This window comes from Lycium ferocissimum, chromosome 6 (assembly GCF_029784015.1).
Source record: "Lycium ferocissimum isolate CSIRO_LF1 chromosome 6, AGI_CSIRO_Lferr_CH_V1, whole genome shotgun sequence".
Classification (NCBI taxonomy): Eukaryota; Viridiplantae; Streptophyta; class Magnoliopsida; order Solanales; family Solanaceae; genus Lycium; species Lycium ferocissimum.
In genome coordinates this window covers 94,111-157,020 of record NC_081347.1, presented here as the reverse complement: position 1 = coordinate 157,020, position 62,910 = coordinate 94,111, and the positions used below count along the sequence as shown (strand labels likewise).

General features: G+C 34.9%; 5 protein-coding genes across 9 annotated transcripts in view; 4 read left to right on the top strand and 1 right to left on the bottom strand.

The window, feature by feature from the left end:
* Positions 1-16,889, top strand: part of LOC132058768 (sister chromatid cohesion protein PDS5 homolog A) — a 25,674-nt gene extending 8,785 nt beyond the window's left edge. The window contains exons 9-33 of one of the 2 annotated variants that reach the window (XM_059451094.1): positions 1,816-1,965; positions 2,088-2,136; positions 2,230-2,421; positions 2,558-2,740; positions 3,173-3,327; positions 3,406-3,532; positions 3,654-3,803; positions 3,892-3,951; positions 4,051-4,187; positions 4,321-4,438; positions 4,580-4,711; positions 4,805-5,004; positions 8,071-8,227; positions 8,393-8,542; positions 9,687-9,764; positions 9,850-10,431; positions 10,518-10,622; positions 12,340-12,419; positions 12,836-12,887; positions 13,010-13,096; positions 13,207-13,244; positions 13,802-13,864; positions 13,947-14,101; positions 15,845-16,230; positions 16,316-16,889. In XM_059451094.1, the coding sequence (XP_059307077.1) occupies positions 1,816-1,965; positions 2,088-2,136; positions 2,230-2,421; positions 2,558-2,740; positions 3,173-3,327; positions 3,406-3,532; positions 3,654-3,803; positions 3,892-3,951; positions 4,051-4,187; positions 4,321-4,438; positions 4,580-4,711; positions 4,805-5,004; positions 8,071-8,227; positions 8,393-8,542; positions 9,687-9,764; positions 9,850-10,431; positions 10,518-10,622; positions 12,340-12,419; positions 12,836-12,887; positions 13,010-13,096; positions 13,207-13,244; positions 13,802-13,864; positions 13,947-14,101; positions 15,845-16,230; positions 16,316-16,360 (3,631 nt within the window). In that variant the 3' untranslated portion in view covers positions 16,361-16,889. Of the gene's footprint in view, positions 1-1,815; positions 1,966-2,087; positions 2,137-2,229; positions 2,422-2,557; positions 2,741-3,172; positions 3,328-3,405; positions 3,533-3,653; positions 3,804-3,891; positions 3,952-4,050; positions 4,188-4,320; positions 4,439-4,579; positions 4,712-4,804; positions 5,005-8,070; positions 8,228-8,392; positions 8,543-9,686; positions 9,765-9,849; positions 10,432-10,517; positions 10,623-12,339; positions 12,420-12,835; positions 12,888-13,009; positions 13,097-13,206; positions 13,245-13,801; positions 13,865-13,946; positions 14,102-15,835; positions 16,231-16,315 lie in introns of both variants that reach the window. The other variant, XM_059451093.1, reaches the window with a different exon arrangement.
* A 23,740-nt stretch (positions 16,890-40,629) lies between these two features.
* LOC132058767 (protein C2-DOMAIN ABA-RELATED 11-like) lies at positions 40,630-43,828 on the top strand. The gene is made up of 3 exons (XM_059451092.1): positions 40,630-40,799; positions 41,524-41,619; positions 43,258-43,828. The coding sequence occupies exons 1-3, from the start codon at positions 40,689-40,691 to the stop codon at positions 43,546-43,548; spliced, it is 498 nt and encodes a 165-aa protein (XP_059307075.1). The 5' UTR covers positions 40,630-40,688; the 3' UTR covers positions 43,549-43,828.
* A 918-nt stretch (positions 43,829-44,746) lies between these two features.
* On the top strand, positions 44,747-47,797 carry LOC132058765 (WEB family protein At5g55860-like). Its single transcript, XM_059451087.1, has 3 exons — positions 44,747-44,931; positions 46,017-46,328; positions 46,441-47,797. Exons 2-3 carry the CDS (start codon positions 46,041-46,043, stop codon positions 47,626-47,628), a joined length of 1,476 nt encoding a protein of 491 aa, XP_059307070.1. The 5' UTR covers positions 44,747-44,931; positions 46,017-46,040; the 3' UTR covers positions 47,629-47,797.
* Positions 47,798-47,998: 201 nt separating this feature from the next.
* LOC132058766 (phosphatidylinositol/phosphatidylcholine transfer protein SFH9) lies at positions 47,999-53,956 on the bottom strand. 3 transcript variants are annotated; one of them, XM_059451088.1, is made up of 11 exons: positions 53,796-53,871; positions 53,681-53,709; positions 52,592-52,675; positions 52,441-52,494; positions 51,873-51,950; positions 51,728-51,781; positions 50,173-50,232; positions 49,985-50,080; positions 49,213-49,314; positions 48,997-49,077; positions 47,999-48,652 (listed from the first exon to the last, which is right to left on the bottom strand). In XM_059451088.1, exons 1-11 carry the CDS (start codon positions 53,848-53,850, stop codon positions 48,338-48,340), a joined length of 1,008 nt encoding a protein of 335 aa, XP_059307071.1. In that variant the 5' UTR covers positions 53,851-53,871; the 3' UTR covers positions 47,999-48,337. The 3 variants fall into 3 exon arrangements, with proteins under 3 accessions (XP_059307071.1, XP_059307073.1, XP_059307072.1); XM_059451090.1 differs by lacking the exons at positions 53,681-53,709; positions 53,796-53,871 and adding an exon at positions 53,937-53,956; XM_059451089.1 differs by lacking the exon at positions 53,681-53,709 and having other exon boundaries at positions 53,796-53,874.
* A 6,358-nt stretch (positions 53,957-60,314) lies between these two features.
* LOC132058762 (uncharacterized) lies at positions 60,315-62,584 on the top strand. Of its 2 annotated transcripts, none has more exons than XM_059451086.1 (4): positions 60,315-60,861; positions 61,324-61,427; positions 62,007-62,122; positions 62,216-62,584. In XM_059451086.1, the coding sequence occupies exons 1-4, from the start codon at positions 60,531-60,533 to the stop codon at positions 62,442-62,444; spliced, it is 780 nt and encodes a 259-aa protein (XP_059307069.1). In that variant the 5' UTR covers positions 60,315-60,530; the 3' UTR covers positions 62,445-62,584. The 2 variants fall into 2 exon arrangements, with proteins under 2 accessions (XP_059307069.1, XP_059307068.1); XM_059451085.1 differs by having other exon boundaries at positions 60,320-60,861; positions 61,309-61,427.
* Positions 62,585-62,910: the final 326 nt, after the last annotated feature.

Genomic DNA, 62,910 nt, shown 5'->3' with positions numbered 1-62,910 from the left:
GAAACAAAAAAACCAAGTTATACTGTAGTTCCTGAAGGGACTCCACATTTGAAACTTGTTGCTCTGGGTGCTCCTTAAATTGGTTTTTGGAATCTGAAACTGCAATTTAGATTTTTTTTTTTTTTTGGAAACTGGTAACTTTGTATTACTCAGCATTAAGGGATATGCTGGCCACCTCCAAAAACAGAGCTACATGGTGGTAATAATTACAGAAGCCCTATGAAATCCACTACTTGTAATGCATCCTCTATACTATTTTCTTTACACAAAAACATAAAGAACTAATACAATTCCATTTATCTTCTGAATGGAATAGGATCTGCCTTCAAAAATTCTGTCATTTCTCTCCTTCCATATGTTCCACCATATACAAGCTGGAATTGTTCTCCACCATATCTTCTGACTTTTGCAACCCCCCCTTCTGATCCAGCAGCTTAAAAGATCTGCTGTGTGTTCTAGCATGGTCCAACTTTTTTCTTGGATAAACTGATCAAAAGGCCCAAACTTGAGTTGTAACTTTACAGTGAAGGAACAAATGGTTATTTGTTTCTGCTGCCTCTTGATACATAGAGCATCTAGATGCTATTTGAATTCTTCTTTTCTGTAAAATTTCATGTGTGAGGCAAGCTCTCCTTGCCACCAACCAAGAAAAACATTTCACTTTGGTTGGTGCCATGTTCTTCCACACAAGCTTCCATGGGCCAGTTGAAACTTCTGCCAGTTGCAACACTCCCCTTTTGTAAGCCCTGCTCACTGAAAAAACTCCATCATTATGATGCTTCCATCTGATTGTATCTGCTTCAGTATTTGTGCCCAAAAAATTTCCCACCTGAGTCAAAAGTTCAGCCACACTGGTGACTTCCCAATCATTTAGCAGCCTCCTGAATGTTAGATCCCAGCCCTGAGGTGACCAAGCTTCTTCAATTGAGCACTCGGGATTAACGCAAATAGAGAACAACACAGGGAACAACTCCTTTAGTGTTCCATTGCCAAGTCAATTATCTTTCCAGAAAAAAATCCTGCTGCCATTTCCCACCTTGTAACAAGAGTTTCTCTTTGAGATCAGGCCATAAAGATCTAATAGATCGCCACACCCCCACTCATTTAGTGTTTGTGACAGGATGTGTACTCCAGTGTCCTTCTTGGCCAAATTTTTGCTGGACAACTTCCTTCCAGAGAGCTTGTTGCTCCTTATTGTACCTCCATAGCCATTTCATAAGTAGGCTATTGTTTTGCAGCTTCAAATTCTTGACCGCCATACCTCCTTGGTCTCTATTCTTCTGAACTGTCTTCCACTTCACCAAATGAAAAATCTTGCCTTCCTTATTACCATTCCATAAGAAATTTCTCCTCAATCTATCTAAGATGTCAATTACCTTGCTTGGCATAGGAAACAAAGACATTACATATGTTGGTAGAGCATCCAACACGGAATTTATCAAAATGAGTCTCCCTCCCAGATAAAGATACTGAGACTTCCACAAAGCTAACTTCTTCTCTGTTTTTTCAATGATTCCATCCCATATTTCCAAAGCTTTGTGTTTTGACCCCAACGGCATACCATGATAGACAGTAGGTAAATTTTCCACTCTATAACCCAGAATATTTGCCAAGACCTGTATCTGCAATACCTCCTTGACCCGAAAAATATTGCTTTTTCTCCAATTTACCTTCAATCCTGATGTGGCTTCAAATATCACCAGTATCATTCTAAGGAAGCTAATTTGTTCAATTCAGAAATTATACTTTTTTTAAACCAGGTTCCATCTGACAAGCACTCAGTAAATGCATTATTGACTACTTTTTTTTCTACAGATCAGACATCGTTGAGCACATTCTCTGCTCATCCTTGTTCCCTAATGAATTCTCAGTCACGGATAAAGTTAAAAACTGGGTTAAGGTTTTCTCAAGTTTTGACAAAGTTGAGGTTAGAGCACTTGAGAAGCTGTTGGAGCAGAAACAAAGGTTTGTCATGAATGCTCGATCTTGATGTCAGGTGTTCCTGGATGTTGTTTCTGTTTTTCCCCCCCTCACTTTTGTAGTACAACCTGAACTACATTTCATTGAGTTTTTCGACGGCACTGCAGGTTGCAGCAAGAGATGAGGAGGTATCTTTCTTTAAGGCAGATGCAACAGGTTTTCAACACTTTAACTCTTAGTTCCTGAACAATAAAAGGCTAAAAGTGAACAATAAAAGGCTGACAGAAGTTTAATGAAAAATAATTGCAGGAGGGCGATGCCACTGAGATCCAAAAAAAAGTTTTATTTTGCTTCCGCATCATGTCTCGTTGTTTTACTGATCCTGGAAAGGCAGAAGAGAGCTTTCAGATTCTTGATCAGTTAAAAGATGCTAATGTCTGGAGGATATTAACAGCTCTCCTTGATCCACACAGTAATTCTATTCGAGCTTCTAGTTCTCGGGTAAGGAGAATACCTAGTTTTGAATATAATGTAGGGTTTTCACTTCTTGTTTTGTCTACTGATATATTAAAGCCACTGAAATACCTAGGCATGTATGAGTACATGACACTTTTCTTATGATCTTTTTCTCGGTCAGGATGAATTGCTCAAGATCCTCGGTGAGAAGCATCGGCTCTATGACTTTCTGGGCACACTTTCATTAAAGTGCTCATATATACTTTTCAACAAGGAGCATGTAAAAGAAATCCTTCAGGAGACTAACATGCAGAAAACTGCTGGAAGCACCGATTTGATTCTGTCTTGTACACATCTTCTTGTGGTAATTTAGTACTAACTTGCTTATTCTATATAAATGCATTTTCTTGACCTCATGTTTGCTTGCTAGACTTTAATATAACCTGTAAAGGAGAGAATTGAAAGGAAAGGCCCTTATGGTTTGAAGCATTGGATGTTCAAAATGGGTTATATTGATAGGCATGCCTATAGGCTATATTCTGGTAACATCGAAGCTGGTAATAGTGGTGCCTCGCAGGCATCTACAATTGTCTTGCTTGCAGAACTATCACATCCTCAAGAGTCGGCCTAACGTTATAGTGCCCTATAAATTGTGAGCAACTCGATGCATTACTCCCATCAGATGTCACAACAAAAGTCATCTCTGATTGAATCAATTATCCATGTTTTAGGATGTACATAATTTGCTTTTCTCCGTCTTCGTTCAATTCATGTCTTCCTTTGATGAATATTGCAGATTCTTGCACGTTTCAGTCCATTGCTGCTTAGTGGAATTGAGGAAGATTTGATACATCTTCTTGAAGATGATAATGAGATAATTAAAGAAGGTGTCTTGCATGTTTTGGCAAAGGCTGGTGGAGCCATCCGAGAAAAATTGGGAGATTCTTCAAGGTTCACATTTGAAGCTTTTACGCTCGGGTGCTAGTTCCTTTCTGCGATATACTGACATGTTATGCTTGTAACTTGCAGGTCATTAGACCTTATGCTTGAGAGGATTTGCTTGGAGGGAAGCCGGAGGCAGGCCAAATATGCTATACATGCTCTTGCATCAATAATGAAGGATGACGGGCTCAAGTCACTTTCTGTTCTATATAAGGTAGGTCATAATCTCACTATACCCATATAAATCACTGCCTATTGATTTATCCTCTCTCGAGTTTATCTTCATCATATATTGGTGAAAAATTTGGGTACTATATTACTTGTGTAATGTGCAGAGACTTGTTGATATGCTAGATGAGAAGTCACATTTACCTGCTGTACTACAATCTCTTGGATGTATTGCACAGACTGCTATGCCAGTCTTTGAGACAAGGGAGAAAGAGATTGAGCAGTTCATAAAGAAAAACATATTGGAGCTTAGTCATGTATGCCTTCTTGAACTAATGCCAAATTTTGCGACATTGTTTACCCTCCTCTTTTAGCATTCATCTAAAGGTAAACTATTCTTTTCAGACATCAGAAGGTAAAGCCAAAGAACGTTGGGAGGACCGAAGTGAAATCTGTTCAATGAAGGTCTGATTTTACTGGTTTGATTATCTCCATTACGATTTTTTGAATTATGACTATATTCTAAAGGATAAATTGCTATATTCATTCAATATTGATATGCAGATATTTGGCATTAAGACACTGGTCAAAAGTTATTTACCAGTGAAGGATGCCAACCTTCGGTTGGGAATTGATGACTTGTTGGGAATCCTGAAAAACATACTCTCTTTTGGGGAAATCTCAATGCAAATTAAGTCAAGGTACTGCTACCGTGAAGGAATCATCCTCTTTTAGTGGTTTTGGCAATAGATGGATGTGCTTTGCTTAGTTTGTCTCAAGGCTTTCTTCCATAGGAAATTTGGCTTCATTTCTCTTATCTTTGGCATTTTGCAGTTCTGTTGATAAGGCCCATTTAAGACTTGCTGCAGCAAAAGCTATGCTTCGTCTGTCGAAGCACTGGGACCACAAGATTCCTGTGGATGTCTTTTACCTTACTCTTGGCACATCAGAGGTGAAGTTTCTACCACCTACAATATGTTAAATAGGTGACATAGCCCCCGCTGATGTCCCACCTGCACAACAATTTTCAGCAATAGCTTTCTAGAGACAAATTGTACAAATAATAATTTGTTTTAACTGTTAATGCTACTAGGCCAGTTTCCCTCAAGTAAAGAAGTTATTCCTCAACAAAGTCTACCAATACCTAAAGGATCGTTATTTGGACCCAAAGTATACTTGTGCCTTCTTACTTGACTTGCGGGTTCAGCAGCCAGATTATGAAGAGGTATGACTTGCGATTTCTGTACTGGCAGGGATCTCTTGGTTATATGTTTATATTTATTTGTTAATGACTTTATTATCTCCCAATTATTGACAGATCAAGAGCAACTTAAGTGATGTTATCCAGATCTATCAGCAGGGGAAGGCACGTCAACATTCTGCGCAGTCTGAAGCTATTACCCCGGTTCCTTATCCAGAAAACATTCTACCATACTTGGTCCATGCTCTTGCTCATCATTCTTCATTTCCTAACATTGACGAATGCAAGGATGTTAAAGTATTTGAACCTACTTATAGGTACAAGTGTTTCCTGGTCTTATTGATGGTTGCATATATAGAAGTTTAAATAGCTCGAGGCTGCCTCAAAATGCATTTCCGTGATTGTTTTTTTCCAATTATTCTCACGGTTATATGGAACCTGTTATCAGCCTACATATTTTTAGATGCTGACCTTACCTTAGTTGTATATGATCTTCACTACATAAGCAGGGTTACTAGTATAACATAGGCAACCGTAGTATTCCCTCCCCCCTCTTCCCCCCTTCCTTTTACCAGTTATAGAAGTCTTTCCGTGATTATGCTGTTTATGGTAAGCTCTTAGTACTTTGCTTACTGGAAATAGTACATGGTGGACTTCATCTGAGTGTAGTGCTTGCTGTAACTTATTCCACGCCCAAAAAGAAAAAAGGCGGTGCTTAGTGTATTGGATTTTTGTATTTTTTTGGGTGGGAGGGAGGGGAGTGTGTACAAGTTGTTTACTTGCATAACATAGTCTACCATAGAATTTTGTTCTCTCTTCATCAGTCTTTCTATAGAAGTCTTACTAGGATTATGCTTTACAGTAAACTCTTGGTACTTCATTTACTGAAATAATACGTTATGGACTCATCCAAATGTAGTTCTTGTTGTATCTTATCCCACAAAAAAGCCGGACTCGTGGTACTTTGTTTACTGAAATAATACATGATGGACTCATCCAAATGTAGTTCTTGTTGTAGCTTATCCCACAAAAAAGGCGGTGCTTGGAGAATTGCCTTTTCTTTTGCGGGTGGGGAGGGAGTGTGTAGCAGTTGTTTATTTGAAGAATAGGTTGGACCAACCAGCACTATCCTTAACTGTTATAAATTGGAAAGAAGGTGCATGATGTCACCAATTACTTCTGAATAAATTCTGAAATTATGCTGATTTGTTATAACAAATCTGTACAGCCTGTACTTGTCTAACAAAGAAGGAAAAAGAGAATGAAATAATGGGAAATCAAATCTGCCTTTGCGACTATTGACAACACTCAATGGTCTATATTCTAAACGTTGGTGTCACTTTCTCATTTTGTTAATCCTCATGGCTGAATGTCTAAACTACTTCTCCTGGAGGTAAAGAAGGGTGCTTATCATCTACTCTGGATGTAAGCTCCTTGACTGTTGAACTTATGTCTACGGTTTGACTTTTTTTTTTTTCCTTCCTTTAATATATTCTACCTTTTAATTCTCTCCTTCTGTCTTAATGAGGACGCATATTACTTTTTTTTTTTTTTTTGACAATGATAACATTAACGTAAATAGTATTACTTTACAAGTGAAATTATGAGTTGATGAAATCTAACATGGCTTCAAGAACATTTACAACAGCCACGCTGTTCCAAAAAGTAAAGTAAAAAAGTACATTTTAACTTAAGACCAAGTGTAGAAACCTTGTTGTCTAAAAAAATTCCGGAGTTCCTTTCTCTCTAAATGATCTGCCAGACTAGCCTGCTCTTGGTAATTCCATATTTTGAGGGGCGTTTTGCTGATCCCAGCACTTCTCCAGCCTTGCAAAAACTGCGAGGTAGTCTTCGGCATTGTCCATTGGAGATCCATCACACAGATTAGCATATATATTTTTTTTTTGATAAGTACACAGAGTAGCATATTCCGAATCTGCGAGGCGCCTTTACAGTGTAGAAAAAGGCGGTTTGTGTCTTTGTGTTGTTCTTCACGCAGCAGGCATCCGTTGCAAATATCATGCATCTTCTTTGTAGATTATGTGGTGTTAGGCCGGCTTCCTTAGCCATGAGCCATGTGAAACAGTTGATCTTGTTAGGTGTACAACTCTTCCATGTTTGTCTCCAGGTCCAACAGGGAATAAGGGAACTGGTAGGGGTCTATTCAACAAGGAGTAGCATGATTTTACAGTAAATCTACCTTCCCTTCTCCCCTCCAAAGCATTTTATCTTCCCTGTTGGAGTTCCAAGTTGTTGGAGTAGTTGGAAGACTCTTCCAAGTTCCTAGTCATTGCAATTCCTTCTAAATAGTATGTTGCCCCTGATTGGACTATTACATTCAGCAACTGTAGCATTGGGGTTGAACATAGATAAATAGAATGTTTGTCATTTTTTCTAATGGCATTGTTTTTGATATGTCTCCTTTTTGGTACCATCTTGGTACTCTAGCAAATCATTTATATTTTCACAAAAAAACATGTATTGTTATGCGTAATTTCATGTATATTATTCAGTCTTTGCTGATGTTTTCATGTTGGAAGTGGAATGGTTTTAAATCATTTTAAGCTTATCTTGAATTTGAACTAAGCATTTCAATGTATGAAAAAGTAAGATGACCTTTTGAAAGAATCCAAAACATGTCATTGCATATTTACATTTTTAATAAGCTTATTTATAGTGCCTATAAATAGTACCTATAAATAAGCATTTGCTTGCAACTCTAGGCATAGTCATCTCACTATTTGACTTCAAGCCAACCCTTTGTTTGGGGATGGGCACATGTGGAGTCTCCAACATTGGATCCATTAGTGGCATAATGGACCTTTTTTTTTTTGAAACTGGTAATTTTGTATTCCTCAGCATTAAGGGTATGCTGGCCACCTCCAAAAATTTACATTTTACTGAAAGAGAAATACTTACAGTAATCCTAAAAAGTCCACTAACTGAACTTCCTCTTCTACATATTGTTCTTTACACCAAAAACTTAATGAAGTAAAGACCTTCCATTGGATCTTCTGCAATGAACTTTCTCTGCCTTTAAAAATTCTGTCATTTCTTTCCTTCCAAATGTTCCACCAGATGCAGGCAGGAACTGTTTTCCACCAAATCTTCTGACTCTTGCTCCCTCCCCTTCTTATCCAACAGCTTAGAAGGTCTGCAGTGTGTTCAGGCATGGACCTTTTAAAGATGTACCCAAACCCTTATGTATGAAGTCAGTTGTACTGTAATAAGTTGTTTGGCATTGTTTGTTATCTGTGAGCAAGTTTGGCTAATGGAAGTACATTGTAATAGCATTTTATGTAGATTCAGAAGCTGCATCCGGAAAAATCCTGGTTCTCAAAGCTCTAAGTTTTGTTGAAATATATCTGAATGTTTTGTTTCAGGCAATTGCACATTTTCCTCTCAATGTTGGTACATGGAGATGAAGATGGGAAATCTGAAGGTGGTATTAGTAGAGAGAAGGAAAGCATTTTAACGATTAATTCTATCCTTCACAGTATAAAACATTCAGAAGATGCAGTACATTCCACAAAATCAAAAGTAAGGAAGGAAAGCTGATACTTGTTTAAATGTATAAGTGCCTGTCATTCTACTTTTCAACCTTCTATCACTTAGTGCCGGCTGAATATATGCACAAGCGAAACAACGATATGTGTGGATTGCTGAGATTATCCTGCTGTTTGATTGTATTGAATACTTTTGCAGAACTCATATGCTGTCTCAGACCTTGGCCTGGCGATTACAAATCGGCTAGTTCCTAACCAGGATGATCTTAAGGAGTTGAAAGCATCAGTATCACTACCTCCATCGCTTTATAAACAACATGAGAAGGATGAAGAGAAGGACCAGTCTCTGGTATGCCATGTTAGATTTCATAGACCTTTATATTTCAATATAACTATATTTCACAGGGTAAATGGCTGGAAAAGTGGGATTCATCAGTATTTAGGCTTTGTTTGGCAATGGTGTATGTTTCTATATTTTTAAATGAAACAAGATATAGAAAAAGTGTTGCATTCACTAGCCCCGAATGAATTCTCTCTTACTTACTCTATCTTTTCCAGACTCTTGCTTTCTACATAAAATTTCAACCTGTATCCTGTTGGTAGGACTCCTTGCTGCCTTCTATTACCATGACTTTCTGTAATCTTTCCTGTTTCTAAATTTACTGTCTTTTCTTCTTCAGAAAATTGTGTTGGCAGCGACTCAATGATACTTCCTTTTTGATACCGTATATACAAAAAAGAGATAAGCACTGTCCCAGGTGGTTACTGGTTGTACAAAGCAATTTTTGCTTCTTGGGGTCAAACAAGTATATTATTCAAGGCGTAAAAGGATTATATCAAATTACTCGTTGGAAAATATCCAAATGTTTGACCTAAATGGGTTAGAAATGAAAAGAGTTGATAAAATGTCCATATAATTGGCATTTAAGTAGGGGGGAAAAATGGAAAGATTGGATAATAGAACTTATTATCAATAGAGTTAAAATTTATGTAGGAAGAAAAAATGGAATTATAAGGATCATTATACTTACTAATTTCATTTCAGCATGTGACACGTCTTTTCTGAAGAATATTTATCAAGTTTCAATGAGTTTTACTTATGTTTTAAACATCCATTCCTCAAAATATTATTATAGATGATAACATCTCCTTAAATGTTCTTTTAGCGAAAAGTTTCTTTCTTCAACAGATGAAAGTTTTTGATAGGAAGGTAAATTTTCATTGATATGCACCAAGAAAGGTGCTAATGTGTACAGGAAAAATGGACTCTGATTCTCCCAATTCTGCAGAGAGCTCAAGAGGTCCACAAAAATATTTACAGCATGAGCAACTTTCAAATTACACCATAGTAAAATTTCTGTGTAACTTTTCAGGGTGGAGATGAAAGTATATTGCATACTTTTATCTTTGTGTTTGTTTCATCTATATTTATCTCTGAACTTTTCTTCCTTACAACATAAAATATGTGATGTTCACCTTCTGTAATTTGACAGGTTGAAGGTAAGACATGGTTGGCTGATGAGAGCGTCATGGTTCACTTTGAATCAATCAAGTTTGAAACTAACGGAACTGTAAGCTTGGTACTAATAATCTTTTTGCTAGTGATAAATGATCACCTGTTGACTGATTATTATTCTTCCACCTTCTTTTCACCAGCTGAAGTCAGAAATTACTGAAGACGAGGCCATGAAAGACAGTGAAACAGAAGGAAATGAGGTGCCTTTGGGAAAAATAATGGAACGGCTTAAAGCTAGATCTAAGATGCGGAAAGAGGTGAAGGATGATTCTTCACCTGCCGAGGTGAGAACTGAAAATGATGTTGACATCTTGAAAGTGTTGAGGGAGATAGATTCAGGTAGTGTTGGCGATGATAATAAGTTGGATGCAAGCAATGGCCATGAATCTGCAGTCAAAACTGAAGCCAGCAATAAACGTCAGAAAAGAAAAACAGGAACTGATATTTCTGTACCAAAAAGTGCAAAGCGACAAAGGTCATCTTCTACTTCGGTCCATAAACTTTCTCCGAAACTCAAGGATTCTGTTGAAAAGGAGGATGATCTTCAATCCATGTCAGAAGATAAGTCCTCAGAAGAAAATGTTTTTGAACCTGAAGAGTCAGACCTATTAACATCATCTATTAGGAAGAAAACGAGCCTCCCATCTAAGCAAAAGCGTAAAGCTACTGATAAGAATTATAGTTACACTCATGAAGTTGGACTGGATAGCCGTGAAGTGAAAGTAAGATATTTTAATAGTAGAATTGGTTACAAACTAGATATATAATTTCATCTCTTTGAGTTCTTCTTGTTTGTTTGCTCCTGCAGAAAACTAAAGGAAACACAGCAGCAGTTAATACACATATTGAAAGTAATAACAAGTCAGGATCTCTCAAGAAACAGAAGAAGAAAAGTGTAGCTGGGCTGGCCAAGGTTAGTCTTCCCATCTGAATAATTGCTGCTTTGTTGTCCCACCCACTCTTAGACATGTTTCTGAGTGTATCTGATACTTGTCCCTCTGAAATGAAAAGTATAACATTGTTGGTGTGTATTTACTTGCATGGTAGTGAGAAGATTTAACTTTTGGAATATAGATAATTTGGCGTATCGTTTGGTGATCTCGCTGGTTCCTTGCTAAGCTCTATGGTCCAACTTCTATGACCAACTGTTAAAGGGGATATATTCTATCTTTTGTAACTCAATCTGATTGATCTGCAAATACCTTAGACAAAACATTGTTTGCAGTTCTGTTACATTCCCTTTGATGAATGTGGTTTCAGTTTCTCTAGTACCTTTGATCCCTTTGTAACTCAAGATAACTGTGTTAATGCATCTTTCGTAGACTGTCTGGGGACTTTCGTTCTTTTATCTCTTGCAAATTTGACAGCTAACTTCTGGTAAACAAGGAGGTGTACTGCATAGATGAGCAGTGGCTTGTCCCTTTGTCTTAGAAGAAAGCTAAATAAATATAGCCATTGGATAGTTGATGAAGAAATTGCCTTAATTTGAAGGATCTAGTTATGTCATGGATACTCATATATGATTATGGATTTATCCATTCTTAATGAGAATGCTTTATATTAAGGTTTAAGGAAAATGAGTATTACACCAGTTCTACATGGTTGCCTTCTAGCACATTGGTACTTGGAGCGTCTATATCACTTGCTATTTTAAGTTTTTCCTCTGCACAAAACTTTTATGGTGCCGCTACCAGAAATATTCCATCAATTGGTGTGGCATAAAGTGCAGTCAGTTCCTTTTATTAGGAGGTTCTAAGTGTGCAGATGACACAGCATGAGCAATACCAAGTGAGCTGTCCTTTTTTGGTTCCGGCCCCTTGGTTCCTGAATCACAAAGGATAATCAAGCTAGACTCGAAGTTAAGCATCACAGATGATTATCAAGCTAAACATATGAAGTGTTGTCTAAAAAAATTGGATTTTTCTTAACAATCAGCTTTATTGATGGCCAGTCTGTGGATAATCATATTGTATTAACAAATTGGTTGTGAAGAATCTGTAGAATACAGAAAGTCTAAAGAACCAGCATGGTGATGACATAGTTTTTGAGCCAAGCGTCTTTTTCAGTTTCAATTGTATACTAACTAAGAGTTGGACCTTCATCTCTGTTTTGAAACTTCCCACTTTTATCTAATGCTATTTTGGGCCTAGTAATTAACTTTCTCAGGCGCGATTGGAAAACCCTTAGGAGGAGATCACAAAATGTTTAGACTAACTAGTAAAGCCAGTTGTTGCACATAATTGTAGAAGGATCGCCATTCCTTGTGAATAATTAACTTTCTCAGGCGCGGTTCTAAAAATGCCCTTAGAAGGAGAGCACAGAATGTTTAGACTGAGTCTGTATGCTTGCATCCTTCTACATACAAATATTCCTTTAACATCTGTTATAGTCGTGTTGATTCACTTCACCAAATGGCTTATTGTGTGGATTATCTATGATTCTGCCCAATGGTGTATATTTTGGGTTATCTATATAACCAATTTTTTTGTTTTGATTTTTTGACACTATAAGGAAGTTGGCTTAGGTATAGTTTTGCAACTTTTGTTCTGTTTTATACCCTTTTATCTTTTTTCTAATCCAAAGATTTTCCGAACGTATTATTTGTTAATGCTATTACCTGGATTTTCTAGTGCTCGTCAAAGGGTGATACAACTCCCACTGTGGACTTGATTGGTTGCAGAATAAAAGTTTGGTGGCCCATGGATAAGAAGTAAGTAGCTCTTAACTCGAGAGGAGTAAGTGTTCTTTCTAGTTCTTTCATGCTACATTCTGCCACAGCTATCATGGAGTTTGTTCCTTTTTGGTCTTTCCTTGTGCTTAAACTTCCTTTTATGCATATTTTTCATCAGGCTCGCTGATTGACTTGGAGCAATACTCGTATAGATTTTTATTTGTACTCTCAAGTCTTAACACATCACGGTCCTCATTGTTGCTTCTTTCTCATAACGTCTTTATTCTTTTGCTCAACTTCTATTGGTTGTCTTCCATACACTATTGCACTCATAGGTCATGGGGTAGTTGGCTGAGATTTCTTCTTTACTCTTTACTCTGATTGTGGTCTAATATTTTGGCTAATGTGGCCTTCAAGATTATTAGCTTAGTGTTCTGACTCAAAGTAACTGACAGGTTCTACGAAGGTGTTGTTAAGTCTTTTGACACTCAAAAAAGCAAACACGTTGTAAGCTGCATTTCCAATACATCAGATTTGTATTTCTATAGTTAACGAACTTTTGAAATTCGTTTTGATATGTCAACTTCTATTGATTCTTTGCTATGATTTGTTATCAATTATACCAAAAGGTGCTATATGATGATGGTGAAGTAGAAGTCCTCCGATTGGACAAGGAATGTTGGGAGCTTCTTGGTGGCGTGAAGAAGCCTGTGAAGGTATGCTTTTCCTTTTAGTGTTACTTCATCCTTGCAAACTTTTTATTTTTATTCTTGCAGTGAAGCCATGCATTAGGGCTTTTCTGATCGCATTTGTACACCCTTTACAGGGTTCAAATTCCAAAAAGGTTTCAGGCTACGAGAAAGTGTAAGTGATTCATTTGATTTGGTAGTTATGGTTTTCTTTCTTTCTTTTTTAATTTTTTTTAATTTTTAAAATTCTTTTTGTGAATCGCAATCCCTTTTCTTCTTCTGATAAGTTCTGGGGATTCTGTTTTATATGGTACTTGAAAATGAGGAATTGCATTGTTGAGTGTTTGAATTGTGTTGATGGTACTTCTCTTGTTGAATGCTGCGGATATCATACCTCAGGTTGCATAGTTCTTCTCCCCATTGAAGTAGATGAGTTGGTATAATGAGTATTTCTGCCTTTGTTGTTATAATTATGTGTTGACAACTAGCTTAATTCTTTTCTAATCTTGAACTTTTAATACCTTTCACGAAAGAACTGTTAACTTTGCATAATGGGACTCTTTTTAAGTTTTATGCATTATGCAAATAAGCTGTAGCCTGTAGGGATAAGTGGATATCTTCATTTATATGTCCCTTTTAGTTTGGTCTTATGTCTTCGGACGCCTTCTGTATTTGCATAATAGAGGAATTATAAGTATCTTTAACCTCCTCGTCTTCATTTAATGACTGCAGATCTGGAGAGAGGAAAAATAAGGCTCTTGCTGTCTCCAGGCAAAAGAAAGAGACAGATAAGATGTGAGCTTGATTCTGTAACTTGATCACACATAATTTGTTTGTGTATTTCCTATTTGCGTTAAACATTCTGTTTTGTTGACAGGTCTCCATTATCGCAAGTACGAGGAAAGAGAACTCCGAGGAAGAATTTGAAGTATGGACAAAAAGGCCTATCAAAATCTTCTTTGAGCAGAAGAAGCCTGCTTTTAGGCAAGCCGTTGGCAACCTCAAAGTCCAAGGTGGACAATTTAAGCTCAGGTAAGGCTCTTGTGATTCTACTTTGCTTTCAGTTTCCTGATTTATTATTATTCTTGTTCTCATTTTAGTTAATCATGTCATTTGCTGCTTGTTATATTCTGTAATGCAAAGGTCAACAAATGAAAGGATAGAGAGAGAGAGAGAGAGAGAGTCTGGAAGCCATTTACACACATGCAGGGGAAGATTATGCTTAGATTTTTAAGAGGGTGAAGTCTATCAGATGGCTGATGAGTGTGCGGAAAGGAGGCAATAGTTCGGTTGCAAAGTTATTTTCTGATGGAGAGTGGATAATTGGATGTATCCTGAGGTGAAAAGTATAAAAATGAGGAACTATCAGAGTGATGGAATGTTGAATGGGAGATGAGTGGCATTTGATTATTTAAATTGCAGCAATGCCATCTCTTTGTTTAAGGAAATAACAAAAACCTCATTTGGTCGGATTTGAAAGTTCCTCGAAATTTAGAGGTACTTCTCTAAGGTAATTTTTAACCCAAAGAGCAAAGTTACCACCTTTTCCTTAGTCTCTTGGGAATTGACTGAAGAAAGTGGAAAATTTCTTTCAGTTGTGGCCTTTGGAGAAACATTTTGAACGAGTGGGATACTTTTGCTGGCAATATATCTTTCAAGATAGGGGATGGGACTAGGGTTAGTTTTGAGGGGCACAAGTGGTGTGGAGACAGATACACATTCCCAAACATCTACAGAGGTTCCAACGTATTTGGATAGTACAAGAGGGGAACATCCTTTTGCCACCTCCAGTTCCAGAAGAAACCTTCAGGATTGGAAGATCAAGGAATCCAGAAACCTCCTTGAAGTGCTTTAGAACAAATCCCATCATTTGAAAGAAAAGATTCATGGAAATGGGAGATATGTACTGGACAGATATTACTAGCATCTATAAAGTCACAACTTTTCGCTTGTTTCCCTTTCTGGGACAGCTGTTCAGTAAATATCTTATTTTTATTTCTCTTGCAACTTAAACTGAAAATCTTATGAGAAAACGTTAGACGACGGTTTAAAATTTTGTAAATTATTGCAAAGATTAGACGACAATGTAATGTTTTGTTGGTAAGGTTGAGCAATATATATGAGTGAATAAATATTAGATACGAGTCTAACCTTCTCCAAAAGTGAAATTTCCAAGGGCTATATTTGCACAACCTTTTAAAATAGGGAGAAAAAATAAATGGTGGCCTAAAAGGGGGACATTTGCAGAAGTCGGGCAATAATTTGTTCTCGTGCCACTACTATTCAAAAGTAGGAGGGAAAAAAACTTTTTATCTTTTATTTTCAAACTAGAGTATGAAAAGATATGTTCTTCTAATCACTCTCTTTTAGTTTTTAGAAATAGTCTTATTGCTGCAAATTTGTAATCAACGAGTTTGAATGGGTTGAGGATAACCGTGGTCCTCGTGTTGCATTTACCACAGTTGAATCTACACTGGTATCTGTTTCTGCTCTTATGAGGTTGTCACTAGGAGAGCTCCTGTGTTCATTTAGTTGACGTCCTTAAACTTTGTTGTCCCGTTCCACTGGATCCCTTACCCTATGGTATTCTTGCCAAATGATCCATTTTCAGCAATGTTAGCTATTATTACTAAATCAAGTATTACAATATTCTCAAGTAATATCAAAATTTCCATTATCACATGAGGTCGATTAATTTCGACAGCCCCCCTGTTATGTTATTCGTGGTCTCCCCTAGATTTCTAATCTGACATTTGGCTCTACTAGGTAATTCAGAAAGTGAACAGAAAGAGAGTACGCATGGTAGTTCATCTGAACACGAACTGTCTGACAAGGATGAGATATCATACTCTGATGGGAAACCAGTGGCTGAAGCTGATAGGTCGAGTGGCATGGAAGAGTCCGAAGAAGAAGAGAATAAAGAATTTGAGGATGAACCTGGCACCTCTCAGGATTCTCGTGGATCGGACGAGGAGATCTCTTCTTCACATGAGAAACCACAGGCAGATGTATCTACAGAGAAGTCGAATGATGATGCTGAAAGATCAGATTCTCATGGGAGTGTAGGAGATGATGCAGACAGTCATTCAACTGATCGAGACGACTCTGAAAGTAGTTCGGCTGCTAAATCCGATGAAGAATCATCAGACGATGAGCTACTTGTAATGCCTATTCTTATTCGATATTTATTGAAACTTAAAACTCTTGATGAATGATAATTTAGTAATACATTATTGTCTTTCGCAGAGCACGTGGAAACAACGAGTAGGGAAATCAGCTGGAGGGAAGTAAACCAGCAGAAAAAGGCCGTCATGTGATCCTGGCTAATGATTTTTAGAGATGCAGCATCCTAGAGAGCACGTGGCATCAAGCCAAAAGAAGCTTGCTGCAAGACGATGATACCATTAACAGTGACATTAATAAGTTTATGAAGTACAGTTTACCACATAAAAAATGGTAGGTCACAGGTTTATTAAATGTTAGGGAGTAAGGGACAAGAATGTGCATTCCCACAGTTTGTGTAGCTGCGGTCTAGAGGTAACTGATATGAGTCAATAGCAGTTGTCTTAGGCATTGTACAGCTCTAATTTAGTAAGTTAGCATTAACTTACCCAAATAACCGATCCTGTGTTGCAGCTCGGTTTTTGTTGTAGTTTTGTGTCATCATTTTGTATATTATGTTGTTTAGAGTAGCAACAGAATTGCGTCTGTTCGTAGTTCCTCCTCCTCCTTTATAGGATCCGTGGATTCGTGTGAACACTGGATTTGTAAGCATTTGTGGTGTATGGAATCAGTAACATTAGCATGCTTTTCGCTTTTATTTGCTTCTGAATCTAAACATTTGTGAATGCAAGGTGGTAAGCTTTGAGAATTAGAGGCGCCACTCAAAGTCTGTTTTCTCAGGAATTTTTACCTATGTATGCAAGATTATTAACCTACTACCACTGTTAGGGAGATTCTCGTTTAATTACTTAACATAATTGTTAACAGTTACCAATTGTATAGAAGTAAGATTAGGCTCTATCCCTCTCAGTTTTATGCTCTAATCTTCCTCATTTCCTCAACAACTAGATTGATAATAATAATAATAATAAGAGAAAGCGTGTTTTTGACTTAATTGACAAATACGTGAAGATGTATTGTTTAATTGTGAATTGTGGTACAATTTATCCCACAACAGTGCTTGATTGTGAATGAAATGGAATTCTGTTAAGACATGATTACAAAGTTGTAAACTCCACTAAGAGCTTCGGCCAATTAAAAAGTTTCGAAACTTAGGAAATCAGGTTTTCGAATTTAGAATTTAATTTTGAGGGAGTCGGTGAAGATTAGAGTTGGTTATGGTTGAAGTTTCAGATTGAAACTCGGAGAGAAAGACGTAAATAATTCAATGCAAATTTTATGCAAGTTGTATGGAAATTGTACATGTGAGTTGTATGTTTTGTCCGAATTTGTATACAGAAATTTTTTGTATGCAAATTGTATGTTTTGTTCGGATTCTCTACAACAAAAAGTTGTATGTGAATTATATGTTCTATTGAATTTCTATATATTTTGTAAAAAGCTTTTGCTACTTTCTGAAAACTCAAAAATCAAGCTAAAGCGGGTACCAACTCAAAAATCAACCTTTCTTGTTTTGTTTTTAAATGGATCCCCAAATTGTAGCCGAAGAGTAATGTGTAGCTTTTAAAATGGTTTAAGGTTGTGTTTTGAACTACAATTGAACCTCTCTATGTATGGCTTTATTTATACTACTAGTGAACTCATCTGCGCTACGCGCAAATAATAAAATCTCATTAGATTTGTAAGATAATCTTTTCCACAGTATTTGGATATTAAAAATATTTTAGGAAATATTCTTAGCTTCAAATCCGAATACATTCAATTCAACTTATAATCCACTACTTAATTTTTTGTATTTTAAATATAGTTAATTTTTATATAATTAAATAGTAGGTGATTTCTCTAAAAACGTGTAAAGAAAGAAAAAGAATTTCTATAAAATTGATCTACATCTGTGCATGCATATCTATATGTGTGAGTGTGTGATATACACTCTCATTATGTAGTTAAATTTTACAATATTTATATATATATATATATATATATATATATATATATATAAATTATTTTCTAGGATTTCATTCCTTGCTTGATTTCGAGCTAGTTCTTTACTTTTCTTTGGTGCTTTGTTTTTCTTTCAAAAGGAAAAAACAAAGAAGAGCAAGGGCGAGACAAAGGGACCCCAAATTCACAAAATCATTTTTTTTCATCCACAAAATCAAACTAATTTTATTTTACGCAATTTCTGCCTTTATAGTTCATTTCCTTCTTTCCTTTCTTTTACCTTTTATCTTCTTTAGTTCATATTTTTATCTTTTTCAGAGTTTACTTTTTTAAACGTTCATTTTTTCAAAAAGAAATTATAAGTAACTAAAAAATCCAAGCATGAACTAATTTTTTAGATAATGTAAACTGAAAAAATAAAAATAAATAGATAAGCATTATGATTGAATAAATCGTAATCCACCCCTCTCGCTTTCACGATCTTAATATACACAAAACAATACTGATATTCCTAGGGCGAGAATAATAACTCCGTTTAAGCCATATTCAAAAATCACTTTATCTCAAAGCTCATATATCTTTTTGGGGCATATTATACATAAAAACAATAGAAGCCTTTTTTTTTTTTTTTTTGGTGAAAATCATCTTTAGTATGTTGAGAAATCACATCAACAAAAAACAAAGCAATCCAACAGGAATATCATATTTGCATTAACAATCTAATGTGACACTAAACTTAACTACAAGACTAATTTTTAATCTAACATGAACGTAATATGAAAATTTCAATATTTAAGCTAAAATGAGTAATATAATGATCACTATTACGGACCCAAAGAAAAACTAAGCAAATTGCTATATACCATATATATGAGTACACCCTTATAAATATAGAGAAATAAAAGGAGCAATAGGGCAAATAAAACACAAGACCGACTCTCTGAAGTTGATCGGTACGACTTGTTACTTGTACCAACTAAGGAAGATGAGAGGAATTACCAACAATGATTCACAAGCTTAAGAAAGAGTTTCAACCAGTTTATGAAAGACTTTATTCATCTAGATACTTGGCCTCCGAAATACATAAATGCATTCACCAAAAATGCTATTGAATTATTTTTCACCGTCGATTATATGAAGCAAAATTCAACAGGAAGTAGGGGAAATCATTTGCGTTTGAAACACGCAAGTAGACAATCAGTTTATAATTTGAACAGCGTTGAGCCTCTTGATCATGAATACTTTTGGCATAGATACATTTCTGAGAGGAAGAATCTAGTAAATGGCACGAATACTTGAAGGTGGGGCTTACCCATGTTTGAAGCCTATCAGGATATTAAAATATATAGGATATGGGAGGTGAATGGTTTCTAATTAATTTGAAGGACACCAATCAAAAAAATAAATTTTGTAACTGATCCATGAGCATCGTAGCAAACGGCTCAATTTTAGTTTTCTTTGAGAAAGCAAAGGGCCAAGTATTTAATAGATAGATTGTGTGTATTTTTTTTTTTTTTTGAGTTAAGAGTGTGAATCTCTTTAATTTAAAAAAAAAAAAAAAAAAAAACAGAAAAAGAAGAAGAAAGAATCTGAACTTTCTACAACAAAGAAAGGTTAGAAAACATTAAGCAATATTTTTTACCGGTTCGATGACATAAAGTGCTCATAAACTTGCACAATAATTCTTTTGGCGGTTACGAAGCTTTAGAGTTATGAATATAATTAATTAATAATTAAAAGTTGAAGTTATGAAATGTGAGTATAGGAGATAATTATTTAAAATGAAATAATTTTAAAAAATGAGAGAAAAAGTCAAAAAAAGGGGAAAAAAGATAAATGCCAATGGAGGCTATAGAGAGGTGCCACATAGGATTGTCTATGCCTATCTTTATATTATACTATATAGATATAGATTCTAAAGGCGGGAATCTCCAAAACTAAAAATTAAAGGGACAAGGTGCAAATATATCCCTCAACTTTGCGATTTTGTGCAGATATGCCTCTCGTTAAAAAAGTGGTATATATATACCCCTGCCGTTACAAAATGGTGTAAATATACCCATGCCGTTACACAAATGGTGCGAATATACCCTTTTACTGACGGATTTAAAAAAAATAAATCATTTAGCTTATATTTTAATTAAAAAACATGCCACGTGGCTTTAAAAAAAAGTCTACCCATTTTTTTTTTAGTAGAGATAATTTTCTAAAGCCACATGGTAATTTTTTTTACTCGTATGTCGGGTCTGATTTGTTTAAAAAAATATTCCCTTGACATTAAAAAAAGGGAAAAGTATTCAAAACACACTCAAACTATGGTCAAATTTGCCATAACACACCTCAACTTTGCGGGGGTCCTATGACCCCCCTGGACTTATTTTTTGTGTATTATTTTCGCTTTCAACCGGTGACTGGACTAGCAAGTGTAGCTACTCTCCTTCAAGACACGTAAGAGATGATAAAAACTATATGGACCGTGTATATTTGCCACATGGCCGTCCAAATAACGTTTTTAATTCCCCAAATCCAATCTTAAATCCCCACAAACGGCTACATCTTCTTCTCTTCTTCCACATCGAGTTCTTCCCCAAATTTTTTGGTAAATTTCTTCTCTTCATGTTTCAATTCTTACCCAAGATTGGATTCTTACAATTTCTTTCCCAAATTTCGATTAAAATTCGGGTTAGCTATGGAAGAAACAAGATTGGATTTGAATAAGCTTTGTATGGACAATGAAGATCCAATGTTGAATGAGGAGGTGCGATGCGATCATGGTGTGTTGCTCCCATTGAAGACTTCGGTCCGACAACAATCCCGAAGAAGATATTGGTCTTGCCTACTATGGTTCGAAGAAGTGTAAATTTTTTCGATGGAGGGATCTTTCCAAAGTTGATGAAAGATCGAAATACATTATTCCAAAGTTGGTGAACAAAATGAAGGAGATGCATGGAGAATTAGCTTCAAAAGAGAAGAAAATTAAGGAGATGGAAGAAGGATGTGGAAGTTCCGAAATTGCCGAGATGTTGAAAGAGATTGAAATGGAAGAACAATCATCTCAAGTGATATGAAAATGAAGGAGATGGAAGAACAATCAAGTGTGATTAATGGCGAAATTGAAAATGCAAAAGAGATAAAATCGAAAAAGAAGGGATCAACAACTTTAGCTCTAATTTGATTTTCACATTTTGTATCTTGTTTTGTTTTGGTATTTGGATCGGTTGGTTAATGCGAGGAAATTCTTCAACTTGTCATGACCAATTGCCTTAGTGTTTCTTGTATTTTTGAAGTTGAATGGTTTAGTTTTGTGCTTGACGTTAGGTAGGCGATTGCTTGGAAAAATGTCTTTTGTGTTGTGGTTAATGTTAGGTAAGAACTACTTTTCCATTTTATTTTGTCTTGTGGTTAATGTATGTTAGGAATCCTTTCTAGTTTTCTTTTGTTTTGTGTTTAATGTAAGTTTGAAATTGATGAATGAAATCCCTTTAATTTAGAAATCAAAGGTGTTACATGTGCTCCAACATAAACCTTGCTTAAATTGAAAACACGAGACCGATCTAATCTATTTCTATGATCTCCTGTTTTTTTCAACAAGGAAGTGTATCCGGTCTCTAGCGGCGACACAGCCTTGAAACACAATATATCCCATGTAACTTTGGTTTATATGCTTGAAAAAATACATATATATGCTTCAAGGCAAAGTTTGCCCATAAGGCATAAGTATGCCCCCGTCGGCATAAGTTTGGTAAATCCTTAACAAGTTTATGCCGATGGGGGCATACTTTTAAACAAACTTTTATGCCGGATCCGCATAAACTTGTGAAGGAATTTGCAAAGTTATGCGGATCCGGCATAACTAAATGTCCGCTCAAGACAAAGTACTGCCTCCTCAGCATGACTTTTAGTTAAACATAACTAAAAGTCTCCATTGGGAGGGCATACAAAATTTAAACTTTGCCTTATAAGGCAAACTTTTTTTTTTTGAAAGTCTATTTTATTCCATCCAAAAACTTTTACAAAGATAATACTTTTCCATGTAATTTTGGTTTATATGCTTGAAAAAATACATATATATGCTTCAAGGCAAAGTTTGCCCATAAGGCATAAGTATGCCCCCATCGGCATAAGTTTGGTAAATCCTTAACAAGTTTATGCCGATGGGGGCATACTTTTAAAGGGCAAACTTTTATGCCGGATCCGGCATAAACTTGTGTAAGTGAAAGCCTATATTTATAATGTCTTTTGCAATAAATTCCCCACTACTTAACCCCCAACCACCTTAGCTGTTTTTGACCACCTTTAAATCCGGTCAAAAGCTTGACCACATTTGGTTTGCAACATTAAACATGTGCACTGATGTTACTGCTGAAAGAGACAGGACTTAATAATAGAAACAGACTTCTATATATATAAACACTTGCACCAATATAAGTTTGTACAAAAGTAGTGCATCACATTCATGATGATGCAACATTCAAGTTGGTAGCATAATGTCACAAAACAAGCATCTAAGCCACAGCTACTTTAGTTTGTTTATGAACTGCAAAAACTAACAACTACATTAACTTGTTCTACCAACTACCAACATATTAACACTACTTTCATGGATCCTTTGTCTGCGAGTTCTGGGTTGCTGTCACTTTTTTCCTTTTATTTACCCTCATCTCTTCAAGCGGCTTGATGTCATTCTTCTTTGCCCTTCCACCTCACTCCAGTCCTTTCTTTGTGACCAAGGTCCCCGAACATCACCGACCTTATATGCTTTCTTGGAGCAAAGATCAATTATCCTACTACTTGGCAAGCCATGCCGAGACAAAGCAAAACAATTGTTTATAGTTAGTAAACTCACTTGCAACAAATATACCCAATCCAACAAATATTTCGGCTCTTACATTGTATGTTGTAAATCCATTTTCTGCGACAAATATACCCATTCCAACAGTCCTAGGCCTTTTGTAAGGGTAGTTCTTCCTCTTTCATTATCAACGGTACTTACACTAGAAGCTTGAGAGGTTTTCTTGGTCTTACCCTCCTCACATTAGACCGAGAAGCGGCAGGTTGATCGGTGCATTGTGCAACAATGCGCGTGCGGCACTAGAAGCTTCGTGAGGTTTTTCTTGGTCTTCCCCTCCTCACGTTAGACTGAGAAGCAGCAGGTTGATCAGGTGCATAACTTGTTGCATTTTCAAACCATTTAGCACTAATGGTTGTCCTCCTTGTTCCCATACCTCTTGTTGGTGCTTGAGAAGTACTCTTTGGCCTTGCACCTGCTGTGGTGGTGCTTGAGAAGTACTCCTTGGCCTTGCACTTGCTCTTTGCTGGTGCATCGGAAGTTAATGGATTTTTCCTTGGCCTTCCCCAGCTTTTCTTTGGTGCTTGAAAGTTGGAGTTGTCTTTCTTGGCCTTCCCCTAGCTCTTTGCAGTGTAGCACTTGATTCGACAAAGCTTGGGTCGAGATCTTGACAACATCTGGTCCATGACCATAGCTTGTTCTACCAGAATCCTACCAAAAATAGTAGTGTCAAATCAAAACCATTAATCTATTTCTAGTTTTCTTTTGTTTTGTGTTTAATGTAAGTTTGAAATTGATGAATGAAATCCCTTTAATTTAGAAATCAAAGGTGTTACATGTGCTCCCATCGGCATAAGTTTGGTAAATCCTTAACAAGTTTATGCCGATGGGGGCATACTTTTAAAGGGCAAACTTTTATGCCGGATCCGGCATAAACTTGTGAAGGAATTTGCAAAGTTATGCCGGATCCGGCATAACTAAATGTCTGCCCCTCAAGACAAAGTCTGCCTCCTCCGGCAGACTTTTAGTTAAACATAACTAAAAGTCTGCCGGAGGGGGCATACAAAATTTACTTTACTCCAAAGAGTATAAAAAACAGAGTTTACTTTAAAAGCTCATACCTTCAAAGGACAGCCTCTTTTGTTATGGTTTTTACCATGACAAATCTTTGCAAGTCATGTCAACTCCTTTTCTTGACAACTTACCATATCTTTTTGACTCGGTGGCTTCTCTTCTCCCCGACCTTCTTTGTCCGCCTGGCATAGGCTTTACAACCGGTGGTGCAACATAGGGGTTATTGGACTCGAGCCACATTTTCATATTGGTGATAGTTGAAGAAAATGACAATAAGTCCTCAAGTAGGTCTCCTTACTGTAGCAGCTATCAACAAACTCAATGGGTTCATACTTCTTATATAATATGGCAGCAAGGGCATGTTGACATGGTATTCCCTTGAGCATCCAGGCCCTACAACTGCAAGTTCTATTTCTCAAATCAACAGTATGTTGATATGGCCCATCACTAATTTCAAACCCTCTCTCACCATTGAAATCAATATTACATTCCATTGACTTCTTTATGTTGATTTCTAGTACCCTCAGTGCCATTGGAGATATATTAGTTAACCATATTTTTGGAAATTGACTCAATTGACCTATTCTAGTCATTACCTTAACTCTAATCTCTTCAAGCATAGTGATAATGGTTTTATGCCTTGGTCCTAAAATCCAGGCATTGAAGCTCTCGGACATATTATTGTCCACACTATCACACTTAATGTCGGTTCTAAAGTACGCTTTACACCAAGTTTCGGGTGGGTAGTACGGTAAATGCTGCAACAATATCCTTACCATCCTTAGCGATACCAAGTCGTTTCATTTTGTTCGATTTATCTTCATCTCTCTTTCAAAGGTGCTTTTTGCACACTTCCGAGTGGTTCCTTTTTGAAGACCTCTCCATTCTTTTGACCGGTTGGCTAGGATATGTCTTGCACACATCCCGTGCTCCACCAAAGGGTAACAATTCTTTCATAGCCGATTGAAGCCCCTACAATTTTGAGAAACAATTATATATGAATGGACAGAAACTAAATGAAGAAAAAAAAAGTGATTGTCATACCTTTTGCATGTCTGATATCACAGTGTAGTTGCTGCCATCTCCCATTCCCAAATCAGCTATCAACAATTTCAAAAACCATGTCCAAGTGTTCTTATTCTCATATTCCACTATAGCCCAAGCAATAGGCAACATTTGATTATTAGCATCTTTAGCAAATGCGACCTAATAGTACATCCTTTGGTTATTCCCTTTAAGAAACAACCATCCAAACCAATACATTTCCTACGGCCACCTAAAAAGCATTTTTTCAAAGCATCAAAGCAAATATAAAAACTTTCAAACACCAACCTACCACTTTCACCGAGTCATCAACCTTAACAACACAAGTACTCCCCGGGATTAGTCCTCAACATTTCATCCCTATAGTCAAATATTCTTCCAAACTCTAACACATGATCACCCATGATTTCTTGGAGTACTTTAGCTCTAGCTCTCTTGGGCAAAGGTTTTTCCAACATGTATATTAAGTTCTTCCCTAATCAACTAAAGAAACTTGAAAATCCTAATGTTTGGTCATTCGTAATTATTCTTGTAATGTTTAGACAAGAACTTAGCATTGCACATGTAATTTCTAGTAGTCTTGACACACCTATGTTTAGGATTGTAGGTTTTGATCATGAAATCATTAGTCTTCTTGTCAAGACTTGCATATAACGACCATGGGCGACCATCCCTACACCTCACCCTAACCTTTTTGGGCTCATTGACAAATTTCTCTAGCTGCGCACACCCTTTGAAGTGCATATTTTGTAACAAGATCCCTAAACTCATTCACATCCTCAAAAACCATCCCCAACTCCCACATCACTTTTTCAACGGTTTTGTCAAAAATTATCCTTCTCCTAGCCCTCCTAGACCCGACTCATCATACGTATCGATTCAACACTATATGCATCGGAACCGACATACACCGGCTCATCCCGGAACCTTACCTTTCAAGCTTGTATCGGCGGTAGCGGTTCATCAAAGCCCGGATCCGGACCAACTTCACCAACAAAGAATTTCTCCGGGTCATTTGGTATCCTTTCTCTTCTTTTCCTCCTCGATATGACCTCCTTTCGGCCAAATTTATACACTCTTCATGAACATCATCACTTTCATGTTCGGCGATCATGTTCATTAAAGAGTTCGGCTTAGTCGACTCATAACTATCATCGGTGGATCCGGTCGATTCAAGAATAGGAAATTCACTACTTAATGGGTCTTCGAAGAAGGCCAGTTTCGCATTCGGTTGTTGCTTAGCTTGATTTCGAATGGGTTCTTTATTAAAAGCAAACCCATCCCCTTCTTGGATACCCCCATCCCTTTCTTCATTAAAAGCAACCAAAGATTCCTCATTGGGGCTAGTGTATTCCAACAAAGCAATGAGACCATCTACATTATCTAAATTATCAACCATGTGACAGACATAGATTTCAATAGTATCCCCATTTTCAAAACTTTGTGAAATTTCGAAAATGTCCCTATCAGTTTGGATTTCTACAACACTATCACTATTAGGTATCCTAACACAAAATGAACAACTTGTAGTATACCCTAGTTCTTTAATATAATCCCTTAGTTCAAAAAAGGACAACCTATCCACATCAATATCCAAAAACTCTGTTATTTGTCCACCCTCATACTTTGGTTGCCCACTACTAACATCCAAAACCCCACCATGATGCCATCTCAATGTTACTAATACAAACCCACTCATACCTGAAATTACAATTCAGTAATAGTACAAACAATCAGTACCACACATATACAATAACAATAGATGGTCAACAACAATCACAACCCCACACACACATCAAATAACAACAATTAAATTGAGACTTCTGACAATACAAGGCCAAACGATTATGTATAAAATCACATTTTGGGGTGAAAATAAATTGGACGCAATTACAACGGTAATACTACACGACATAAGATTACACATCTCTTAACCCCAAATAACCCCAATTTAAACTAGGAAAAACCCATAATTTTTTAACAAACCACTAGAAATTCATACGACAATTCCATAAATCCTATATAATATGGAAAAAAATAAACTTTATGCGTACAAATACGACAAAGAACAAGACTAACACAGTATTTTTTTCGGTCACTAAAAGCTTGAAGATCAATCGACGATTTCGTCAAAATCCACCGCGATGTTACCACCTAAAGTTAGTTTAACTATGATTCACACTCGATTTGCGGTTTAAAATGGTATTTGAGTGATTAATATGGCGTAAATCGAGTGGAAGGTGAGAGAGAATTTTGGATTTCAAATTTTGGAAACCAAAATAATGAAAATGACCCGTCGATTTTAATTTTATGAGCGCGTGCATACACTCAAACTCGTTTGAGTGACTTTGTCCGATTGAAAGCGAAAATAATACACAAAAAATAAGTCCAGGGGGGTCATAGGACCCCCGCAAAGTTGAGGTGTGTTATGGCAAATTTGGCCATAGTTTGAGTGTGTTTTGAATACTTTTCCCTTAAAAAAATAAGTCTACCCATTTTTAAATGAACCACACCCGACCCACCAGGAAAAAAATATTACCATGTGACTTTAGAAAAATATGTGTACTCAAAAAAGCGGGTAGACTTTTTTTTAAAACTGTGTGATATTTTTTTAATTAATTTATAAGCTAAATGATTTTTCCAAACAATTCCGTCAGTAAAAAGTGTATATTTGCATCATTTTGTAACGGCAGGGGTACATATACACCACTTTTTCAACAGAAGTATATCGCTCTAAATCGCAAAGTTAAGGGGTATATTTGCACCTTTTCCCAAAATTAAATTACCTGTCAAAAATTGAAGGACCCTTTTACTCTAAATTCAAATTAATTCTTACACAATTGCTATACATGTGAGTATATAAAACGACAAAGTAGTAATTAACTCTTGGAACACTATACACGTGAGTATAAAAAGACACAATAGTAATTATCCCTTTGAACACTATACCTGTGAGTATAAAAAGACAAAATAAAATTACCCCTTCGTAGATACGCGGTAAATACATGTACTCCCTCCGTCCAATTTTACTTGTCCTCTATACTAAAAATAGATGACCGCTTTTATTTGTCCAGCTTAGAAAATCAAGACAGAATTTAATACTTAGTTCCTAATTAACCTTATTATTTACTATAATAACTTATCAATACATTTTCCAAACATTGCATTTATTATATCCAAAGGGTGATAAGTAAAATTGTCATTTTATTTTTGAATTATTAATGGGCGTGCCAAGTCAATACATGTGAAAATGGGCGGAGGGACTATTAATTAGGATCAACTTTAACTACGAATGTGAACTAAGAAAAAACAACAAAGACTTTAATGTGTTAAATTCAACGATTTCAGAAATAAATAAATAAAGATATTTAAAACTGAAAAACAAATTCTGTCACATTCTAAACAAATTGATCTTGTCCTGAAAAAAAAAAACTGCTTCAGAATTATATACTATTCTTATAATACTTACGTATAAAGATGTAAATATACGTTATAATTCTAATGAATACTACTACTCATGAAATAAGAACATAACTACATGAACATGATTTATATTTATATATTTAAAACTTCTATTCCTTTGGAAAATAGCTATTCAAAACATAATCATACCAAAATATGTTACAAAAGTCACAAGAAATCTGTCACGAGGAAGGTACGTATGTGTTCGAATACATATTCAAATGTTAAGACTTACTCTATCTAATAATTATGATTTTAATTCGGAAGAGTTGTTGAACAAACAAATCTAGAGTTAAGACTTACTCACTATTAATTAATTAATTATTATGAACATAAGTTAGACAATTTGAGAAGACGAGATGATCCTTTAATACACGAACCAATAATTCTATCTTATTCCCACTTAAATGTCTTGTTATTATTCCCCGACTATGAAATTTTCATAATCGTTTCATTCCCAAATATTACCGAAAAGACCCGTTTCATATGTTGCTATATATATAAGGAGTATATTCAAACTTTTTCTAAATAAATTACTACTTGACACTCTTTCCCATCTCCTTTTTCGTTTTCATTTTCAGCATGAATTTTCACAAAAAAATAAAAATAAATGATCTTGTATTGCTCTTTTTTTGCGCCATTGCTTGCTGTAATGTGACATGCAAGGTAGTCTGTAACAAACGTGTAAGATATTATCCAATGAAACATGCAATATATTTTGATATGGAGTGATTTAATACACATATGCGCACACAACTTGGGACATAGGCTTGGTTTTCATATACTATAGCATTTCCCTTGTCAAATCACATCTTTAATTTGTACCTGATAACATCAAAATAGATCTCATATTTTTATACCTAATAGCATCAAAATAAATTTTATTACGCGTCGTACCGGTTTAAATAAAAATAGTATTACAATCTTCCCTTTATTTCTGAAATGTGCTTGCATTTTAGCATGGGTATGTAATATCCCATATATAACATAGTAATAACTTTTTAGTTATGTTTCTTTCGGCAGGTCTTGATTTTATGTCCCGTCCTTTGTAATAATTTATTTATTATATGAGTAAAGCCAATCCTTCGTAACAACAGGAGGTGAAAGCATGGATGGACAAACGTTTCAAGTCAAATGATATCTAAACGTATACGTATCTTTAAAAGTATTTATATCGTTCTAAAAAACTATACTTAATGTTTTGGTAACAAATAAATTTTATTAATCACCTAGTGTAGTCATTACAAATTTAGCAACTTGCTAAGGTCTCAAAAACATAACACTGTAACACCATTACAGATATTGGCAAATAGCTAAATCAGAACTGGAAACTGTAAATTAGAGCTTGAAGTGCAGGAGGTGCTCGAACAATGCATAGGATTACCCGGTCATTAGCCAACATATCCACGTTCTTGTCCTTAGCCAACATATCCACATTCTTACTCTTGTTTTCAAATAATATCTGGTTTCTCTCAATACACAGAGCATAAAAGCATCCAACAAATAACATTTTGAAGATCTGGCCAGGCTGAGCTTTCCTTTAGCATGTATGGTCCCCCATTGAATAAATCCTTCCTAGGTTGTAGCACTGCAGTTCCATTTCAGGACTCTAGACCACATTGTTTGGGCTATAGGACATGTGACAAATAGATGTTCATGTGGCTCAGGAGCCTATTGACACAAAACACAAGTTGGAGAAGCCTTTATACGTCATTTGATCAGCCTATCAACAGTTAATAATTTTTGTTGCAGACTCAACCACATAGTAAAATATGCTTTTGGTCTAGCTTTGTTACCAAACATCAGACATTTCCACCGCATTCTTGGTAAATTCCAAAGAGCCGCAAGTAAAATGTCTTGATCATGTTGTTGTTCTAGGAAGGCGTTGAGGATAATTGCAGCATAATGCTTCTAGAGGCCAAGATCTTCCTAATCATTCATCTAGCCTGTTGGGAAATTTCACAATCCCTCAACTACTGGCCCTTAATATAGTATGTATGGATCAAAATTATACTTATTGCCCTGAGATAGTTTGTACTTATTAACATGGAATACACGTGAAATACACATGTACAAAAATTAGTATAATTCTAATAAAGGAAAAATGCATATTTTTTAGAAGTAATTTAATACCTATAGTTTATTTTAAAACATGAGAATCACTAATAAATATACATTTTTGCTAAATTCAAAAATACTAACAGCGAGTGTGCTGCAACTTAATTGAACAAAAATGACAACAAAAAGGTCTTCATACTCTACCATAAAACAATGAAAACTCACCAAAAGTATATAATATCATTAATAAGCATCCAGTGGGTGCTCAAAACAACTTGCAAAAGATAGGTCTTAAAGCTTTAATGATATATTGCCTAACAACATAGCAAACAAAATTTAAAAAGATAATGTCTCAAAATTTACTTCCTAGGATGAATAGCATAACGTACATGATTACCACTTAGGATAGTTATAGCAATATTAAAAATCATTTTTAGAAGTAAAATTGTTGAACTACACTTAGTTTAGAATATCTCTATTAACAACATTCTGGACTTGATGTTAATATGTTAGATCTTTTGTTTGGTCGATCCGAGATTTTCTTCACGAATCACTTTAATGGTAGAAATTTCTTTGAACAACTCTATTGTATTGTCATCTGTTCCAAGATAATTTTTGAGGATATTCTTAATTCTCAACTCTTATGCATCTTCAACACTGACTAGAAGTGATTTCACAAGGTTCACATAGGAGGTAACCTCATACTTGGTACAAATATGAGCACGTTGCTAAAAAACAATTAAGTTTAAAAGAAAAACCTTGCTATCTTTGTGGATAATGAACTACGGAAGATACATCTATCAGAACAAAGAGTAGGATTCAAAGGTAATAGCTTGGATCGATCTAGATTTGGCAGCTCAACATGACTTTAATCCATTTAATTGAAATATGACACCTTTACTTTTGAGATCATTAGCAAACCTAAACTCATAACCGGACATCATCAGACTAGGTTCAGATTCTTCTAGTTGTTTTTCCTTGCGAGAAAAAACATGCTTAATTTTTTTTTTTTTTTAAAAAATCTGGTAAGACTCAAGCTTAAATTCAACTAACAAAAATAACGGATAACAATGGTCAAAACAATTCACTAATGAAAGTGAAGGAATAAGCTATCATGAAAACAAGAACTGCAAAGATGGTAACAGACAAACAAATATAGAGGGAGAAAATATTTCATTAATCTGGTCAAATCCAAAACTAATCACTAATTGGGACTATTCCAGCTTAAAAGAAAAGAGAAATTGATTCCTAACGACCTAAGTTCTTGTGCATTTAATTCAAATCATTCCTTAAGCGTCTTATTAGTATTAACTAAAAAAAAAACTCCTAAGTATAGTGTTAAAACATGCATGTAGTAGATACATAGTTTGAAGATAGATAATAACTTAATCTTACTTTACCGACTTCTGGAGAGGCGATGAGCTCTCTTGAGATGCCATCAAGTAGATAACTATCTTTTCTAACATTCAGTAGATCATCTCCAAAATTGACATTTTTCTCACAATAAACAACACCACCACAAAAATTCTAAGAAAGCATTGTCAATAAACTCACTCATTGACAATACCATGTGATGCACAATAACAACTCTTTGAGAACTCAAAGTGGAATTTGGTTCTCAAGAAGCATCATGTCGCGAAATATATCGTTCAGATTGACCTTGTTCGTATCATCCAAAATTTTTGGATGGTCAAGCACTGTGAGGGTGTGCATCATATCCAAAATGAGCAATGCATTGTAGATTATCATCCTTACTATATATTGTAAGGTTCCATGCAATTGATTGCACCCTTTACATGCCAAGACTTCGAATGATCTCCGAGCATACACTAACAGCTCTAGAAAAGATGTGAAAATATGTGTGATTTTTTACCCCGAAAAATGCGCGTTGCATGTGCAAAAAAAACTAGCATGCCTATAATTATAAAATTTGCCTTTTAAATTTTATTTGACTATTATAGACAAAAATTAAATTTCTCTAAGTTTTTATGTTGTAAAAGAAACAAAAAAACTTAAATCTAAATTTTCTAAAGATATTCATATTTTAGTAATCAAAAGTTTTAGAAAACTATTATATTATTTAAAAATTCATTATTGGTTGTGCTGTAACTCTTTCTGGTCTTATTACCACCTACTCAGATATACGGGGAAAACTACATAGCTACATAAAAGCCAAACTAATTAATTACCCTCCTGTATCCGTTTACTTTTCTACCCATCAAGTTAATTACCCTTGTCTGCTCATTGTAGTTTATGTGTGCATCCTTTGCAGCTTCCTAAACTCTGAAACGACAATCCCATTGTATACTCAAGGAGGTCCAAAGATTCACGAAGTTAAACTATAATGATAGTGCAAATATATCCTTTCACATGGATATATAACATGAGGTCTAGTATAAAGGGAAAAATGGTTATTTGGCCCTTTACAAATTTTTTTAATTTTATGACCCTTTTATAAGAGATATTCATTTTTTACAAATAAAATATCTGAAAAAAGACACATAAGAGATCTGAAAAAGTCTTTTTCTTCTATTCAAATTGTAAGAGGCCAAGGGATCTTATTTCCTCTAGTGAGGACTAGCAGCATTCAATAATCAAGAATAAAAGAGGAAAGAGATTAAAATGTGACTTTAGTATTTCCTGAATTGGATCTTCAATTCATTATGGTAGTAGAATTATTGTACTCAGCTACAAAAAAAATTATACTCGATCAAAAGTTTTATTTTCCTCGAGACACTCGATGTTGCTTTATATGGTTCTAATAAATCAACATTAAAATTTGTGTTATAAAATAATAAAATAAGAGCAAGAATATTGTAGAGAAAGAAAAAAGAGAGGAGATATCTTTATTTCTCTTGTTAGGAATTGATTTACAATGAAGGAGAACCTCTATGTTTATAGGGGAAAAGTGACTTGATCCCAAAGTCACTAATCCTAATATTTCTCCTAAAGATAGACATCCACAATAATAAATAATATTTATAACACTCCTCCTTAGATGTCTATTTGATAGATAATGTGCCTCGTTAAAACCTTACTAGAAAAAACCCAGTGGGAAAAATTCTAGTAAAGGAAAAAGAGTACACATTTCTAATAATACGCCATTTGGTTGCCTCATTAAAAACCTTACAAGGAAAATCCAATCGGGACAAAACCTTGGCTAAGGGAAAAAAAGTACAACGCGTATTAACTTCCCCTGATGAGAACATCAATCCAAAACTTGAATCTTTGCATTCCAATCTTGTGAACCATCTTCTCGAAAGTTGCAGTTGGTAGAGACTTGGTGAATAAATCAGCCATATTATCACTCGAGCAATTTGTTGCACCTTGAATATCACCATTCTTCTAGAGCTCGTGTGTAAAGTACAACTTTGGTGAAATGAGCTTTGTCCTTTTATAAATCCACTCTTTAGTTGGACGATGTATGTTGCTGTATCTTCAGTCTTTGGATAGAGTTGCATCAGCATATAATATTGTTGAAATCACTCCAAGTGCATTCCTGACTTGCTTTATAAACAGATGTTATCTTTATATGATTTGACTGTCATGTAGAACAACATCGTATGACTGTAATCTCTCATAGTCATAGCAAAATATATGAATGCATCAATTGCATAAAGATATGACACTTTAGGACCAAAGAATTAACGCAAGTTTCTCATTTCAACTTCTTTCAGCATATAATCTATTTCTTTTGAAAACTTTTCAAGAGTTTCAATAATTCTCAACTCATCAGCTTGCACTAACAATATGACAGATTTTGATTTCCAAAAAGATGTAAGGATAAATAGAGTCATTTGTGCCCTTAGCCAGTGAATATTCATTAAGGTGATAAAATCGCGTTCACCTTACTTAACTTATTTCATATAAGAATTATGAAAAAATTTCTACAACTTGTATATGCTTCAGGCATTTAAAATTCTTCTGGAATTTTCATATAATTTTGTCAAGAAATTCACATAGGTTGTGACAACATCTATTTAAATATGTGACATCTTCTGGTGTCTGAACAACAAGTCCAATAAGCTTTACACTTACCAAGATGCGTCATTTCACTTGATAATAATTTCTACATTAGCATGCTTTAATAGACGTAGAATTTAGATCCTCACAATCTTTTACAATATTGCGCTATATTGTACTAAAGATATCGTCGACGATATATTATCTTGTATCGGTTTGCAATAGGACATAACTGATTGAGATCTCATCACTTCCATTATTTTTAGGTACCTAACCTCTCATAAGGTTTCATGAAGTGTTATGTCGTAGGCTCTTTAAGAGCACATTGCCTCTTTATAATGATCATTGATCATTTGCTCCTATATTTTTCAATGATTATTGCACTTGGAACTGATTAGTCTACCACGCTTCATGCATGCTGTAGACTCTGTCCTTTAGGGTCATGAATTTAATAGGAGCATTTTGCAGCTGAAATTAGAAATTAATTTTGGGTCAGCAAATGCTTCTAGCATTTGAGTTGAATTATCTTTTGAATGAGGATCATACTAATGATAATTCATAACATATTCCTCAGTTGCTTATTCTCTCCCCCTTATGTTAGAAAAACTAACATATATCCCATCTTCTTTAGGGGTATTCATCTTTGTGCATCATGGTAGATTAATTAATCATATACCACACATAAAAAATTGTTAGATGGAAATATCTGGTTCCTAACCCTGAACCAATTGTGAGGGGAGAATTTATCATAATTTATTGGTCTGAAGCATACAAGTGATGTTGTATATATAATATCTCAGACTAGCACATGAAGCTTTGTTCTCATAAGCAATGGTTTAGCTATTTATCGGAGGCATTCAATGCCAAACCAGGTTGGATATAAACTAGCATTCACAAGATGAATTATCTTGATTACAAAATCTGAAAATTGCGCTCTCAACTCAATCATTTTTGAGCAAGTAACTTTGCATAAGTCAAACTGCAGGTTGACAATAAACACACATGTGACTGTCTTATCGATGCATCTATTTAAGATATCACATAACAGGTGAACGGGCCTATATTCACCTTTTATATTTTTTCAGAATTTGGAGAATTCAATCTCAACATTTGCTAGTATAATCAACTTTTCATAAGAACAAGCAATAAAAATAAATTCTTGAAGAATCTTCTAGTTCTTCAATATATGCCAAATACTCAATTTTCACATCATGTTTTAATCGGGATGGCAAAACCGCTCATGCCAACTAATAAAATTATTTATACTACTAAACTTCAGGTTTACCATACCATGTGCTCTATGTTTTAGTAAACTTCTGGTTTACTATGACATGAATTATTTTTTGCACCAATAAACTTCTGGTTTACCATGTACCCACTATAATTTTCAAGATATTTAATCCTCCAATCATTTATAGCTTCAATATGATAGCCATTTACTTTAGTAAACTTCGGGTTTACTACAACTTGTGTTTTGATCATAATGCCTTCGTATAGGACAATCTAAAACGAATGACATAATACTATATAAGCTCTTCTGGAGCCTTTAATTTATTCTCCGTAATCACATATTGTTTGGACACTACTAGTGCCATGATCTTCTAGATAAATAGTCAGCTCTTCTGGATCCCTTAATTGATTTTGTACCATCAAATGTATTTTAGATACTGCTGGTATCATAAAAGAAATTTTAGTTAAACACTGTTGGTGTCATAAGATGAACAATAATTAAATAAAAATTTAAAGACAATTACATTTATCAACGATGAAAAGTAAACCTTAATTTCTACACTTCAGTATTTCAAACATCTTCGTCAGGCTAATTAATATCTGAATATTTTGTATCAAAGAGTCAACTATATAACTATTACTTTCTTCAGGGAAATATATAAGTATTTATTTCCTTCGGGGAAATTAATAACATACAAAAGAGAAAGCATTTAACAAGATTTGTCTTCTTTTGCCTTAGAATAAAATTGACCAAGATGTTTCTACGTAGGATAGGTACATATTGCAATGACCTTCAAACCACAAATATATTCTTTGTTATTTTATCTCTTTAGGAGGAGTGTTGTGGTGTTTCTTCATTCACTTCAGAGAATGAAACTTGGTCATTTGATGCGCTTTATACATAATTTTAATAGCTCGTTATTTCTCTCAAGCACAAGAAATACACAAAAGATAGCAAAAGAAAACTTGATGACCATATTTATTTGTACTGATTTCTCAAAATAAAATAAAACAAATATGTTCCTGGTCAAGTTAAATGGTATATATAGCATATTAAAGCATCAACATTATGCCACATAAATATTTTAGAACACGAGAATTATGAAAATTTACCTTTATAACATGGAGTGTTTGTCAAGACTATTAACAACGATGTATGCATATATAGTATAATTGTTTTGACGATGATGTAAATACATGCATATCAAGTGTCATTACTGAAGAAGTTTAATAATCATTATATAGATCATGTACATGATATGGTTACCATGTTCAATCTGCCACATATATGTAGAAAAAATATTAGCACCGGTTATTTCAGACTTTTTTTTTTTTTTTTTTACTATTTGAGGAGTAAATTTTAAAGTTAAACTTCTTCGGGAGTAAAGTTCAAAGCCTTACAACATTCAAGAATAAAGTTTAAGGTCTTACCACTTTGAGAGTATAGTTCAAAGTCTTACTATTTCGGGAGTAAATCTCAAAGTTCTACTATTTCTGGAGTAAATTTTAAAATTTTACTACTCCGGGAGTAAAGTTCATAGGTTTACCACTTCAGGAGTAAATTCACAGTTCTACTACTTCAAAAGAAAATTTAAGAGTTCACCAGATTTACTATTTCAAGAGTAAAGTTTAAAGTTTTACTACTTCAGGAGTAAAATTCAAAATTTGCTACTTTCAGAGCATATTTCAGAGCTTGCTACTTCGGGAGTAGATTTCAGAGTTATTACTTCGAGAATAAAACATAGAATATTTAGGTTTTTTTTTTCTCTCTATTATTTTATCTCTTCTAGAGAGGAGTAGTGATATCTTCACGATCAAGTACATATTCGTATTTGTATTTTTACTAAATATTGTCTACATTCACTTCAGGGAATGGATCTGTATTTTATAATATTTATCAAAAGTTTTCATTCTTCAGGAAGGACATATAATCGTCTGAACGTGTCTTAATCATATTAATTTATGATAGCTTAAAACCTCTTGTAAGGTATTGCACTTCAGGAGCAAATCGAGATATGCATATAATGTAGAGATTTTTCTCTAACATATTTTCAATATAAATCACAATATGGAGGCCTATATATGAATCATCACTTCCGGTGATCATGATCCATAAATATAAATAAATTTAGGTATACTTTAGACTTGTGAAGTATGAATGTCAATTCTGGGATCATTCTAAAAACAAGTACCAAATTAACCGCGACATACGCATATATAAACATAGCATGTAACATTAGAAGTGAATTAAAAATATTAAACCAAACAATAATAAGCAAAAGGCTCAAGTTACTTTACCTGTGATGGAAACCGTTTCCATTATAAGATACTAGTAGAACTTACTAGATACCCAAACCTCATGAAGAATTGCAAACAATACTTGATTTACATACACCCTCGTGAACCGTTTCCCAGATGATTTATAATTGGAGCCACTTAAATAACAAAAACTTCTGCATAAGTATATTATTTTAGATGGGTAGGGTAATCCCTTGATTTTTAGTAAGGCATGGATGACACAAAGACGGTAGTACCGATATGGGCTAAACTCAGATAAAAGATTAGAGACTCGTGCTGATAACGTGTTATAAATTAATAAAATAAGAACAAGAATATTGTAGAGAAAGAGAAAAGAGAGGAGATATCTTTATTTCTCTTGTTAGGAATTGATTTACAATGAAGGAGAACCTCTATATTTATAGGGGAAAAGTGACTTGATCCCAAAGTCACTAATCCTAATATTTCTCCTAAAGATAGACATCCACAATAATAAATAATATTTATAACAATTTGAGTGATTTAAAAAATAATACTCCCTCCATTTCAATTTATCTGAACCTATTTCATTTTTAGTTCGTGCAAAAAAAGAATGATATCTTTCCATGTTTGGAAACAATTACCTTTATGCAATGATTTATAGCTACACAAAATATGTTGCCTCATTTTATACCACAACTTTAGAAATCTTTCTCTTTTTCCTTAAAATCCGTGCCCAGTCAAATGGGTTCATATAAATTAAAACAAAGGGAGTATTCTAAACTGGACTTTTAAACATTGTAAACTTGACGATGATTTTCTTTCCTTCTTAATACTAAAGGAAACTCGAACTTATTTTGCTTGGACATAAACTTGATTGAATATGGTAGTAGTGAAAGTGGGATGACATATAGGCCTTCTTTTTTCATGTCATTAGTTTAAGTTATTTGTCAAAGGACGACCTACATAAATTTTATTCATAACATCTATTAGTATTTGTGAGTTTGATCCAAAATGGACTTCTTTATAGCCATTGTCTACAAATCATTTCACACAAAAAAATAATAGCTATGGCTTCAGTCATATGGTTAGAGCACATTCCAATAGAAGAAATCTCTCCCTTGTAATTTTGATATTCCACAACTTCTTGCTAAACATGAATTACCTTTGCAGCAGCCATTAGTATTGAGTTTTAATTAAGATCCTATCAAATGATTTAAACCATTTAACTGGTACAATATTAAGAGAAAGTTTGATATTTCTTAAGAAAATAAATAACTGCTTTTAATTAGTAATAGTAGGAAGAGAAAGAAAAATAATTGACGATTTCTCTCTTCCTACTGCTACCAATGCCCCCTTGGACTACCTTGGCAAGGGGACTATGGTTGGATCAATCATCTCAACAAAAGAAAGAATTTCCACAGTTCAATTTTCATCCAATGCGTTTGTTCTCTTCCATTTTAATTTCCATCATTTTATTTTTCCGCGGAGTGACTAAATTTTCAACTAACATATAGGAAGTGATTATCCATATGCGATACTCTTTGATTTCTTTTTGTTACATGATATTTTTCCGCGGAGTGACTTCATTCAATCTAGATATCTGTTTATATTATACCCAACGCTTCTTAATCAAATCATAATTGCATTTATCAAAATCTTTGAAATGATCCCATACTACAGTTTAGTGAAAAAAACTTTGGATAATAGTCTCTCCGTTTCAATTTATGTGACACCCTTTGAATTTCGAGATCCAAATGAGTTTTGTTTTGACCGCAATTTTTCCATATGCTTTTTAAATTACTACGACTTATAGTACTTGTTACGTAATTTTCAAATATGTAAATTTTATTTTAAAAACTCAAAAGTTTGATATCCAAAGTATTTGTTACGTAATTTTTAAATATGTAAAATCAAAAGTTTTATATCCAAGATGAATAGGGACATAAGGAGTGACCGAGTCCTGAAAGAAAATGGTCAAATAAAGTAAAGAATGGAACATAAAAAAGGACAAAGAAAATAAGAGACACGAGGAAAGCGCGTGAATAGAATAATTAAGCTTGTAAAGAGGGGCAGATGTAATCCATAACTAGGATTGTTGTGTACTAGTAGTAGTAGTAGTAGATATAGATATGATTACTTCAATTAACTCTCAAACAAATTTAAAGAGAGATCAGCTACAACCATTTCAACAAACTCTCTTGAAAATTGACACATCTCGGTTCTTTTTTTGAAGTAAGTTAAAAACATCTCTTTTGGTCTGTGTTTCTCTCATTTTTGCTAACTTCATTGTTTTCTTTGTATGTTTTTTCCTTTCTGGAGCTAAAAAGTTTTTTTTTTTTTTTCATCTTGGGTTGATTTTTCAGATGATCACTGAACAAACAAATATTATCCCGCCTTTCTTTTTCAATTCCAATTAACAAATAAAGTGGCTTTCTGAGATATATATAGTTATTAGTTCTGGGTTGATTATCACTTAATCTCCCAAAAAAGTCACATTTTTTTAGTTTCAATTTTCTTTAACGGCTTTCTGATATAATAGTTATTAGTTGAGTGACCATATGAGTAACAGAAAATTCTTCAATGAGACAGTTAATGTTTTCAACTTTGGTTAGGGATTTGTAGTCTGTTAATTTTGATGTATGTTTTGTTTATGTATTGGACAGCTAGTGGATTATGGGAGACAAATCTGGACTGCTTAAAGTGACAGTTGTTCAAGGGAGACGGTTGGTGATCCGAGACTTCAAGAGTAGTGATCCTTATGTAGTTCTCAAGTTGGGCAATCAGGTTGTCTATTGTTTTTCCCTTCCTGACAATGCTAATTATTCCGACCATGCTTTTCCTTGAGCCCACAGTCTATATCTCTCTACCTCCTAAAACCCTCCCCAGGGTATGTTGTTGTTCCGACTATGCTAATTATGCGCCATCTTTCTTCTTGTGGACCTTTTAAGCTGTGTAAAACTGGCTCCACCACTTATCCATTCTGAACAAAGGGTGTGTTCGGTCAGAAGAAAAATGTTCTACAGGAAAATCTTGCAAACAAAAAATATTATCCTAAAAGATACTATGGGAGGTAGGAGTGGTGAGTGGAGGGTGGAGTGGTGGGGGCTATGGCGGGTGGGGTGAGATGAGGTGTGTTGGGGGGTGGGAGGACATAATCAATGTGAGCTGCCACTTGCGCGGAACTTGTTTCCCTACTTCTCCTAAAGAAAATGTTTTCCAAAAATTTTGACCAACCGAATATGGGAAAATCGGAAAATATTAGTAACTCAGTAGTGAATTGCGTTCGCCTTATCAAACAAACAGTTAGCTATAAATATGGTATCTATCTTTCGTATATGGATCTTGGATGTTCTTTTGTATTTTCCATAATGAACCCAGATCTAGTATGTATGCAGGGAAATATTTGATTGTTTTTATGTTGTTCCGTAATGCTCATTACTGTTCTTGTCGCGTTGAAGTTATCTAAAATCTTGTGCTTATTTGATACTAAATCTATTTGTTGTACCAGACCTCAAGAACCAAGGTCAAAAATAGCTGCCTTAATCCTGTTTGGAATGAAGAATTTGATTTTTCCATTTCAGACCCTGTGGAGGTTCTCAACTTGGTTAGTATTTAAACCTCTGAAATTCATTTACTTTATATTGTTATTCGTAGGGTTTGAATTAGACATACTGCATGCTTATATTTTCCAAACTTTGCATATATCACTTGACTAATCTTGGATTATTTCTCCAAAAAAAAAAAAAAAGAAAAAAAAGAAAAAGAAAAAAAGAAAAAGAAAAGCTGACTTATCTTGTGGTAAGGCATCATGTGTAAATGTTACAGCTTTGACGGTTGGATAAAGGTGTCCGTAAATTCTACGTACTTGTGATGTTTGTATATCTGGTGTTAGCGGAAATATAGGAATCTAGCAGTGGAATAAATGGGAAGGGACATTTAAGGAAAAATGGCAACATGAAATGAAATAAACAAAAGAGGAAAACCTAAATTGAAGTGAGTGATTGGATAGACTAAGAGAAAGGTCTCACAAGGGAAACAGCACTACTGAAAGGTCCATCTTTTGGAGTTTGGACAAGATTTTGATACAATAACCTGGTGCTGTGTAGTCTTCTCCAATGTACATGCCGCCTTTTGAGAGTTTAATAAACTTTCATAACCTGGCAACTTCTTTTTTCTAGTGAAGGAACTTCTGTGTGTAGTACCAAGGCATATGTCATTTTGAAGTATCAAGGTGTATATCTGGTTGAAGCAGCCATGCAATATATTATTCTTCATAGGAATTTGTCTTGGGATTTTCCGTGCTCAAGAATTACACCACAATATCAAGTGAACAAGAAAAATATGATGCTTTGAATTAATTTAATAGGAGTTAGTCATGCATTTGAATGCACAACTATCAAAAGCAACAAAGGACTTTTTTAGGACGTTAATTTGGTCCTTTCTTGAGAGGTAGCCACCATCAGTTAGTTTGGGAGTACCTCCGTGTTACACCATGAGCATATTGAACTATGTGTGAGATAATATCTGAGGCAAACTCCTGCATGGGTGAAAAATAAGTGATTATGCACTTTGGAATAGGTAAAATTACTTTACCCGTTTTGTATGTAATTATCCCACCTCCAAGTGGTGTGATAGTGCAGATGTTGATGAAACTAAGCTGATGAAACAAATAGAAAAACAATCAAGGAGGGGGAGGGGGCTTTACAGTTTACAGGGTATGGGGGAAGAAAATATCAGACGGTCCCTTTTAGCTTATTGTCCAAAGAGGTATTCTTGTATTCCTCATCGATACCATTTGGTTATAACTTTTTACCTACTTTCATGGTAAAGTTTGTGATGTGGGAGCTATAGTTATAAGAGGATCTTGTCATTCTTATTAAAGAAAAAAGATGATAGCTATAGTTAAACTTTATTTTGTTATTCTAATGTTTGAACAAATAAGTGGGCCAAACAGGTCTTTAGGTTATCTGCTATATATTTAGAGCATTCTATGAAACTAGCGATGACTGAGCTTCATTTATATGCTTCATTGATGATTTACATGTATGTTAAAGAAAAACTTAGATGTAAGAAAAGTACTGTTTTATGCTAGAAAACATTTTCACATGGCTTTTCTAACGCCTTGTCTTCAGGGTTATATATATTTACTACCTGAAATGGGATCATTTCAATGCCCTGAGCAGCTATTTAAAAAAATTATATGTAAAGTTCTTTTCAACTTATGAAATTTCAATTGTGACAGCAAGTGTTTGATAAAGACCGTTTCAAGGCGGATGACAAAATGGGAAATGCTCATCTCAGCCTGCAGCCTTTAGTTGCTTCTGCTAGATTGAGAAAGATTCTTGGAGTTACTGCTACTGAAGGGACAACACTGAGGAAGGTTATCCCAGACAGTGATAACTGTCTAGCAGCGGACAGCAGTATTGTTTGGGTGAATGGTGAGGTTGTGCAAGACGTCTGGTTGAGGCTTTGTGATGTTGATTCTGGGGATATAGAACTGAAGATCAAATTGATCAATCTTCCCTCTAATTAAGACTCGGAGATTGATCTGTTGATATTAGGACTGTTTACTTTCCTGTTGTGGAAAAGGATCTCAAAGATTTAGCATGCGTTTAGTGTGATGTGTGTCCAGTAGGAGAGCCGGCGCTGTAGCTTTAGTTTTATCTCAAATGTATATTCATAATGGTGTGTACTCAAAAGGTATTTTGCTCCAGCTAAATCCTTGTTAGAACATTGCTTCTCCTAGTCCTTTTCAATAGTTAACAGCGGCCAGATGGATTAAAATGCCATTTCTATGGGTTTGTTATTCTCTATTTTTGGTTAAGCTCATCATCATTTTGACTGCTATCTCTAAGAAATCTAAAATAATTTAAGTTCTTTGCATTAAAGCTGAGAAAAGTATCATTACCTAAAAGTCAAGGACGATAAGTTTCTTTCTTTAGTATGAGCTAGTAACCTGAAATTAAAGAGAAGGGCATGCAAGGTATAGACTAGGTAAATTACACTCGAGTAGAAGTTTGAAACCATTACGTGTGGCCTGGTTCACCAATTAGTTGCGGGTGATTATAATGCATGTCTCCCTCTATTCTACATAAGTTTTGCTGATATTAGTAATGCAAAATTTACCAACACTAATAGTTATAGGTAAATTTTTTTCATAATATTTGACCTTAAACAGTGAAATATTGGCATTTTATCCCAAATCTCTTGCGATGCAATGGTCCAATTCCACAACAACAACAACAACAATATACCCAGTGTAATCCCACAAAGCAGGGTATGGGGAGGGTAAGATGTATGCAGACTTTACTCCTACCTTTGTGGGGTAGAGAGGCTATTTCTGATAAATCCCGGCTCAACGACCCAAATCCATCCAATCTATTATTTAGAATACGTTAAAAGAGTATCCCTTGGACCTCACATCTGTTGTTTTTGCGGCCATTTCTCCCTCAACTACCATTTGTATGGTGAGCCCTTCTATTTGCACTTATTCCGCAAATACCTCTAAAGATTTTTGGAAAGGAACAACTACACAAAAGTAAACAAAAAAGACAAATCTCGTATGTATATTCTGCCATTGCATGATGCAGTAAAAAACTTTTAGATATATGAACCTATAGCTCCCTCCTTCTAGCCATCTCTGTCTTTTGTGATTCTTCTTTTTCTTACCCCTACCATATTTTATATATATATATCATTTTCTTCCAGGGGGAAAAGACAGGGTCCTGAAGTCGCAGCTTTGAGTTTTTACCACGTACTTACCTTTCCATATATAAGTAACAAACACAAAGGCGTCTTGATATGATTGAGACACCTATGATAAAACATTAATTAGCCCTAAGGCTATCTGTTGGATCCTGACTTCTCCTTTTTTAACAAAGAAGGAGAAGAGGTGAGTGACTCGCTAATTTGTCAGGTACCTATATTAATTTTTACCTTTTCTATCATCTTTTGATTATAAAAAAATCATGCAATGTGAAACACATAATTAATTTTGGACTCCATAATCTCGAATCCGCCCTCTCTCTCTCCCATGCATGGTTGACAGTGAATACTTACCAGGCCAGTACCATGTGTTAACACCAAACCAATAAATTGTGGAGAGAAATAGGCCATGCAAGATGCGATGCATGTCTGATAAAAGATTATATATATGGTGGCTAGCTCAGATCTGTAATACATAAATATGAGATTTGTGAATAAAACAAAAGAGATGGATGTTTAATCTTTTTTCTATTTAAAGTGTGGTCATAGGAGATTATATCATTTGTGCCTCGTGACGAGGAGAGTTTTTAATTTCATCATGGATCATTAGAACAAGTCAGAATACCTAAAGATTTCCTGAACTTGGCTAGTTTTATTTAGATTTGCCTTAAACTATACTTGGCCGTAATTACCCTCTGTACTTAGCTTTACAAGATCAAACCAGATTTTAGAGCAACATTTTCTAAGTAATAGTCAACAAATTGGAATTCATTTATCAACAATTTTTTTTCTTCCATTTGAATTTCATCACCCCCTCAAACAATATGTGGTCCTAATTGATTACCCCCAATATGACTTGTTTATAACCGTTACCCCCTCAAAAGAAAGATTGTAAAAGAAGGAAAAATTGGTAGCTGTTTTCAAATGGAGATATAAAGAAGATATATGGAAGGAGATAAGGAAATAGTTGTTGGGCTGTCTAAATATAAAAGGAAATGATATTTTAGATTATTTGTTTTTGCACATCAGATTAGCACGATGTGCCTGTTATTTGATACTCTCACGCGCCAAATCGTCATTTGAAATCACTTGGATTATAGAAAAGTATATAGGGGGTAATTAGGACCAGCTTGAGGGGTCATAATTACAATAAGAAAAGAAGTCAAGTAAACCAGGACCAGACATAGTTTAAGGGAGAGGGTGCGGCCCTTCCCCGGACCTTGCATAAATGCGACTTTATGCACTGGGATGTATTTTTTTGTTTTTTAAATGTAATTCTCTTGGATATGTATGTAGGATTCAGCAGGAGAAATTACAAGAATGTTGAGAAACCGTAGGCAAAATGGGGGGTCATCAGGAGGATCTCCAAGATACACATCTTCTCCAACTAGTAGTCCAACAGGTTCTCCAAGAATAATAGTAACTCGAAACTGCATAGGTGGTTCCCCTAGAAGTGAGGTGGGAGAGATTGACACAAGATCACCTTTTCAATCCGTCAGAGCTGCTGTTACTTTGTTCGGCGAAAGTACCGGTCCTGCTACTGGTACAGGTTCTTCCTCCCCCAAGTCTAAGCCTATCACCTTTAAGAAATCTAAAACTGCTGAAGAGGTATGCATGCATATTTATTTAATTTTCAGCCATTCACTTGTATATATAAAATGTAAACACAGGCATGCATATATGACTTGATTAATATAGTTGGGGTTTAATTTGTACGTAGAGGGTGCAGGAGAAGGAGAGTCAGCTTAACTTGGCCCTCAGAGAACTTGACAGCTTCAAACAACAGATAAGAAGCACTGAAACTACAAAAGGCCATGTTCTCCGTGAGCTCCATAATGCCAAGACTACTTTGCAGGAACTCACAAGCCAGCTCGAAAAATTATGCAAATCAAAGCAAGCAGCCATTGAGGAAACCCAAGCTGCAAATGCACGAGCCATACAACTAGAGCTCCCTAATTTGAGTGAGCATGAAAAGCTGCTTAATATTACAGATAAAGAAGCAGCAAAGAAATTCAGGGATCTCAAACAAGACTCTCATTTGCTGGAGGAAACTAATAAGGCGATTCAAGTCTTACAAGAACAACTCAACAATGTACGTGCCTCGGATTTGGATTCTTTTACCAAAGCAAGTTCGGAGCTTCATCTTACTAAAAACACATTTCAAGATATAGTCGCAGAAGAAAGGTCGTTAAGAAGCCTGGTGGATTCCCTTCAAGCAGAATTAGAAAGCTTGAAGGGCCATAACTCTCAACTTAAGAAAAAGGCAGATGAAGCAGAAGCCTTTGCTGAGAACTTGCGGTTACATCTTGATCACAGCAAGAAAGAGCTCGAAGCAAAAAGGTCAAACGGAGATGATTCTGCTAATTCACGAATCCAACAGCTTACTTCTGAGGCTGTTCAGTTTCTACAGGAGGCAGAGAAGATGAAGAAGAACGTCGAAATACTCAGACAAGAAGCTGTCACAGCTCGAGCTGCAGCTACGGAAGCGGAGGAAAAACTGAAACTTGCACTAAGAGAGGCTGAAGAGGTGAAAGCTGCAGAGACTCTCGCAAGTGATCAGATTCACAAGATGGCCGCTTCTGATGTGACAAACTCAGAGTCTAATGGAAAGATCAAATTGGCAGTTGAGAAATATGAAGCTTTCAGCAAAAAAGTCCAAGAAATCAGAAATGAGGCTGACACAAAAGTTGCCACTGCCATGGCTCAAGTGGAAACCATTGCTGCCAATGAGAAGGAAGTTCTCATGAAAGTGGAGGCAGGTCTGAAAGAGAAGCGGGATATGGAAGTTGCAATAAAGGAAGCTTTAAAGGCGGCAGAGATGGCTGAGGCAGCCAAAAAAGTCATTGAGGGACAACTGCGGAAAAAAGCATCAAAAGCAGCAAGAACACGAAGCTGGAGAATATTCTAATAGCAAGGAAGAAAAAGAGTTTTGTGATCATCCACGCACCCAAAAAGCAAACTTCCTACTACTCTCCCATATGGGAAATTTGTTTTGTTTATGCTGCATTTCTGCTACTTTCACCAATTTGTGTGCACTGAAACGTGCAGATACTATGTATAAAAATGTCTTTAAAAGCCGTGTTTATTCTTTTTGCTTCAGTTAGTATGATGTCTTTAGTGAAACTAACTTTGTAATCTTCATCGTTCCCAGTATGATACCAAAGACTGCTTATAATTAGTCCGGTCCTGTCATAATGCACACTGCTTATAATTAGTCCGGTCCTGTCATAATGCACAAACTGCATATCAAATGGACAAAAAAAATGTCTCCTCAATGATACGGATCATCAACCAGCTTTCAGGATTGCGCTGGACATTATTTATATCATAAGGGAATACACAGAAGGGTCAGCATCAGGGATGGATAAATAGTTTATTAATATATGTGATAACTAATAAGAGCTCCTACAAGAGCTCGAGCAACATATACCTCTATGTACATCTAACATAACAACAATAAATGTCAATCACGTATCGCCTATCTAATTAAAAGGAAACCCTCTGATATACTGCATGAGCTATTAATACTATACTTGCATGAGGATCCAGAATTGTTAGATAGTAAAGTGCATAAGGATCCAAACTCTTATTTTAGAATGTTATTGGACCTGAACTTTCTATGCTCGATGATCATCAATATTAAGGTCATCTAATGATTGAGCAAGACCATTTTGCTTCCCAAATTTTTGAAATTCTGATGCCAACGTTTGAACAAACTCAGTCCCCTCGGTGACAGCATCAGGAAAGTCCACATGGACAGAGCCCTGTCGAACAGGTCTACGAAGCAATGCCTGCTGCTTTATGTAATCATAAAGTTTCTGGTGGAACGGATGATCCAAGGAATAACAATTTTCATTCGAGCTGCCTGAGTATCTGGAAGATCCAGAACCTTCTCTCCGGCAAAAATGGGGGAGCGACGAATAGTCCATGATCTGCACGAGTTAACAGAACAGACAAGGTTAGATCTCTCAACTCTGCAAATGAATAACAGAAGACATTGATAATTTTCCCAACAGATTGGTGAGACCAGAAGAAGTTATCCAAGCACTCACAGTCATGAGGTTACGCCACAGACTATCAGGTAAGTTACAACTAATTAGCATCGCTTGTTTCTCTAACCCAGAGTTTGGATGGGCATAACATTTTCTAGTAATATAGAAACCCAAATAGCTGTTTTCTTTATTAGTTCTCCACCCGTTTTTATAATCAGAAAGTTACTACATCCTCCTAGAAGAAAAACAAAATGACAACAAAACAATTGTAAAAGAACTGCTACCTTCAATAGATCATCCTTTCCACGACCTGATAAAACCTGAACCTTTTTTCTGGTTCTCTCCTGCAGAAGAGGCTTGACGACCTAATGAATACATATGTTACAACAAATTAGAAAATTTAGTCATTTACAGCATGTAATTTGTACTAATTTGCAGAAATAATTGATAAAAGAATAACAAAAAAGAAAAGGAAACAGACTTGCATAAATAAGACAAACCTTCCAACAAGCTGAAAAGATATAGGGAGCATTCACAATGTAGTATGCGACTACCTTCTCCGGGTAATTTAGGTCATCGATGGAGGAAATTATAGTCAATAGCTGAATGATAGCAATAACATTAAGTTAGTATATTTTGCTCCAAAGATGTACAGGAATGGTTCCAAGGTAATTCTCAGATAAAGATATGCATCAGTCTATATGGTTAGACATAGACAGAAGTCTTACAATTACGAATTCTTCTGCAAAAAGGAATATTTTTGTTCTTTGCGCTAGGTCAAGAGTGGAAAGAAAAAAAACTACTCCGTAAAAGTGAAACCTTCTACATCAACAACCAGCAACGGTCAAAATTTCCCCCAATTTCATGGATCATCAAAAAATACTGTGTTAAGTCCCATATTGGTTGACGAAATGGGTTGTGGTCTCCTTATATGGTATGGGGTAATCCTACAACCCCTCACAAGCTAACTTTTGGGATTTAGGGCCAAAGACCATTTCTTGACACGGTATCAAAGTCAGACTCATCGATCCCTGCTGTTGTGTTTCTCAATGTTGGGCCTCACACTATCTTATCCACGCTCCAGTTGTCCAGTCCTAAGCATGTGGAGGAGTGTTAAGTCCCATACTGATTGAGGGAATGGGCTTTGGTCTCCTTATATGATCTTGGGTAATCCTCCCTTATAAGCTTAGCTTATGGGGCTGAGTTAAGTCCATTTCTTCATACTTTGAAAGAGCCCAACTAAATGAGATTAGAACTCTTAATGAAATATACCTTTATTTGGTTTAGAGCTGAAAGTTTCAAGCCGGTCATATCTAAAACCTTCAGAGATTTGTTGATGTGTTTCCCGTACATCTTAGTTGCAGCAGGCTGTGACAGATGAACACAGCTTAGTAAAATTTAAGGGATTAAAACACACACACACACATACACAAAGGAAAGTGATTTATGTATCCCTTTACCAGAACCACCCGATCGCGATATTCATTGATCTGAATGTGTGATTGCACATAATAATGGACCTGAGAAGAACTCTAGTTACTTTTTTTATCAACAGCACTATAGTTAAAATATGAAAGCCATAATTAAAACATGGGAAACCAAAGAGTTGGCAAATTAAGCGGAAGTTCCCAGTGCATGTCCATGAGATAACAAGTCAGTTACACCTAAATTACAGACATACCGAGGGCATGATTGATAGGTCAAATTCAACTAAGTTTTTCAGCAAACTATGTCACTAATACAATGTGTAAGATCATAATTACCTCATGGAACATAACTATCATGAAAGTGTGATCCTAATTCAACATAAACAATATAAAAGATTATCAGATGGTATAGATTTGACAGACAGAAAATAAAATTCCATCCATATCAAGACCGATGCTATTTTTTTGAGAAGTCCAATAGCAATGCATTTTTGCAAACAGTTTAAACAAAATACAATTTTTCTGATTAGTCTATCTTATGCAATTGAACGAGATGGACCAATTGGAAACTTAATAGCATTAAAAGTGCCAGGGATTGGGGGACGAAATACAGATTGGACATGATATTTTATTCAACTTAGTAACGCATAGCCTGCAGCTACCCAGAATAATTGCAAGAAGTATTCATAATTCTCTAAAGAAACATATCAAGTAATCCCTCACCTTGTGTATGAACCTCCACATTGAATTTTGTTGGAATTGTGCAAATCAATTAGTATAACCAATACAATTGAACACAACAGTGATTTATTGCTATAATCAAAGAAGAAACAAGGAAAGAGCAAAGCATAGCAGAGCGGTGAAGACGAGAAACAGTTTGCAGTGTGGAAGAAGAAAAGTGTAGCATCAGCAAAGAGTGAAGAGTGTAGAAGAAGAGGAGGAAAATATAGTAGTAGTATTAGTAGCTTATAGTTTGTCCATAAGAAAATATACAAAAGAGTAAAGGTATTGGGGGTGTGTCCATGCCCTACTGTATCCCCATTAGAGTCCAAATGTAATTGACAACCATAAGTCAGCTATGTCCATTCACCTACCAATTGATGTATATAAATGGTCTTCTATTTGCAATTTTACTTTCCCTCGTCTATGCTTTATCTCTAATTTCTGATAAGTAGAACCAGAGTAAAGAAGAAATGTTCAAATAGTAATCGATTATGAAATAATAACAGGCTTAGCAGTTTCGTATCTATATAGTATGGCTTTTCCGAACACATTTCGAACTTACTGGTATAGCAATAATATCACTTGATGTTAGCCAAAAGGCTGAGAAAGGTATTATTTTTTAAGAGAATTACCCCAAATTATCTTAAAAAATAATTTCCTCCCCGCCTTCCCAACCCACCTCCCCCCAGAAAGAAAGAAAGAAAAAAGAGAGAAAAATGCAGCCAATGACTCTAAAACTAATCCAATCAGTAAACCTCCATTATCCACAAATCAAACATCCGCTACTCGACAACAAGCTCTTGAATAACTAAATGCACACGAAATCTTATAGCCTTGAGGGCAGATAATAATCTTAACGACTTACAGATGCTTTGTCAAATGTGCTGAGACCTGCACCAAAAGCGAATACTGGAAGGCCCTGAAAAAGAGGGAAATGGAGTTCTCATAGTTATGAAGTCCATAGGAACATCAACAGCAAAAGATAGCGATAATGTGTCATGAATGGGTACCTCTCTTGTGTAACCTGGCAGTCCTATTAGTTGAGAATCACGAATTGCTCTGTAACGTTCAGTAGGAATAATAGGTTTCTGAGATAACAATTACAAACAAAACAATATTAGACTCAATTAGATAGTAATTTGCAAAGTAGCAAAAATTTCCAGCAAATGTTCAAGTTTCAACTTCAGTTAAAATATAATAGGATAAAATACAACTAATTCCTGTGTATAAGAATGTACAATAGTATAAATACAATTGGTTCTAGTGAAAAAGCATATGTGCTTGCACAATCCTAAGGAGGATTCAGGAAGCACAATTTCCTTCCAGAAAGGCAGCAATCTTTTGCAAAGATTACTGGTCTATACCACCATAAAAAACACATCTAAGTCTTCTCAGTTTTGCTAATTTTTTTAGTTTTTTTAAAGTAAAAAAACTTGTCTAACAACATTTATTACACAAAGCTAGTAGCACAGTGTTAGGCTCTAAGCTCCTATATGAAATAAAAACTAGACCTGATATAGAGAGAAACCGCTAAAACCAATTGCTATAACAACAATAACAAGATTCCATAATACTCACCGCTAAAATATCATCGATCTCATTTTTGATCCTCCACGACAAAGAATCAACCAACTGAAAGATTTGGAAAAAGAAGCATCAGATACACCTGATCATTTAATCCCATAAATGGAAGGCAAAATTTCAAAAGTTCAAAAGAACAGGTTTTGACCATTGTATGGGCCTTTTCAACATTTCCCTCTCTTGCTGTTAGGAAGCGCAGATATGTGTCCCTTGGACAGCCTTGATGAACATTCTGCAAAGTAGAGGAAAAGATCATGTAAAGAGCCATTCATCTTTATAAGACGGTGGCATTGATCCAAACTTGTAATGAATGACCAATCTGATTTCAACTGATTCTATCATTCGCTTCAAAGTTTTAGCTGAACTAAAAATAGTCACACGCAATGACAGCTACAACAACATCTATTGGATTCATTTTGAGTGTTTTATTTGGATATTAAATATTTTCTAGAGACTAATTTAGTAATCTGGCAATGCAATATTCCAGAATCGTCTAGTCTCAAATGCGAGAAACTTCACTAAATGCTCTCTCAGAACATCAATTCTCAAATATTCCACCAATAAGATACTATAAGAATAGTATTTTAGAAAACAAGTTTCTCTTACCCAAGAGTGAGCATTCAGAAAGCTTTCTTAGTTTCTTTAACTTGTTCTTTTTTGATAAGTCTATTGTAGTTTCTTTCACTTTTAATCCTTTTCCAAAAAGAATTGTAAATGTTACAGCAGGAAACGCGGAAATCAGTAGGGCTTGTTAGGCCCTATGAACAAAATGAAAGAAAAATATAAGCAAATCTGCATACATGTCACAAAGAAGCAGCGAAAGTATGCATTTACGTGCCACAAAGGAGCAGCAAGTACAGGGATAATTCGCACTAACTGGCTTAAAATCCAGGAGAACATATGTAATGCTTCATTCATTTGTTTAAACTTTTTAATAGGTAAAATACCAGAACCAATTTTACAATTCTAGTTAACAGTATAGAACGGATAAATAATTGTTTACAGAAGCTCAAATGCAGATTTTAGTCAAAAGAAATACAGTTTCTCTTAGTATCTTTCTTCTCATTGTCACACAATTCAGATAAAAATGTAGGAGGGACAAAAAATTAAACAGGCTAAATGCCCCCCAAAAAGAAGTTAAAGTAAAGGAAAATTAAACTTGTTAAGGGGCAGATCAGAGAGAAATAAATTCATTCATACTAAAAAATAAAACAGAAAAAAAGGGAATAATTCAAACCTTAAAAGTAGTTTTAAGTGCTTCATCAACTGGTCAAAAATCAAAATGGAGTCAGTAAACAGCAAAATGTTGAAGTTAATTATGAGTATTAAAGGAAAGATCAAGTATAAATTACTTTGCTCCATTAAAGCTTCAAACTGAGTAATCATTTCTTCAGAAATCACACACATGGCTGCAAGTAATTGAGGATAATAATAATGGCTAGACTAGCAGAAAGAAATATACAAGGTCAAGATTCAAGAAAGGTATGCTACACCCCACATATCTTTTACTTTTCTTTATTTCAACTTTCCATCCATGAAGCTGTCTCGCTCCCTTTTTTTTTTTTTTTTTTTTAATCTCTTTTTATCATGGAATATAAAGATGAAGTTGATGTAATATTGCTAGTCTTTTCTATGAATAGAAGGGGTTCCCTTTTTTTTTTTTTAATTAATAATCAGGACGACCACACAAGTCAAAAAAGTAAATTGATTTTATTTTAAACGACACATACCTACTCCCAAGTCCCAACCGACACTTCAATTTTGGGGGTAAGTAAATATATATATATTTTTTTTTTTCCGTAAAATGAACCAATGTGACGGTATGCACAAGTTAATTGACTCCAGGAGAAGAAATTTCATGCCTCCTTCCTCAACATTAATGCCTCTTTCTAACCGTGGAAAAGACAATTGTTTGTCCTCATCTTTAAAGACAATTATTATCATTTCAAATTTGTAGTTAAATCCTTTAACTATTAGGGTTCTAAATTTTGAATATACAGGCAAATCTCTTTATAATAGCAGTGTTTATCCGAAAATTTCATGGCTGCTATAGTAAGGTGTTGTTTTGTATTTGTATGTATACTGACATTTGATATTTGAATCTCATTTAGCTGTTATAAACAAAAGTACACAAACAATTATTTTTCTATATTTTTATATTATAAATGAAAACAAAATACTTGTTAATTTCAAAATCTCAATTGATTTTCATATTTCATTAATTAAAAATGAAAAGACAAATAAATTACTTAATAAATTCATAACTAGTTGTACCATATCGATAAAGAACTAAATCTAAGGAACATATGCATTTAAAATTACTATTAGTTTAGGTCCGGATAGCGCGTGGTTGTGATTCTAGTATTGTTGTGCGGTGGATTTTGATGTGGATATTGAAGATATTGCTATTTCAACAAGAATAAGGTATGAATCTCTCTTTATTAATATTACTTTTGGTTCATTCACGAAGATAGAGTGATTAAATGGTCGTAGAATAAAGTTATTGGTTGGGAAATTGGACAAACATCGCGTGGGATGTTTTATGGAATATTTTGGTATTGATAATAATGTTATTGATGTTGGCGTTGTTTTAGTTGTTGTTTTGTTGGTATTGTGATTTCGGGCTAGGGATATAAACGGGGGAGATGCTGCCCAAATTTCGACAAATTTTAAGAGGATTTAATTTGAAGGCTTAAGACAAACATATGATAATGAGCGTAACAATAGTATGAATGGCTTTATATGTAGATCACGGGACTACGAATGATCTTATGTAGATTGCAAGACAGAAAGTAAGTTGGAAAAGTCGCGAAGTAAGCTTTCGGGTATGTTAAGGCTACTTTCTTTCTTTCTAAAGGCATGATTCTTTTTCCTATGAACACATACATGGATTCTATAATATCCTTATTTCCAAAAAGCCCGAAGCTCATGATTCTCAAAGTGCTTATGATGCTAAAGATGGATGTTTCTATGATGGTAGCAATGATGATGATTCCATTTCTTAAGATTCCTACTATTGAGACCTTTTTGACTATTCGCACAAAGGTGTGCTATTCACGAAGATTATACTTGGGTTACCATTACCCTAGTGTAGTTCTCCTCTCTAGTTAAGAGCTAGTATAAGAATAGTTGAGTTATATAAGATGATTGAATGCCAGGAGCTATAATTAGTGGATATGTTATTTATAGGCTATTATGTTGCCTTCGAGTTATCATTATATGTATACGCCTGGCCTACGGGTCATGGAGTTATCGCTTGGCCTACAGGTTATGGAGTTATCGCCTGGCCTACGGGTCATAGAGTTGTTGCCTGACCGACGCGTCACGAAGATGGGCATACCTGACCTACGGGTCATGGAGTTGATTATACCTGACCGACGGGTCACAGAGTTGATTATACCTGACTGACGGGTCACGGAGTTATTTATACCTGCCCTACGGGTCATGGAGTTGATTATACCTGGCCTATAAGTCACAGAGTTTTATTTATGGAGTTATGTTATCTATGCCTGACCTTCGAGTCACGAAGTTATATCTATAGAGTGATGTTATCTTGCCTCAGATGAGAGGCAACCCAGGTAGAGCACCTTCAGATGCTTTCTTGAAATATCCAGAGTATAGTTTGTTATTTTATTTCATTTGTTATCTTGCCTTACATATTCATTACATTATTCGTACTGACGTCCCTTTGTGCGGGCGGCGGGTCATGCCCCCGGTTCGGGTAGCCGGACGAGACGATTCGACTCGGTGAACTTCCACTCGGGCGCGATCATTGCACTCCACTTGGTCCGGAGCTGCAATCCCTTTGGTGGTATGCTATTTTGACATGTATATATGGGTGTGACGGGGCCTTGTCCTGTCCTCTCTGTAGCTCATGTTCCCTAGAGGTTTGTAGACTGTTTTATGTAGTTGGGATATTATTTAGTCATGTTGGCTCTCAGTTTTGTTGTTCAGCCTACATAGCAGCCTCGTCGGCTTGCTCAGTTGTGTATATATATTTTGGGTGTGTGTGTGCCCAGTTCAGACAAGACAGACAGCATTTGTTTTTATATATATATATATATCTAGATTACGGCCTCGCCGGCTGTTTGATATTGTCGGTGTGCAAGTAGTCCTTAGCAGAGTTTTAGATTTAGAGTAGTTCGCTCGGGGCCTAGTTTGGCATCGAGTTCCAGTCACGCTGCTCCAAATTTGGGGCGTGACAAATTGATAATTTAAATATTTCAAGTTTGACGTAAGAATTCTGCAACTGTAGATTATTTCGTAAATTCCAATCTCTTAATGATAATATAACGCTTGAATTAACAAAAAAATTTGTCCAGACTTTCAGCAAAAGAGATTCAATAGCTTTCCCTTGAAGGCTATCTAAGGGCTGAACAATTGACTCTTCTACTATGTCCATGACATTAATGATGATTACCATAAATATTTTAATATTTTATTTTTATACATAACATATTTCGTACAAAATATAATTACATAATATTTGAGTATGACTGTTATAAATAGGTAATTTATAAAGAGTGTACCGCTATAATGAATGTCACTGCTGTTAAAAGTAGAATGTTGTTATAGAGAAGTAAAATATAACGTGAAAAGTCATTCTGGAGAAAATCAGGCCGTGATAATGAAACGTTGTTATATGGAATGACAATTATATAAAGGTATAACTGTACCCTTGTTAAATCCAACACTTGTACCCGCTATACTGTAAAAATCCTATACTTACACCTAGAGACGGATTCGCATGGGTGCAAGAGGATTCATTCGAACCCCGACAGAAAATTACACTGTATATACAATATTAAGATTACTTTATATATATATATATATATAATCCCCTTGGCTTCTTTTGTGTGTTCACTTCTTTATATTTTGAACATCTCAGTGAAAATCCTAACTTTGTCACTGCTTACATCCTCCCTGAGTTATATTTGTAAGTAAGTATATTAAAATATAACTAGACATTAAAATGTAATTTAGAATTTTAAATTAGAAGTTTTATATATTTATTTTTATAAAATTTAGTGAATGAGTATCTTTTTTCTAAAATAAAGAATAAACCCTTTTAACATGTATATTTAGATACTTATAAATAAGAAACTAACACAAATTACGTAATAAGATATACCGGCAGTAATAACTTTTCTACACTTTAAACATGTAAGTTTTTTATATTTTTACTAATTATAATATTTTATTATATATAATATATCATTTTTTAATTCTATTTATTTATTTATTCTTCAGCTTTAAAATTATCTAAAAATTACATAAAAAACTTTTTATTTATAATTCTTTTGATTTTTTAACAGTTATAGTTTAATAACTTAGTTCAGGGTATACCTCATAAGGAGTGTTAGTGTAGGATTTTCATAATAAAAACATTGTAACTGTTTGATTTTAATATACAAGGGGTGTATATGAAATTGAATCGTATTACAGAGGTGTTAGTGTAATTAACCTTAAATATTATAGCTCTCTTCGATATTAAGAGGGATATAAATATTACAAAATGCTTCGATATGATGCACATGTAATAAACAAGCCTCAATTTGATGCCAATTGTTAATGCGCTCCAGATTTGGGTGTGCACTAGTAGGCACCTCAACTTGTCTCTACTTTATCAGTTGAACACTCCAATTTACAAAATGATCATCTAAACACATCTAAAAGTTATGTGTCACGTTAACATTTGTGTTTACGTTCAACTTTATAAAAGTTGAAGTGCTCTTTGTCTTGTGGCAAAAGTTGGAGAACAGCGTCTTTGGGGTGAGGTCAAATTTGAGGGTCTCTTTTATGTATTATGCCAAAACAAAAAACCATGCTTCAGATTTTTCACTCCAACTAAATTAATTACACTTCGATGAATTAAAACATTTCATGTAGAAAATTTTCCTAGTCATGAAGGAAATTTTGAATTCAATATATGCATGCTCTGACATAAAAACTGGTCATCACGTTTTAAAGCACATGAACCATGATTTAACCACTATTAATTGATTTTTACTATCAATATTATAATGGTGGACGAAAGCGGATCATAGTTGAATTTGGAACTAGGCAACTAAAAACCAAGTCAATGGGTGCGTCGTTTGTGGACTCATAATTTTTCAGGGCATACACGAGAAAGACCATTATTAATCCTTCCTTGGGACAAAACCCTTGAATGAATGGGTCTGTCTTTTGAAAATTGCAGGGATATATTCAACAAATCAAATTGTAAGGAATCAAGTCCAACTCCCACACGACATTTCATTTAACTTGTTTGTTTTGTTGAATAAATAATGTCGGTATCAAAGATCAATAATGTAATGCATGTTATTTTTAATACAATAAGCCATCAATAAGAAATAATATCTGCATTGCTAATACTCTATTCAGTAATATTCTTATAGACCCTACCAAGCAACCCCTTAATTCATTAATTTTAACTTGATTTTATTGCTTACTTTTAGAAATATCATATATTTCACAACGACCAGTCAAACACAGGCAATTTTGTTTTTGCCTGAAAACCTTTAGTACTCAAGAAATTGCTATGATAATCCAATACAAATGTCATTTTAGTTATATGATCCTTTTTGCAGAAGATTAGTAGGAAAAAAAAAATGTTAGAGATATGTAAAAAATACTACAGGATCGCATTCTTCTATTTTAAATTATATAAGTGAATATAAAAGATCATTTTCTCAAGAAATTGTGTACTTAAATAAATGAAATCTTTCATAAATAGTGAGTTAATGCCCATTTTCGGCAAAAGAAAAAGCGGTATTTTTTCTCTTCAAAACATAGTAGAAGTATTTTTCTTTCAAAACGTAACATATGCACTATATGCATGCTCTTTCAAAACGTAGCATATACATTATATGTGTGCATACAGACACAAATATGAATGTATATACACTTATACACAGTATGGGTACATACAAAAATTATGCCTACAATGTAGAAATACGTGTATTTTGCTACACAAAGTAAAATATAACTATATATTATAATTATTTAAAAGTACCGCTATTAATATAAGTATTAAGCATGATCAATATTTACATTAGGTAATTTTTCCTTAAATAAAATGTATTGACTTTGGACTTGGACTACATCCTGGCTCGATGGGCGCAGAGATACTTGCATGTATTCGCATATTCTCTTGAAAGTCCCTCTAAACAACGACCTTCCACATTAAACTAAGGAGTAATTATTTTAGCACTGTCTCGATCTTACACCGTCATTCATGTACGGCTGTACCAAGTACTAAAGTATATACTGATGCCAATTTCCATTATTGTCTGGGAATTAATAATGTAGGAAAAAAAATACCAAAGCCCCACAAATTTCATATGTATATGACTGAGAAAATAACAAATTTGGTCTCTTATGTTTGAGGGTTGGTTCAAAATAGTCCCTTAAATATGTACTTAACAGTTATAGTGCATTATATTTGTCAAAAGTTAATATATTTAGTCTTCATCAAATATTTACCAAACTCTATTTGCTTAATTATGGTAGTTTTTGGCTATTTTCAATTTATTTATACATAGAGTATGATGCAGTTTTTTGAGATGTAATTTCTACTATCTTTTTCATCCTTTTAGTGTCTAGTTCAGGTTTTCTTTTGCATACTTTAGGATGTCATGGGACACTCTTGGTGTTTGTGGTTAATTCTTTTTTTTTTTTCCCGCTATTTCTGTCAAATTTAATGAACATAAATTATTAAATATTTGACAAGAACTAAAAATGTTTACGTTTGGTAAACTTAAAGGATCAAAACTGTTAAGTACATACTTAAGGGACTATTTACAATCTACTCTCAAACATAAGAGATCATTTTGTCATTTTATCATATATGACAGGTCGCGTTATTACGTGCAAGAGTTGTTTAATTATAAAGCACCTCTTTTCATGCCTTAATAAATTATAGAAGAAACAAGAAGCACCGAGTCTCGTCGATTGTGTCATCAAGAAAATTATAGCCCAGCGAAAATTAAGTAGGGGTTGGCCCATTTAGATGACCGAAAAGATGTGTGAAATTAAGATACAAATTATTTACATCTATTAGAAGTAAGCAGGGGAAATTATATGTGATGAAGAGCGGAGAAACTACAAAGATTAAGAGTAGTTTAGGGAATGAGATTGAAGAAGAAGAAGAAATAGAATATGTGGCAGCAAGTGAGTTGTTTGAGATGAATAGGGAGCTGGCCACCATCAAAGAAGAAGATGGTAGTAATAGTTTATATTCCTTTGATTTCCACAACAACAAAGGTAGAGATCATTTTTATGTTGTTGTTGGAAATAGCAAGATGATTAGCAAGGAGTCAAGCATGGATGCTCTTCTATGGACTCTCGATCATGCTGTGGATACCATTGTTTTCCTCATTCATATCTTTCCTCAAATTAACTACATCCCTACTCCTTGTATGTACCTAACCCTTTATCTCCGTCTCCTTCATTTCACTACTAAAAGAACAAAGAATTAGCGACAGACAAATTAGAATTTGTCCACAAATACCAAAAACCTTTGTTAGCGATAAATTAGTGACTGAATATCAAAAAATTTGTTAGCTACTGGCAATTTAGCGATGGGTTAGCGACGAAGTTCGTAGCTAATTTCAATTCTTTTTTGGGTCTTTTTTTTTTGTTTTTGGCCCGTCGGCCTAAATTAATTAGGGCGGTAGCCTAAATATACAAAATCTGGACATTATACTTTGCGAATACAATATGTATATTTATACTTAATGTACAAAAACCTATACATTTTTTGCCTATTATTTTTTTGAGCGTTCCAAAAATGTAATTATCCCTTCTTTTTTGTAGTATTTAAATTTCTTAAACATTGACGACTTGTTACATACAATACAATAGTGGGAATGATTCCAGTAAGCCAGGTAAGTGCTGAGCACAAGGAGAACTACATGGCTCAAGAAAGAGGCAAGAGGAGGCTCTTCCTTCAAGAGTTCTTTGATGCATCCGCTGCTACTAAGGTATACTTTTACAATTAATGACAGCATCTCTTACGGTGTGTTTGGTATGAAAGAAAATGATTTCCGTGAAAATATTTTCTTGCAAAACAAGTGGATCCCTTATTTATTTTCTACTATTCGGTAAGTAAGCAAAAGAAATTTATCCCAAGAGAATTTATGTGTAATCTAACAAAACACTATAGGAGTGGGATAAGGTGGGGAGTGGGGTTTCGGGGGTGGGAATTGGAGGCATGAGTGGGTAGAGAAGAGACAATGAACTCGGAATAAAAAGGGCAGCCCGGTGCACTAAGTTCATACGGGCGGGGGTCGGGAAGGGCCCAGGACCACAAGTGCCTATTATACGCAGTGTTCTCTGCATTTGCAAAGGATTGGAATGTCTCTTATGAAACTTGTTTCCTTACTTTCATTAGGGAAGTCATCTTTCTCATTTTTAAGGAACTTGTTTTCCTAGAGAAAATGTTTTCCAAAACATTTTGACCAACCAAACATGAAATTTTTTAAAAAATATCTTTCTCCGTAACAAACATGTTGTTTGGTTAGTTTAACTTTTGGTAACCAAAACGTCATTCATTTCAACAGGTTAAAGTAGACACCATACTTATAGAGAGTGACACAGAAGCAAAAGCCATACTGGACCTTATTCCAATCTGCAACATAAGAAAGCTGATCTTGGGCACCTCTAAAGCCAATCTCAAGTATGCATATCGATCTCACTTCAATTTTAGTTAGAATTCTTCTCATCGCTTCCCTCTTAAGTAGTAGTATTTATTTTTTATGGGTGTTAATAGGAAACTCAAGTCCAGAAAAGGTAGCGGCGGAACCACTGATCAGATACTGCTAAATGCACCTGAATTCTGTGAGGTCAAGATCATATGTGAAGGCAAGGAAATGGTTGAGCTGCACATGTTTGAATCTCTCGACAGTACAAGTCCAAAGCCAATTCAAAGTCATGACATCCAAGCAAATAATGAAGAATCCTTCGGATGTGGATGCTTTAAAGCCAGAGTCATTTCTTAAATCTATATATAGCATTAATCACACACGATATTCCAGGTTTATCATATCTATCATAGAATATGTATGAATATTGACTACTACTATTGTACATTGACAAACAGCACGCATCCATTATTGATATGTTCATAAAGATTTAGAAAGTAGTAAATATATCCTTGGTGGAAATCTAAAGTTGGTCCTACTACACACTACTTTTTGAATTGAAGAACTTCTAGGTTAGCATTCAAACTGAATATACAATGAGCAATCAAACTGTGGCCAAATACAACTGCATAGTTTGTATTTGACAGACTGACTCAAATTGCATGCATATTTTTGACACTCCTCCACAAGAATGGATACACCAAAACATGTAAACACAGAAAACAGAAGAAAAGGATCTTGTTCATAAACTAGCAGCTAGAATGTACATGCCTCCCAAAAGAGAAAAGCGAACAAGAAGTATCACTGATGTATAGCGAAATAG

Coding starts and splice junctions, on each gene's coding strand:
- LOC132058767 (XM_059451092.1), top strand. CDS start 40,689: ATGGGAGACAAATCTGGACTGCTTAAAGTGACAGTTGTTCAAGGGAGA. Junction 40,800..41,523: donor TTCTCAAGTTGGGCAATCAG/GTTGTCTATTGT, acceptor TTGTTGTACCAG/ACCTCAAGAACCAAGGTCAA. Junction 41,620..43,257: donor CTGTGGAGGTTCTCAACTTG/GTTAGTATTTAA, acceptor CAATTGTGACAG/CAAGTGTTTGATAAAGACCG.
- LOC132058765 (XM_059451087.1), top strand. CDS start 46,041: ATGTTGAGAAACCGTAGGCAAAATGGGGGGTCATCAGGAGGATCTCCA. Junction 46,329..46,440: donor AATCTAAAACTGCTGAAGAG/GTATGCATGCAT, acceptor ATTTGTACGTAG/AGGGTGCAGGAGAAGGAGAG.
- LOC132058766 (XM_059451088.1), bottom strand. CDS start 53,850: ATGTGTGTGATTTCTGAAGAAATGATTACTCAGTTTGAAGCTTTAATG. Junction 51,782..51,872: donor TGCCAGGTTACACAAGAGAG/GTACCCATTCAT, acceptor CCTCTTTTTCAG/GGCCTTCCAGTATTCGCTTT. Junction 50,081..50,172: donor ATCGCGATCGGGTGGTTCTG/GTAAAGGGATAC, acceptor CATCTGTCACAG/CCTGCTGCAACTAAGATGTA.
- LOC132058762 (XM_059451085.1), top strand. CDS start 60,531: ATGAAGAGCGGAGAAACTACAAAGATTAAGAGTAGTTTAGGGAATGAG. Junction 60,862..61,308: donor TAACTACATCCCTACTCCTT/GTATGTACCTAA, acceptor ACAATACAATAG/TGGGAATGATTCCAGTAAGC. Junction 61,428..62,006: donor ATGCATCCGCTGCTACTAAG/GTATACTTTTAC, acceptor TCATTTCAACAG/GTTAAAGTAGACACCATACT.